Genomic DNA, 52690 nt, shown 5'->3' with positions numbered 1-52690 from the left:
GTCCTCAGCCAATGAGACTTCGACCCCCCCCACACACACACATCCCCTACCCACAACCACTGGCTCCCACCTCCCCCCATGGCCAACACTGTCCCCTCCACCTTCCCCCAATGCTGCAACGGGCACCCCTATTTCTCCCCACGGTCACTGGCACCCCCACCTGCTCCTACGCGGCCACTGGTGCCCCCACCTCCCCCAACGCCTCCACGGGCATCCCCGCTTCTCCCCATGCTGCCACTGGCACCCCCACCTCCAATGCCGCCACTGGCGTCCCCACTTCTCCCCACGCCCACCAGCACCACCACGTGCTCCTAGGCCACTTCCGCCACCACCAAGTGATTCTATGCCGCCACCAGAACTCCCACTTCCCCCAATGTCGCCATTGGCACCCCCACCTTCAATGCGGCCACCGGCACTTCCACTTCTCCCCACGCCGCCAGTGCTACTATATGCTCCTATGCCACCATCGACGCCACCAACTATTCCTAGGCCACCACCGGCGCCCCCACCTCCCCCAACGCTGCCACTGGCACCCCTACTTCTCCCCACCCGCCACTAGGAACACCACCTGTTCCTACACCACCACTGGCGCTCCCACCTCCCCCAATATCGCAACCAGCGCCCCCACTTCTCCCCACGCCGCCACCGGTGCCACGTATTCCTACGCAGCCACTGGCGCCACCACATGCTCCTACGCGGCCACCAGCACTCCCACTTCCCCAAAGGCTGCCAGTGGTGCCCCCACTTCTCCCCACACCACCACTGGCGCCACCACTTGCTCCTACACCACCAGCACCCCCACTTCCCCCAACGCCGCCACTGGTGCCCCCACTTCTCCCCACCCACCACTGGCACCAATACCTCCTTCTGTGCCACCACTGTCACCCCCACCTTCAACGCCGACACCAGCCCCACTTCCTGCAACGCCGCCACTGGCGCCACTGGCGGCCCACTTCTCCCAACGCAGCCACTGGCGCAACCATATGGTCCTACACCACCACCGGCGCCCCTCACCTCCCCCAACGCCACTACTGGCGCCTCCACTTCTCCCCACGCTGCCACTTCCTCTACTCCCACCTCAGGCCTATATGGGCAACCAGAGTCCAAGGTATACAGTGGTCCTGATTTCAATTAAGTCACTCAATTAGGATTAACCTCTGGACCACTTCAGCACCCATTTGAGTCCGACCAGCCGGTCACCTACCTGGTGTTGCAGCCTCTGGCGTGGCCGGCAGCAGCTCACCTCCAACGGCCTGTGGAGTATGTGCAAAGATCCCGAGCAACTGCGATGAACAACGCCAGGCGCAGGCCCTTTTATAGTGCCCAGACCTAGGGGGCGGTAGGAACTCACGTGTGCCCGCCCGCGCTCCCCTGTACCCACCTATCACAGTGTGGTCACGAGGCAAATTTGAACTTCGCGCCTGTGAACTTGGCGCCTAGCTGTAATGCTTCCGGAATCTGGTCTATTGCTTTCCACTCCCACGGATGTTGCTTATTTGTCCCAAAAGCGCCATTTCAATACTAGAGCGTGGGCACCCGAGGCCAATTCTGTGATTAAAAGTCCCTAACAACTTTCTGATAAAGAGAAACCATGTGAAATCCTTCCTAACAAACTTTTATCCTGCGGTTACTTGGATAAGCGAGCCTTGTTCCCTACTTGAATTGTCCAGACCTCTAAGTCCGTTATTGCGAACACTGGGGGAGGGTGCGGGGGGAGGGGCGGGGGCGCGGGAACTGGGGCGAGGGCGCGGGAACTGGGGCGAGGGCGCGGGAGCAGGGGCGTGGGCGGGAACGCGGGGTGGGCGGGGGAGCGGGGGGGCAGGGGTTGCAGGGAAGGCCACCTAGACCCCTAGATAAGAGCAAGGCAACAACTCAACAGCGCCTGGCAACGGCGAACTATGATGTTTACTTCCAGAACCCTCCAAACACTAGAGATAAAAAAAGGTTGGTTACTTGAGGCTTTTTGTCACTCACTCCCTACACACCAAGAGAAACAAACGGGGGAAGCAGCGCTTTCTAGAGTGTGCCAGTTTCTCCAGCGAGCATCCATATATTTCATAATGTATGCCTTTGGGTAACAGAACACAAATAAAACGGCCCTGCGTTTGATATTATTTTGTGCTAAGCATCATTCCAAGTGTCTCACGATTTAATTCATACACACTTTTTAAAGTAGGCAATTGTTAGCACTCTCATTTTAGAGATCACACAGCTAGAAAGTGGCAGAGCTGGCCGGGCACAGTGGCTCACGCCTGTAACCCCAGCACTTTGGGAGGCTGAGGTGGGTTGATCACGAGGTCAGGAGTTCGAGACCAGCCTGGCCAACATGGTAAAAGCCCGTCTCTACTAAAGATAAAAAAAATTAGCCGGGCGTGGTGGCATGTGCCTATAATCCCAGCTACTCGGGAGGCTGTGGCAGGAGAATCACTTGAACCTGGGAGGTGGAGGTTGCAGTGAGTCGAGATCATGCCATTGCACTCCAGTCTGGGGACAGGGCGAGACTCAAGGGAAAAAAAAAAAAAAAAAATGGCAGAGCTGAGCTTCAAACTCCAACTCTAGTTCCAAAACCTGCTCTTAAGCACCAGATTGCCTACCTAAATACAGATACTTTCTCAGTTGATTAAAAAATTGGATAAAGGGGGCTGATTACTCTCTCTCTCTCTACAATGAAGTTGCAAATTAACTTCTACAAGCCTCTTTTATAAGAATGGGGATTACATGACTGTGCCTCAGGTTTGGGCAAAGAACCAAAATGTTAGCTATAATTGAGAGGCATATGCTTCAAGTAAAAGAGTGGGTCAGGTTTGGAATCAAATCTTAAAATGGGCAGTTCAGAAATTACACACATTTACTCAAGGTGTGCAAGCAACTCCTTTAGACTGAAGGCAGGAGGAGCGGAAATAAACTGGAAATAATGTAGATTTTTCAACAGAAGCGGATAGGAGTAAAAACTGTTGAGTAGGCTTTCTTCCCATAATAATCTTTTAGGAAACAAACACCAATCCACATCAGGGCTTTAAGAAGTTGGGAAGTAAATTATGCAAAATTTTACTGAAAAAAAAATCTTCCCTCTCATTTTTATATCTCTGAGAAAACTGGCAAACAGCGTGTTCTGACCCCTCATGAATTGGTATCTTCCTCCCTGATGCTCGTGGCAGAGTTCGACCACTATACAGAGCAGGAAGGAAAATAATTTTGCCCCCAAAAGCCAAGAAGAGAATGGTCCACACGAAGACCAAGACTACGAGGGTAAATGAAAGCAGAAAGGTCATAAGCAAAAGAGGAGCAAGCATGAATGGGTGTGTTGGGGATCACAGGCTGTCGTCCAGGTTGGAGTGCAATGGCACGATCTCAGTTCATTGCAACCTCCACCTCCTGGGTTCAAGCGATTCTCCTGTCTCAGCCTCACATGTAGCTGGGATTACAAGCGTGTGTGCCACCACTCCCGGCTAGTTTTCTGTATTTTTAGTAGAGACGGAGTTTCACCATGTTAGCCAGGCTGGTCTTGAACTCCTGACCTCAAGTGATCCACCTGCCTCGGCCTCCCAAAGTGCTGGGGTTACAGGCGTGAGCCACCACATCCAGCCACTTTGCCGCCTTAATGGATCATAAACTAACCCACCACCCTCCACCAGACCTGGCTGAGAAAACAATTCCTAATATCATAGCTACAGAAGGGAAATTTGGTCCTTTGCTGCTGTTTGAGGCTGTTCAAATACAGGTTTCATCACTGGATGACCCTATTCATCAAGCCACTCAATATAACAGGACACAAAATACATCAGCCGTATTAAGGGGAAATCATTTATTGTTTAAGGATCGCAAGACAACATCTTAATTTCTGTAGCACGATTTAAATGTTTTACTTCTTTGATAAAGCAGAGTACAATAGAAAAAAAAAAAAAAACAATTAGTTTCCAGTAATATCTATATCTCTAATCAGAATTAAGTCTTCCACAGACATGTTACCTGGAAATAAAAGCCTGTTACAATAAGCAAAGCTTCAACCAGAGCGGCTACTTTTCGTGCCAGGAAAAAGTTCATCCCTGTAGGAGGAATGATGTGCTATGTAAAATGGCTGTAAGGTCACAGCCTTGAGGGCATTGGAAGTATATTACCCTATTCCACATTAAGTAGTTCGGTGAATTTCAAACGTCAGTTTATCTGCAACCATGCTGGCAACCTTTAACTGGTATTTCAATCATCCAGTAAAAAATAAATTAAGAAATCCCTTCACGGATATTCCGTGATTTACATTGTTAAAAGGTACACTGTTCATTAACATGTAATTCTGGTTCAGAATTACCTTTGAGACTCCTAGCTCAAAATTTGGTTAACAGTAAGCATCTTTCAGAAATGCAAGTTCTTATTAATCAATAATTTGTCAGCTAGGATACATTCAGGCATCAGCTGCAACTACAGAATAGGTGCACAGCCTCAGCGCTTTGGAAAGACATAATCTAGAACACTACTGGCAGACAAAAAATTACCTGCGACTGGATAGCGTAAGTGCAGTACAGCGAGACAAAACATATATTCATATGTTGGCTTGTTTAAGCCTCAAACCCTCGACTCTGTTGAGATCCCATAATTTTATTCCTATGACTTTAATAACTCAAGTTCCAGGAGGACTATAAGTCTAATTTGTACTCCAAACCAAATAGCAGTGCAGTTTGCTACTATTGAGGCTGAATCTGTACAGACTTCAAGACCAAGTCCAGAATATCTAAAATATAATTACTTGAATACACAGATGGTCCTTCAGAGATTTTACCTATAACCTGTTTCTTGATGAAGGTTATTTAATGCACTGGAGATAACTGTGACTTACTGATCAAATACTTGAATACTTATACTTACCTGGGATTTCATTTCTGCTGAAAGAAATAGGAAGAACAGGACTCACTTTAAGAAAAAAAAAAAAAAACTTTAGAAAGGAAGGTAAAAATCTTACACACACTATCACTTTTGGAAGCAGCATAGAAGGGGCAGTCAAGGGTAAAACACTGGTGAAACAGGTCAAAATTAGGCCAAAAAAAAAAAAAAAAACTATATTATTATCAATGACAGTACCACAACTGTGCCCTTGATAATTAGTCATCACTCCTAAAAATTTTCATTTGGCACCAGATGGCGTGTTTAAGAGAAACACCCTAGGATGTTTTGAATCAGACTTGATTTTGTTAGTTGAGTTACAGGAGAATTTTAAGGGTGGGGGTATGGGGGTCAGGGAAGAGAAGGAAATGGGAAATGGACCAGAAAAAATCTTGAGTCATCATCTAAATCAACAAAGCACTGATAGCTCCAAACATTAGGTCAGACACTAAAACGACTGATATAGGCTCAAGTGGTTTATAAAACCTATAAAAAGACTACACCAGCAAAGTCCCTGTCGATCTGTCAGAGTTCAGAAACTAAAACAGGGAGTAACATTTTAGCTTAAAACCTTATCTCAAGAGAATCATATACACTTCACATGAATAAAAATACCTGAAACCAAACATTTTTAAAAGCTCCAGTACCCAAAATATAAAGAAAAAAGTTAATCCAGAAGACTGAATCAATCCATGGAATCACAAAGCGGCCGGACAATCTATATCTCCCCTCCACACTAACCATCCCATGGAAGAGACCAAGGGAGATCAGACCTTCCAGACCTATGCACCATCTGGTCGCTGCAAAATTCTACGGAGATTCCTTGTGGAACAGCAGTTTCCCATCTCTTGTGTCTCTCCCTACCATGCAGGAAGCAAGTCTGGCTGTGCTATTCTATTACCATTATATATCACCCATCTGCAACAAGGTACTGTACAGACAAGTAAGAAGTATGTTATCTAGTTCCCTTTCCCCCAGAAGGTTGAGGCTCAGGTATAGGGGTAATTCTCCTGTGCAGTCTTTATTTATGCTGACTCAGTGACTTCAACAGGCTTAATCATGTGGTCAGGTTTGTTGCCAGCTGCATAATGCTCCCACATCTGTAGATAGAGCCGCTCTAGTTCCATTGTGTATTGTTTGGTGTTGAACAGAGGGCTAGATATTCTTTGTTTCCAGACTTTGCCACGAATTTTCTTCAGGCTGAGTAATAAAAAACGAGAAACCAGTTTACAAATCAGGGCAGAAAACTCAGAAACACACCCTATAAATACCTAGTTCCCTTTGTGGCAAAAAATCCATGACCAAACTTTACGCTGTCTCATTTCCTGATTGGCTTCCTGTTAAAAAGGGAAGGGTCACAGCTTACATAATGCTATCACTGAAATGAGCTCAACTCCATGTACTCTGAAAATACTTAGTTCTTTCCTAAACAAGTACATCCAAGGGATACCACGCATTCCCCATTTCGTTTTATTTCTACCTTTAAAATAACAAGAATTGACAATGGCACATGACTATTTCTATGTACTGTTAGAACATAAACTGCTTAGCTTTTTGGTAAGCAATTTAGCAATGTATGTATTAACCTTCAATGTTCATAACCCTCTGGCCTAACACTAACACTTTTAAATCTATTAAAAAGAAATAATCAGATGCAAAAACATACAGGACCATGCAAAGATATTCATTGAAGCATCATTTACAAAAGTTAAAGCATAAATATAAGATGAAGTATTCAATTTATGGTCATTTTAATGAAATAGGAAACCACTCAAGGGGAAGACAAATACAGCAAGTCTACTGTCATAATTTTCCACTTGTACCTGAACTGAGTTGTTCAGATTTTTAAAAATTGCTAATATCACCAAGAGTATGGTTCTGTTCAGAAATAAAAAAGTAATTGATTCTTCAGGAAACACGGGGGAAAAGATTTCTACTTCCTTTTTGAATATATTATTTTTCATGAGATTATTCTTAGATGAAGAGCTAAATACTTTAGAACCAGAAGCCAGAACATTTTCATGCATTTTTAAAAGCAATAATTTTTATTTATTTTCTTCTAATTTTTGAAATAGAGTCTCACTCTGTTGCCCAGGCTGGAGTGCAATGGCACGATGACAGCTCACTGCAGCCTCAACCTCCTTGGCTCAAGCAATCCTCCTGCCTCAGCCTCCCGAGAAGCTGAGACTACAGGCACGCACCACCACACTCAGCTATTTTTGTATTTTTTGTAGAGATGGGGTCTCGCCATGTTGTCCAGGCTGGTCTCGAACTCCTGGGCTGGTCTCGAACGCCTGGGCTCAAGCAATCCTCCTCCCTCAGCCTCTCAAAGCGCTGGGATTATAGACATGAGCCACCATGCTCAACTTTGTTTTAATGTTTGTTGTGACAGAAGAAGTAAAATGGTTGTGCATATCTGTTGGTCTCACTACAACCATGTCCATATTAATGCTACCCTCCAAAGAGAAAGACCTGTGCACTCATTTTTTTTTTAATTCTATGTCAATAGGAAAATAAACTGGAGTACATACACACAGTGAAATACCACTCAGCAAAATAAACTTGCTGAAAGAAGCCTTCAGAGTGCATATTGACATAGTTCCATTTGGATAAAATTCTAGAAAAGCAAAACTAATTTATGGAAGGGAAAAAAACACTCCAGAACAGTGGTTGTCTCTGGGGGTTGGTGAAAAAGACTGACTGAAAAGGAGCATGAAGAATCTCTCTGGAGTGATAATGTTGTCTTCATAGGAGTTTGGGTTACAAAGGTATTTCTCGGTTGGGCACGGTGGCTCACACCTGTAATCCCAGCACTTTGGGAGGCCGAGGCGGGCGGATCACAAGGTCAGGAGATCAAGACTATCCTGGCTAACACAGTGAAACCCTGTCTCTACTAAAAACATGAAAACTTAGCCAGGTGTGGTGGCACATGCCTGTAATCCCAGCTTCTCAAGAGGCTGAGGCAGGAGAATTGCTTGAACCCAGGAGGCAGAGGTTGCAGTGAGCAGAGATTGTGCCACTGCACTCCAACTTGGGTGACACAGTGAGACTCCGTCTAAAAAAAAAAAAAAAAAGTTATGTCTCAAAACTCACTGAATATTTGTGTATTTCACTGTATATGAATTCTGCCTCAAAAGAAAAAAATGGCCAGGCGCAGTGGCTCACGCCTGTAATCCCAACACTTTGGGAGGCTGAAGCAGGTGGATCACTTGAGGTCAGGAGTTTGAGACCAGCCTGGGCAACCTGTCGAAACCCTGCCTCTACTAAAATTACAAAAATTAGCTAGGTGTGGTGGCTCATGCCTGTAGTTCCAGCTACTCAGGAGGTTGAGGGGAAGATTGCTCGAGCCCGGGAGGCGGAGGTTGCAGTGAGCGGAGATCATATCACTGTACTCCAGCCTGGGCAACAGAGGGAGACCCTGTCTCAAAAAAATATGTGTATACTTAACTCCAGTTAATGATAGCCATTCTTAAGTATTTAAAGAGAAGTGTACTGATGTCTGCAATTTATTTCAAAATGTGTCAAATAAGGTGGATTGGCAGATGAATAAAGGGAATAAATGGATGAATAGATATGTAATAAAGCAAGAACAGTAAAATGCTAATGGCAGATTCTAAACAGTAGGTATAGATGTGTTTATTATAAAATTAAAAATTTTCACAACAAAAATGTTGGGGAAAAGTATTGTATGAACCAAACTAAGTTCCAAAGAGTCTAATAAAAATTTTAAAATGCACTACAGGCTGGGTGCAGTGTCTCACGCACCTCTAATCCCACCACTTTGGGAGGCCAAGGCGGGTGGACTGCTTAAGCCCAGGAGTTACCAGCCTGGGCAACATTGGTGAGACCCTGTCTCCACAAAATATTAAAAAATAAAAAATAAAAAAAGCCAGGCATGGTGGCATGTGCCTGTAGTCCCAGCTACTAGGAAGGCTAAGGTGGGAGGATCACTCGATCCCAGGAGGCAGAGGTTGCAGTGAGTCGTGATCACGCCACCGCACTCCAGCCTGGGTAACAGAGTGAGACCCTGTCTGAAAATAAAACACACTACATTTTTTACTATAGTTATCTCTGGGCTAATGGACATGAATCTTATTTTTTTATAATGCCTAGGCTCAAATTTCTCACTTTTCTTAGACATATGTGATGTTCTACGGAAGAAATTCTGAAAATAGTAAGTAGCTAACATCTGCTAAATGTTTACCAGATACCAAGAACTATGCTAAGTACTTTACATGGAATGTTTTTTTTAATCCTCACATCATCTCTGCAAAGTAGGTACTAAGATTATGCTCCATTTTGCAGAAGAAACCAAGGCACAACACAGAGATTTACTTGCCCAAAGTCACAAAGCTCGTAAGTAGAGAGCTTGGGTTCACTCAGGTAGTCTGACTCAAAAAGTGTATTTCTTTAATTTCTATGTAATATGCTGCTTCTCAGAAATACACAAAGAAAATAAAATCACCCATTATACCGAAAGAAAAACCTCATTTAAGAAATACCCGCTGGGCACGATGGCTTATGCCTGTAATCTCAGCGCTCTGGGAGGCCGAGGTGGGTGGATCACGAGGTCAGGAGTTCGAGATCAGCCTGGCCAACACAGTGAAACCCAGCCTCTACTAAAAATACAGAAAATTAGCCAGGTGTGGTAGTGGGCGTCTGTAATCCCAGCTACTCGGGAGGCTGAGGCAGGAGAATCGCTTGAACCCAGGAGGCAGAGGTTGCAGTTAGCCGAGATCACGCCACTGCACTCCAGCCTGGGCAACAGAGCGAGACTCTGTCCAGGAAAAAAAGAAAAGAAAACAGAAATACCCAGCCTGGCCAACATACTGAGCCTTCACCTCTACAAAAAAAATTTAAAAATGAGCCAGGCATGGGGCATGGTGGCATGTACCTATAGTCCCTGCTACTCAGGTGGCTGAGGTGGGACGTCCTGAGCCCAGGACATCCTGAGCCCAGGACATCCTGAGCCCAGGACGTCGAGGCTGCAGTTAGCCAAGATCACACCACTGCATTCCAGCCCTAGGCAACAGAGTAAAATCCTATCTCAAAAAAAATAAAATAATGAAAGAAATACTGGTTTATTGTATGAATAAATCCTCACTCATCTAAGCATCACCACTGTAATTCCTACTCATTTTCAGGCATTTAAGTTATGCTGTTTTTATTTCTTACACTGACTGCAGTGAAGACGTGACAGTATTAGGGTCAAAGATCTAACTTTTTTTTTGTTTGTTTTTTTTGAAATGGAGTCTCGTTCTGTCACCCAGGCTGGAGTGCAGTGACGCGATCTCAGCTCACTGCAAGCTCCGCTTCCTGGGTTCACGCCATTCTCCTGCCTCAGCCTCCCGAGTAGTTGGGACTACAGGCGCCCGCCACCACGCCCGGCTAATTTTTTGTATTTTTTAGTAGAGATGGGGTTTCACCATGTTAGCCAGGATGGTCTCGATCTCCTGACCTCGTAATTCGCCCACCTCAGCCTCCCCAAAGTGATGGGATTACAGGTGTGAGCCACCGTGCCAGGCCCAAAGATCTAACTTTTAAGGCTCTAAAAACTCTGAGGAAGGGCTGTACCAATTTATTCACCAATGCATGAAAAGGCTAGTCCTCAATGCTCCCTCATTGATACAAAAAATTTTTCTATTGTATAGGCAAATAATGGATATACCCTTAGGATTTTTTTGTGTGTGTGGTTTTTTTGAGATAAGAGTCTCGCTCTGTCACCCAGGCTGGAGTGCAATGGTGCGATCTTGGCTCACTGCAACCTCTGCCTCCCGGGTTTAAGAGATTCTCCTGCCTCAGCCTCCTGAGTAGCTGGGACTAGAGGAACACGCCACCACACCCAACTAATTTTTGTGTTTTTAGCAGAGACGGGGTTTCACCATGTTGGCCAGGCTGGTCTCAAACTCCTGATCTCAAGTGATCCGCCCGCCTCGGCCTCCCAAAGTGCTGGGATTATAGGCATGAGCCACCACACCTAGCCTCAGTATAATTTTAATTGGCATTTCTACTACAGAGCCTGAAACACTTTCCTGTTAACCTTTTGTATTTCCACTTTAGCAAGGTGTCTCGTCATTTCCATTTTTACTTTCCTACTAGGGGATTTAAAATTTAAATGTTCTGCAGTCTTTACATAGCCAGGCAATTAATACTTTGATATCTGAGACTAAAGTTTTTTCCCCCTCATTTGCCTTTTAATTTTCTTGAATATTTTTTATTCAGTCATTTACTTTTCACATGGTAAAACCTATTGATTACTTCATTTCTAAGAGTTTAGAAAGTACTTCTCCCATCCAGAGGGCATACAACTAGTTCACCTATTTTATATTACACTTATTTTATGGCTTCATTTTATAACAGCTATATTCTCTCTACTTTACCAAATAATTTGTTCAAGGAAAAGTTTACTTACTATTCTAGATCAGTTCCCAGCTTCACAGCTATGTCTTCATACTCTTGTCTGTTTTTAGCAATAAGCTCAAGACAGCCTAAGCAAGTAAGCTGGGAAGCTGCAACTCGAGAAGCAAGAGTCTCTCCTGAAATACAAAAGATAACAACTGCACATCTGAGAACGTAAAACAGCATAGAGTTAACATTATTTACGTTAAGCCTCCACACAATGCAGATGAAGAGAATTAAGTGAGAACAAGTCTCACTTTCTATCACCTTGCCTTTAATGTTGCTCCTAGTATATATAACTTCACTTGGAAGTTTCTCCCCTAAAGGAGATTTTCAAAAGAACAAGGAAGACTCCAGTGATTTATCAGCAACTTACCTGGCATAGTCACCATGGGGGTCCCTGCCCAGAGGACATCCATCCCTGTGGTGTGCCCATTACAGAGTGGAGTGTCCAAGCAGACATCAGCCAGCTGGCCTCTCCTGACATGTTCCTCTTTAGGAGCAACAGGTGAAAAAATGATACGGTTCTGGGGCAGGCCCATGTTTTGTGCATACTGTTGAATATTCGGCTCTCCTACTGCTGGAAAACGCAACAGCCAGAGTACACTATTGGGAACACGCTTCAGAATCTAAAATAGGGAAAATAAGAATAATTATTAATAGCAGATTTGCCTTTTTCAACAAAGACTCCCAGAGATCTCTAATAATTCTACCACACTCTATTCTTTCCATCCAGATAGAAGCCTGCTGTGAACTTAAGTCTTTCCTTCACAGAGATGAATTAGATCAATTGAATTATCCCTCTTCTGCTTAGCTGTCCTCAGAGTGAGTTCAAAGAAAGAGAGGAGACCGATGTTGGAAGACAAAACAAATTACTAATTGGCAAAATCTGAGGCAGCTACCTCCTGTGGGAATTGACAGAGGCAGTGGGTTTTGTTGAGAGAGAGGAATTTTGCATTCCAAATTTCAAATCCCCCACTATGATACAACCAAGAAAGTTACCTCACACTTGCCTAACTTTATTTGCCTAATATAAATCGGTCTTTTCTGTAAAGGGCCAGATGGCAAATATTTTTGGCTCTGTGGCTACACGGACTGTCATAGCTGCTCAGCTCTTCTGTTGTAGCTTGAAAGCAGCCACAGACAATGTGTAAACAAGTAGGCATGGCTATGTGTCCATAAAATTTTATTTACAAAAACAAGCAGTGGGCTGGATTTGACCCACAGGTCATAGTTTGCCAACTCCTGATTTAGATTTATATCTACTCTATGTACATTTTTAAGTTCAAAATCCCTTTCTCTGAAAGCTATGAGAACAGATGAACTTCCAAATTCAGAATATTTCAGATTTCAAAAAAAGTAGTACTGTGTGTGTGTGTGTGTGTTATTACATAAAACGCTCAGCAGCAACTTCGTATAAACAAACATATTAGTGCCTCTGCATTGAGATGCAGGAATAGTCATATTAAATGGAATTAAAAAAAGACTACAAATATCTTGACATAGTTTGACTGTGTCCCCACCCAAATCTCTCTTCTTGAACTGTAGTTCCCATAAGCCCCATGTGTCATGGGAGGGACCCAGTGGTAGGTAACTGAATCATGGGGGCAGTTATTCCCAATGCTGCTGTTCGCGTGATAGAGAGTGTGTACTCACAAGAGCTGATGGTTTTATAAGGGGCTTCTCCCCCTTTTGCTCAGCACTTCTTCCTGCCATCATGCGAAGAAGGACGTTTGCTCCCTTTTCCACCATGACTGTTAAGTTTCCTGAGGCCTCCATAGCCACGGGAACTGTGAGTCAATTTAAACCCCTTTCCTTTATAAATTACCCAATCTCGGGCAGTCCTTTATAGCAGCATGAGAACGGACTAATACATACCCTAATGGGTTAGTTCAGGTAGTTTTGCTGCCAAACAAATTTGCCACACACTTATGAAAAAGCTTTTGATTTTCAGAGTTTTTGTGAACATCAGGAAGTAAGGATTAAGGACAGTAGACCTGTACTCATCTGCTTCCTCTTCTCTTCTATCCTCCCCTCTCCTCTGAACATAAAACAAAACAGGTATCGGGGAAAAAATTAACCAAGGAATTATCTCCAGACTACCTAAAGGCAAAACATGCCATTTTATTTTAGTTCTATGGATTAAGAGCCAGTTACAGCTATGCGGTATCCCACTTATGCAAACCTATCTGATGAACTGAGAGATTTATGTATAGATCGACTCCTTCTTGGTTGTAAACTCTACAATACTACAAGAATGTTAAAAATGGGTGGATGTACATGACAGCATATGCTATCAGTTTAGACCAGGGGTTGGCGAACTACACAGCCTGTGAGCCAAATCTGACATACTGACAGTTCGCATAAATAAAATTTTATTGGAACACAGCCACACTCATCATTTACAAAATGCCTATGGTTATTTTCGTGCCACAACGGCAAAGCTGAGTAGATGTGAAACAGCATGACCACAAAACTGAAAATATTTACCATCTGGCCCTTTAAGAAAAAGTTTGCTGACCCTTTAGACAGAAGAATGCTTTGAATATGTAAATTTAAAAGGTTCACAATGTCCTATTTAGACACTGGAAGGAGAAACCAAAAATGCCTGAAAAACTACATCTCTTGAAGATTATAAATGAGCACAAGGCCAGGCGCGGTGGCTCACACATGTAATCCTAGCACTTTGGGAGGCCAAGGTGGGCAGACCTCTTGAGGCCAGGAGTTCGAGTCCAGCCTGGCCAACATGGTGAAACCCCGTCTCTACTAAAAATACAAAAAAAAATTACCCAGACATGGTGGCACATGCCTGTAATCCCAGCTACTTGCAAGGCTGAGGCACAAGAATCACTTGAACCTGGGATGCAAAGGTTGCCATGAGGCAAGATCACACCACTACACTCCAGCCTGAACAACAGAGCGAGATTCTGTTTTTTAAAAAAAGAGCATAACCCAGTTGAGTCACATGTAAATAAATAAAATACATTTTTTAAAAAGTATTTTAAAAAAAATTTTTTTTTGAGACAGAGTTTTGCTCTTGTTGCCCAGGCTGGAGTGCAACAGCATGATTTCGGCTCACTGCAACCTCTGCCTCCCGGGTTCAAGTGATTCTCCTGTCTCAGCCTCCCGAGTAGCTGGGATTACAGGTGCCCACCACCACGTCCAGCTAATTTGTTGGTATTTTTAATAGAGACGGGGTTTCACAATGTTGGTCAAGCTGGTCTCAAGCTCCTGACCTCAGGTAATCCACCTGCACCGGCCTCCCAAAGTGCTGGGATTACAGGCGTGAGCCACCGCGATCAGCCAAAAAAAAATTTTTAAAAGAAATGAGCAGAACAGCTCCTAAATGGGAGTGGAAGGACAATCTTCAGCAAGAAGCTCTAGATACAAAATCTTTATTAGTCTCTAAGACGGTAACAATAAGTCTATGCATACTCACATTTGCCCACATCTGCAAAGTAGAAGGGTCAATTTTATACAGCTGATTAAAGTTACAGTATACAATGGCATCTTCTGGTAACCCATACTGAGAACGGGTGGTTACAATAATGGTACGGGGAACCTCCTCTCCAGTTGCAGCCTTATTGTTGATCTAAAACAAGGAAAAGATGATGGTTATATTTAAAGGCAAAAAGAGTCCAATATTTCAATCCATAAGATCCAAAATGGTCTAACCATTAAAAGTCACCAAACCATAAGAAAATATTCACGATATATGAAGTTTAAGAAGAGGCAAACCGTTGCAGCATTATCTTAATTTGGGGGAGACTGCACTATGAAACTTCTTGCTCTAACCAAAAAAGATCTCAAAATCCTATTAACAATCCAACAGCTTTTGATCACTCTTTTCTTCATGAACGAAATGTCCTTTTCTAAATCACATCCACTCCTCAAGGTTAAATTACTCCTCCAAATGGTCTCTTCTCCCAAGAGTGTCTCTCTTCACACTGATCATCACTGTTTCTGAGTTTCTACACACATAATTAGTTATCTTGCAATTCTCATATTTGAGTACTGCCTTACATTGTTATATAACTATTACAGGTGTGCAAGGACATCTATGACCTCTAGAGGTCAGAGATCTTTGCCTTACACTCTCTTGATAGAGCTACTTATTTAGGCATGCAATGTATTATTTATTGAGTACATACTACATTACTGTGATTAAGACATCAGTAATTCAATTCAGTAGAGGATACAAACACAGGGAATTATCATCTGTTGTGCTGTATGTAATGATATATTCCAAACATTACAGAGGTATAAAAGACAGGTACCAATGAAGTAGGGATGGAGACGTTAGCGGTAAGTACGGAAATGGATTCCTGGAAGAGCTGTCTGAACTGAACGTCTGAGTAGGATTTAGCTAGGGAAAGGATGGGTTTACAGAAGCAAGAAACTGTATGGTATGTACAGACAGTTCATTATATAAGACAGTAAAGCCACAGGCAGGGAATAACAAGATATTAACACAGAAGTTTCTCAGTAAGTAATAATCTGCTGGCTGAATCCAGGAGACTTTTAAAATCAGACACACCTACATAAGATGCGCATTTCCACGAACTCATTTCCTCATCTATAAAATGGTAATAATGATACTTGCCTCCTAGAGTTATGATGAGGTTTAAGGGAAATAAATGCATACTTGGTGGGACATATAATGTTGTATTATCTTCTCACCTGAGTAGTTGCCAGTCCATTGCTAATACTGAATCCATTAATTGTTATTTGAATCTGTCCTCTGTTAATCATTTCAATAACTGCTTCTGCAATAGTATTCATAGGAATAACAGGCATATTAAGAGCTGTGTTACTGCTGTCTGCATTGTCTCCTCCATCAGGACACTTCATCTAAAACAAAAAAATGCATGATTACGAAAAAGATCGTGAATGCAGTTAACTGTATTTCAATGACAATATTGACTAGGTTCTGACCTTGACGATTTTCACATCTGGTAGACTATCAAGAAATGCTTTGAGGTCAATGCCATTCAGAACTATCCGATTGTCATAAATGTGTCCATTGGACTTAAAATCGATGACTGCTTTTTTCTAATGGAAAAAATAGTTTCAGACATGTCTTTTAGGACTTACATAGACAATAGCAAGGAAATAAAAAGCTACAGTTCTTTGAAATTCCCCCATAGCGCTGTTTCATACCTACCTTCAGGTGAGGGAACATATTAGCATGATCACCAATAAAAAAAGTATGGGGCATATAAGCCAATTTCTCAGAATACTGCTCAGCAACTTCAGCTGGTGAAGTTTCCTGATCAGTGATAATATAATCCATGAAAAGTGCACCACTCGTCCCAGGGTATCCCAGCCACATTGCCTTAAAAAAATCAGATCGAAAACTGATTAAGAACTTTCATCAGGATACTTATCTCTAAATTCATCAAGTCATATACATTAAATATGTACAACTTTTTGTATGTCAACTGTACCTCAATAAAATGGTTTTTTAAAAAGGAACCTAAAGGTGCCAAAATTAAATAAGTAAATGAACAAGGAGGTCTAACTCTTTTTTAGAGACAGGATCTCACTCTGTTCCCTAGGCTGGAGTACAGTGGTGCAATCGTAGATCACTACAGCCTCGAACTCCTGGGCTCAAGCAATCCTGCCTCAGCCTCCAGAGTAGCCAGGATTACTGGCCTTGCTACAGGCACAGCAAGGCTGACTTCTTTAGTCGAAAGCAATGAAGTAGTTCTTTAAGAGAGACTCTCACTCTGTCGCCGGGGCTGGAGTGCAGTGGCACAGTGATAGTTCACTGCAGCCTCAAACTCCTAGGCTTGAGCAATCCTTCCACTTTAGCCTCCCGAATAGCTGAGATCACAGGGGCATACCACCACTTCGGCTAATTTTTAAATTTTTTGTAGAGATAGGGTGTTTTGCTTTGTTGCCCAGGCAGGTCTCAAACTCCTGGTTTCAAGTGATCCTCCTGCCTCAGCATCCCAAAGTGCTGGGATTACAGGCGTGAGCCACTGTACCCAGCCTGCATTTTAGACTAACTTTCAAAATGCTAAAATGTTCTTCAAATTTGCAAGACAGAGTAACTGTTCATAGCCAACCATGAACTGCATGTCTCTATATACATGTACCTATAAGCATTGTGCTCTACACTCTTTTTTTCCTGCGCATCTCAACAACTTAAAAAAATTAAAAAGTATGTCTGCCCTACAGTTTCAAATATCAGTTAACCAGAGGGAGGAAAAGCAGCACATCACTGTCTTCTTAGCCAAATACATGTTATAAGTGATGACTGTTAATTTGTTTACCTGAATAGGAGCTGGCCTGAGAGCAAAGAGCTCATTTCGAGCACCCTTGGTATAGCCATTCATATTTACAAGGATATGAATTCCATCCTGATGGATGCGATCAGCTGCTTTTCCATTGCATGGAATCTACAGAATAGAAAATAAGAACTCACTATGTATAATCTCAGATCAATTCCATTAGTTTTAATGGCATTTAACATAATTCAGATTCCCAGATGGAAAAGTGGTAAGAACACAAATTAACTATATTAATTCGGGCACAAATATGGTTAACTGCCATTAAAATGGGCCCAAAGCATTAGAGAAACAGAACACAGAGGAAGGAGAGTTCACTTCTGGATTGAATGTATGAGTAACAACATTTCATAGAGAAATTGGTATTTGAAATTTGTAATCTTTTTTTTTTTTTTTGGTAGGGACAGGGTCTCACTATGTTGCCCATCATGGCCTCAAGCAATCCTCCCACCTCATTGTCCCAAAGGATTATACACATGAGCCACTGCACCCAGCCTAGAACTGGTATTTGAAATAGGTCTTCAAAGACGAATAGGAGTTTGAAGGAGTTTAACAGAATACAATCTCAGTAGAGAACAGTATGAATGAAGAACTAGAGTAAAGTGTGAGGGAGTTTAGAAAATGGTGAGTAGGCCAGGCATGGTGGCTCACACCTGTAATCCCAGACCTTTGGGAGGCCGAGGCGGGTGGATCATCTGAGGTCAGGAGTTCGAGACCAGCCTGGCCAATGTGGTGAGACCCCCCCGTCTCTACTAAAAATACAAAAATTAGCTGGGTGTGGTGGCAGGCGCCTGTAATCTCAGCTACTCGGGAGGCTGAGGCAAGAGAATCGTTTGAACCTGGGAGGTGGAGGTTGCAGTGAGCCGAGATCGTGCCACTGCATTCCAGCCTGTCTCCATCTCAAAAAAAAAAAAAAAAAAAAAAGGTAATTCACTTCTATTTGACATAAGGTATACATGATGTAGAATGGTGGGTTAAAGTATTGACAAAGTTGTGGCAAACAGAGAAAGGTTACAAAAGCTATGCTGAAGAGTTTAGACTGTAGTCAATCAGCAGTGACTCCCTGAAGGTCTCAGAGATAGAAAGAGGGATGCTTCTTGGTCACAAAGAGTCTAACTGTATATCAAAAATGGCCAGACAAACTTTTGAAGCAACAGCTATACTGCAAAATTTGTTGGTACATACTATTTATTAAATGAGAAGTCTCAAAATCTTTCTGCTAGGACTTCAGTGATTCATATGTATATACATATATTTTTACATATATGCATACATACCATACCTGCATGTGTATGTACATACATACATGTGTGTACACAAACACTATGTAGAGTATATTATCTCTATCAGTCAAAGTGGCTAATAGAGTCTACAAAGAAAAAACTGTAGCCTACATACTCAGCAAATTAATTCCCCCACAGGTTTCAATCTTAATTTATCATAAAACTTATGCTCCTAGAGGATACAACAATAGAACAAATACAGATATAAAGATAACCAAAGGCAAAGGCCCATGGAAACTGATGAACCATAGTTCATCTATTTTCTTTTTCTTTTTTGAGACAGAGTCTTGCTCTGTCACCAGGCTGGAGTGCAGTGGTGCAATCTCAGCTTACCGCAACCTCCGCCTCCTGGGTTCAAGCGATTCCCCTGCCTCAGCCTCCCAAGTAGCTGGGATTACAGGCATGCACCATCACACCCAGCTAATTTTTTGTGTTTTAGTAGAGACGGGGTTTCACCACGTTGGTCAAGATGGTCTCATCTCCTGACCTCGTGATCCGCCCACCTCGGCCTCCCAAAGTGCTGGGATTACAGGCGTGAGCAACCACACCCGGCCCTATTTTCTTTAAAAGACCTATTTATTCTTCTCCCAAGTCACCATTTTGTTAATATTTATTAAGTATCTTCTGTCACAAGTGCCGGCTCAATCTCCACAAAAGTTGTATGTCCAAGCACAAGCATAACACATTTCTGTTTCATTTGCAACCTCGGAAAAAGGCATGCTGACAAGGAAATAAGATCAACACAATTGCCTATATGTGGTACTACAGCATTTAATACCTATCATCAAAAAATAAACTACATGTTAATAGTTTTATTTAAACTTGCTCAAAATAAAAAGTTAAAGTATGAGAGTTTTATCTACCTGAGAAAGATCAATGAAATGATTGGCTTCTGCCATCACCTTCACTCGGAAGTTTGTGCCATCATCTGGGCTCAGGGCATAACAGAACACCTGAAAGGCAGTACATGGCATATTTAATAGCATTGGCTCAAATCTTTCCAAAAGACACTGGGTTTCCATGCCTCATGACAAACCAACATTGTGGGTTTTTTTCTTTTTTAAACAAATAGTGATTCTAGAGAAACACTAGTCTTACCTCAAATTTATCAGGATTGTGCATGCCTGGAATAGACTGCATGAGGTGAGAAGTAGGATGATTCCCAAAGTCGGAACTCACATATCCTACACGCAGCCGACCATCACTGAGCTTCAAGTCTTTTGGATGTTCATATGGTGGTTTATGAAGTACATTAATCTATCAACAGAATCCAATGCTTGTTAGTAAAATCTACACATATATTTTCATCTAGGAAAACTGACGAAAAACACACCAACCAAAACCTCACACCTGTTGAAAAAGGTCTGCCCAGAGCATTTAGTTAATATTGCCAGAGAGATGCAACCTCAGCACTTCATGTAATATGCTTCATACTTTGACGTGCTCCTGAAATCTATAAAGCACAAGCAAATCCCAGCACTCTGGGAAGCCAAGGAGGCAGATCACTTGAGGTCAGGAGTTTGAGACCAGCCTGGCCAACACAGTGAAATCCCGTCTCTACTGAAAAAAAAAAAACCCACAAAAATTAGCTGGGCATGGTGACACGTGCTTGTAGTCCCAGCTACCTGGGAGGCTGAAGTGGGAGAATCGCCTGAACCCAGGAGGTGGAGGTTGCAGTGAGCCGCACTCCAGCCAGGGCAACAGAGCAAGACCCTGTCTCAAAAAAAAAAGTGTGAGCAAATCTAAAACTTGTAGGTATGAAGCAGTATGGACAGAGCATGATAAACCCTCCAGCATTTTAGAAAATTCTATGGGGAAACATTTTCTAAAAACAAAATTATGGCCGGGGGCAGTGACTCATGCCTATAATCCCAGCACTTTGGGAGGCTGAGGCAGGCGGATCACCTGGGGTCAGGAGTTCGAGACCAGCCTAGCATGGCAAAGCCCCATCTCTACTAAAAATACAAAAATTAGCCGGGCATGGTGGCACACACCTGTAATCCTACCTACTCGGGAGGCTGAGGCACAAGAATTGCTTTAACCTGGGAGACAGAGGTTGCAGTGAGCTGAGATGGCACCACCGCACTGCAGTCTGGGTGAAAGAGAGAGACTCTGTCTCAAAATTAAAAAAAAAAAAGCACACCTAGCACTCCAATCTATCATCCAACCCTTGATCCAATCCTTGATCAAGTAGTGCTCTAATTCTCAAAGGTGAATACAAAATACCAAGCACTCCATTAAACATGATGGCTTGCCAGGCACGGTGGCTCACACCCATAATCCCAGCACTTTGGCAGGGCAAGGTGGGCAGATCGCTTGAGCCCAGAGGTTCGAGACCAGCTTGGGCAATATAGCAAAACCCCATCTCTACAAAAAATACAAAATTAGGTGTGGTGGCATGCGCCTGTAGTCCCAGCTACTCGGGAGGCTGAGGTGGGATGATCACCTAAGCTCAGGGAGGTCGAGGCTGCAGTGAGCCATAATCACACCGCTGCACTCCAGCCTGGGCAACAGAGCAAGACCCTGTCTCAAAAACAAGAAAAAAAAAAAAAAAGATAAAAGAAAAAAAAAGATAAAAGAAAAAAAAATTATGGCTTTCAAGTTAAAGGACAGTACCATCAGTCTATTGTTAGTGTTTAAGTGAAGGAGTTAAGGATTCCATCTTAGGAAGTACAGGGGGTTATACTCAGGACACAATGGAAGGGGTTCTGAAGTGGCTCACAAGTTTTATTTCTCAATTTGGGTGGTGTTCATTTTATAATCATTCATTAATCCACAGATTTGATTTGCACAGTTTTCTGTATTTGTGTTTTAGTTTACAACAAAAAGATTAAAAGAAAAGAATCACACCTTATCTAAGCACAGGTTGCCATGCCTCTCAGCAATAGCCTTCCTGAAGCCATGAGAAAGAGGATATAGCATACTATGATGAGGATGCACAGAAGGCAACCTATTCTTCTCTAACTGGTCAGCCACAATACTGACCAACTTCTTCATTCGTTCATCATAGTCTGTCCAATCACAGACAATCTAGAGAAAGCAAAAAGAAGTTATTATCCAGAAAGCCCTATCCCAGGATTTAATATTTGGTATGTCTTTGGCCTAAAGTAATGTCAGATAGCCTATTAAAAATACTATTTCCAGTCAGGCTTGGATTCTTATGGTACATAACAATTAAAAAGCTATTACAACACTGAGAGCCAATTACTGGCCTCTTATTCTTTACCTGCAGGCAATGAGCCAAGTTACAATAAGCATCAGGAAAATCAGGCTTAAGTTTCAGAGCCGTGCGGTAAGAAGCTATAGCCTCTGGAATATTCCCTGAATCCTGGAAAATAAATAAAGCAGGATGGTAAAAAGTTTCCAAAACTTAAATTTTAGGTGTTAAATTGCACATATTATAATAAACAGTAGTACCTTATGAATGGAAGCCAGATTGCTATGCGCATCTGCAAAGGCAGGATTAATTTGGATGGCACGCGTATAACACTGCAAGGCTCCCTGAACATCCTGCATCTCCTTTAGAGTGTTTCCCATATTAGAGTAGGCATCAGCAAAGGTAGGACTGATTCTAAAAGAGAAGCCCAAGGTTTTATTTCTCCAATACAAAAATCTTTAACCCACTGTAATGCTAACTTATTCTGTTGTTATTTAAAGCCATTTTAGCATCTGCAATGTGCCAAATGTCAAACATTTTAAAATTAAGAATAATTTTAAAAATAAGGCTGTTAGTGTCTCTTACCGAATAGCCTCCTTATAATGCATCAGAGCTTCCTGCAGTTTTCCCTGCTGCTGCAGTACACTTGCTAAATTTGAATGGGCAGCAGCAAACTCTGGGAAGACCTATAAAGAGTCAAGATCATAACTGAGGTTAAAAAATCTGCTAAAGCAGCAGTAATAACTCACCACAACCTTAAGAACTTTGCTCAAGTACGTTTACATCCCTAAACTTGTCTCTACCTTTTCCAAGTCTATTCATTCTCAAATTCTACCTCTTCCTCTATTTTATACCTCTTCTTGTTTCAAACATAATGAGGTACACCTCTTCTGCTCTTAGTTTATCCTGACCACCTGACTCCAACACCACTGAGATCTCTCTCTGCTAAACTCCTACCGTATCTACTAACCACTACCACACAGCCATCAGGCACTAAGATTATATACTTATCAGTAACTTCTCTTGAACTGTGGGTTAATGTTTAATTGTTTTGTACAGATCTTATCCACAGAATAATGAACTCTGAATGCAGGGATTTTCTGGAATGTCACATAGGGCCTCACATCATACCTTAGGTACTCAATTACTATTTCAATGAATAATCCTCTTGTAAATGATTCAACCACTATTTTTACAAAAGAGGTGGATGATGGTAAACTTAACTGCTTTCCCTCTACTATCACGCTAAATACCCAGCTACGCCACCCTCACATACTTCTAATGCTTTACGATACAAGCGAACTGCCTCTTCAATGTTTCCCTGTTCTCGTTTGATATTGGCTAGGTTATTCAGAGAGTCTGCATGGGTGGGACACAGACGGAGAGCTGTATTATAACAATCTTCTGCTTCGGCAACCTAGAAAACAAAACAAAGTCTTCAAAAACTGTAGAGAATCATAAAGCCTCCACTGATACTATTCTAATAATTGCTTAATTAAGCCTAATGGCTGGTAATGCTACAGAAAATTGGTATTTTTTGGTATTCTTACCCTCAACCAAAACTCTAAAGTAAACCAATATACCATCTCAATACTTGTACAAAAGACTTTCATTTTTTGCTGTTTTTCGGTTTTTGTGATTTTCTGAGACAGAGTCTTCTGTTGCCCAGGCTGGAGTGCTGTGGCACAATCACGGCTCACTGCAGCTTCAACCTCCCAGGACTCAATCGATCCTCCCACCTCGGCCTCCCAAGAAGCTGGGACTACAGGTGCACACCACCATGCCCAGTTAATTTTTGTATTTCTTGTAGAGACAGGGTTTCGTCATGTTGCCTAGGCTGGTCTCGAAACCCTAGGCTCAAGCAATCCTCCCATCTCAGCCTCCCAAAGTGCTGGCATTACAAGTGTGAGCCGCCACACCTGGCCAGAAAAGACTCTTAATCCTACCAGATAACAAATAGAATGAGTAAAAATCCTTACACTGCCCTTCTCTTTGAGAGCATTGGCTAAGTTGCAGTAAGCATCAGGGAAATGTGGTTGTAGTTCGATAGCCCGCCTGTAGGTGTCTATTGCCAGATCTATCAGGCCTTGCTCATAGTATACACAAGCCAGGTTGCCATGCACCACTGCATGATTCGGACTCAAACTTAGGGCACGAAGGTAAGCTGCCACAGCTCTGTAAATGAACACACACACACACACACAAAATGTAACTCATTCTTAATGGATGGCTTGTTACAACTCATTCAAGCTGTACTATATCAAAATATATCAAGTCTTTGTAATTACATAATTCATGCTGTATTATATTTTAACCTCAAACCAAAATCATACCTTTATAAAATGTGTCTTTACAGTGAGAAATTTTGTACTCCCACATAAAAAATAGGCTGTCCTTTCACAACAACAACAAAAAGTTAAAAGTCAGGATTTACTGTGCTTTCTAAATCAGGTCAAAGGAATAATTTAGTCTAAGAAAAAACCACTTCAACCATTTTACAATTAAAAAATTTCAACTGAACTCCCAATGAGAAGGATAATGGCTTTGAGGAAAGCCAACAACAAAAACTCAGGCAATGAACACCTATAAATAAAAGGCAACACAGCAGACATGGGCAGGGAACAACGTACTAGAAAAGGCAAATGTGTTTCAATTGACTATTGTCATCATTTCGGTCCAAACTATCAAGTGTCAATACAACAAAGATTCAAGAAAATTTATTAAACAGAACATTCTCTCACCTGTCAAAAATGCGTGCCTCTTTCAAGACATTTCCTAAATTGATATAAGCATCCAGAAAGTTTGGGTCAAGGGTGACAGCCTAAAAATTTCAGGACAGTTAGTTACTCACAGCAAGTTAGGATTTCACCAGATCAACTTCCCAATTACAGTTTTTTTACTCCAAGGTCCTTGCAGAGTTTCAATTACATTTCATTTTAATAAACCAATGATTTATTTAGTGCCTTCTCATTACTTTTACAAACCTCATTATTATCAAAGTAACTTCTCATGCCTCATGTTCTCAGGAGCAAAATGGGTCCTGAACAGAAAAATTTAAAATGGGCCTGCTCCAATTTCATTAAACTGAATACTTCTAATGATTGGCCCTATTTTATTCACAATTACACCAGTTTAACTCTTCTGAAAAAATAGTGGCAAAAGAGGCAGCAAACTCTTACTGAAAAGGAAAATACATACCTCAGTTGTATGCATAGAACTACATGCTCAGCAAGACCTTATTAAGACATGCAATTAGTGCTGTATATACAGTAAGATACAATACTTCAAGGAAATACTAACTAACCATTAAACGGTGTCATTCAAATAGTTGTCATGTTGTCTAGAGCAGTGATTCTCAACCCTGGCAGTATATTAAGAATTTACCTCCTAGAAAAGGTACCTAGGCTCTATCACAGGCCAGTTAAATCAGACCCTCTGAAGATAGAGTCAGGATATCCAGATCTTTTATAAGCTCCTCATGCGTAACCAAGGAAGAGAACCACTGATCAAGAAAGATACTCCTACAGGATGGTAAATGTAAACTTTAATCAAAACATCAGCCGGGTGCAGTGGCTCACACCTGTAATCCCAACACTTTGGGAGGCCAAGGCAGGCGGACCACTTGAGGTCAGGAGTTCAAGACCAGCCTGGCCAACATGGTGAAACTCCACCTCTACTAAAAACACAAAAATTACCCAGGCATGGTGATGTGCAACTGTAGTCCCAGCTACTCGGGAGGCTGAGGCATGAGAATGGCTTGAACCCGAGAAGCAGAGGTTACAGTGGGCCAAGATCATGCCACTGCACTCCAGCCTGGGCAACAGAGCAAGACTGTATCTCCAAAAAAAAAAAAAAAAAAAAGAAAAAAAAAAAAACACCAAAAAGGTATTTGATTAAGACACTGAATATGTTTATTAAAGATTGATAAAGAACACTTCATCTGCTGGGCGCGCTGGCTCTTGCCTGTAATCCCAGCACTTTGGGAGGCCAAGGCGGGCAGATCACTTGAGGCCCGGGGTTCAAGACCAGCCTGGCCAACATGGCGAAATCGCGTCTCTACTAAAAAAAAAAAAATTAGCCAGGCATGGTGGCTAACACCTGTAATCCCAGCTACTCGGGAGGCTGAGGCAGGAGAACTGCTTGAACCTGGGAGGCGGAGGCTGCAGTGAGCTGAGATCGTGCCATTGCACTCTAGCCTGGGCAACAGAGTGAGACTCTGTCTCAAAAAAAATAAAGAACACTTCATCTTCACTTAGATGACAACTCTGTAGTAAACAGTGTGATGCATTTAATTTAGATTGTCTATAGTGATAGATGTCCACTCCAAAAACTTTTAAACTTTATAATAGAAACGTCTAAACACATACAAAAATAGAGGAACACCCAAGTCTCCATTATCCATTTTCAACAATTCATATATCATGTTTGATCTTATTTAATCTATATTCCAACTTACTCCCCCTCTTCGCAGATCATTTTGAAGCAAAACTCAGACATATTCCATTCGAAAATGTTTCAGTATGTATCTCAGGGACAACACAAGAAGCTTTTTCCTCCCAACCTAACCACAATACCATTATCATACTTAACAAACAAACAAAAAAAGACAGCAATTCCTTCATATTAAATATCGGCTGGGCGTAGTGGCTCATGCCTGTAATCCTAGCACTTTGGGAGGCCGAGGCAGGCCGACTGCCTTAGCTCAGGAGTTTAAGACCTGGGCAACATGGCAAAACCCCGTCTCTACTAAAAATACAAAAAGTTAGCCGGGCGTGATGGCGCATGCCTGTAGTCCCACCTACTCTGGAAGCTGAGGCAAGTGAATCCCTTGAGCCCGGGAGGTGAAAGTTGCAGTGAGCCAAGATCACACCACTACACTCCAGCCTGGGCGACAGAGTAAGACCCTGTCTCAAAAAAATAATAATAATAATAATTCCATTCAGTGGTCCAATTTCTCATCGAGTCAGGATCCAAATAAGACCCATATAATTTGTCAATGTGCCTCTCTTTCTTTTAATCCTTTAAAAGTTTATTTATTTATTTATTTATTTTTGGAGGTGGAGTGTCACTCACTCTGTTGCCCAGGCTGGAGTGCAGTGGCACAATCCTGGCTCACTGCAACCTCCTCCTCCCAAGTTCAGGCAATTCTCCTGCCTCAGCCTCCTGAGTAGCTGGGATTATAGGCACCCAGCTTTTTTTTTTCTTTTGTATTTTTAGTAGAGATGGGGTTTCACCATCTTGGCCAGGCTGGTCTCAAACTCCTGATCTCAAGTGATCCACCTGCCTCAGCCTCTCAAAGTGCTGGGATTACAGGGGTGAGCCACCACACCCAGCCTAAAGTTTAATTTAAATCTCCATTTTTATTACTACAATTTGTTGAAGTAAGGTCAGCTTCCCAAAGTTTGAATTTTGCAGACTGCATCCCTATGGCGTCCTTTAACATGTTTCCTGTCCCGTATATCTCCTATAAATTGGTAGGTAGAACCAAAAGCTTAATTAGGTTTGTGTTCTTTTCTCTTTTTGCAAGACTACTTCACCAGTGAAATTGTTTATCATAAGGTACTTAATATCTGATTATATCTCGTTTTTGTCACTGAGAAATGCTTTATTTATTTATTTATTTATTTTATTTATTTATTTTTTTTGAGATGGAGTCTTGCTCTGTCACCCAGGTTGGAGGGCAATGGCACAATCTTGGCTCACTGCAACCTCTGCCTCCCAGGTTCAAGCGATTCGCCTGCCTCCGCCTCTCAGGTAGCTGGGATTACAGGCTCCTGTCACCATGCCCAGCTAATTTTTGTATTTTTAGTAGAGACCGGGTTTCACCATGTTGGCCAGTCTGGTCTCAAACTCCTGACCTCAGGTGATCCGCCCACCATGGCCTCCCAAAGTGCTGGGATTACAGGCATGAGCCACCACGTCCGGTCTAAATGCTTTAACTATTAATGATGATACTCTTATCATTCCTTCTTCACTTATTAGCTAGAATGCTTTTATAAAGAGAAGCTTCCCCCATCAACTATTAGGTTACTCTATGGTCCAGTTCATACAGGAGAGGGAAGACAAATGCTTTATACTTTTAATTTTTAAATTTAAAGTTGACATATAATTGTGTATATTTATGGCATACAATGGGATGGTTTGATCCATGTATACATTTTAGAAATATTCAACCAAGCTAATTAACATATCCATCACCTATTTTCTGTGGTTGAGGACATTAAAAACCTATTCTTTTTGCAATTTTGAAATATACATGATTAACAACTGTGGTCACCATGTAATACTATAGATCACTAAAACTTATTCCTCCAGTCTAACTGAAACTTTGTGCACTTTGACCAATATCTCCCTTTCCCCCATCCCTCCTCCACCCCCCAAGCCTCACCACTTTCTACTGTTTCTATGAAATCACCTTTTTCAGATTCCACAAATACGTGATATAATACAGTATCTAACTTTCTGTGCCTGGTTTATTTCACTTAGTATAAAGCACAGGTAACAAAAGCAAAAATACGCAATGAGATTGCATCAAACTAAAAAGCTTCTGCACGGTAAAGGAAACAATTACACAGCGTGAATAGGCAACCCCTGGGTTAGGAGATTTGCAAACTATACATCTGATAAAGGGATAAGGAACTCAACTCAGTAGCAAATACACCCATTAAACTACAGGCAAAGGATCTAAACAGACATTTCTCAAAAGAAGAGGTACAGGTGGCCGGGCGCGGTGGCTCAAGCCTGTAATCCCAGCACTTTGGGAGGCCGAGACGGGCGGATCACGAGGTCAGGAGTTCGAGACCATCCTGGCTAACACGGTGAAACCCCGTCTCTACTAAAAAATACAAAAAACTAGCCGGGCGAGGTGGTGGGCGCCTGTAGTCCCGGCTACTCGGGAGGCTGAGGCAGGAGAATGGCGTAAAAACCCGGGAGGCGGAGCTTGCAGTGAGCTGAGATCCGGCCACTGCAATCCACCCTGGGCGACATAGCGAGACTCCGTCTCAAAAAAAAAAAAAAAAAAAAAAAAAAAAAAAAGAAGAGGTACAGGCCAGGCACAGTGGCTCATGTCTGTAATCCCATCACTTTGGGAGGTCAGGATGGGAGGTTTGAGCTCAGGAGTTTGAGGTTGCAATGAGCTATTATGACGCCACTGCACTCCAGCCTGGGCAACAGAGCAGGATCTCATCTCAAAAAAAAAAAAAAAAAATGTCAAGTAAGATACATAAAAACTATGCTCAACATCACTAATCATCAAGGAAATGCAAAATAAAACCATGAGTTAGCATCTCACACTTGTTAGTATAGCTATCATCAAAAGGATGAATAACAAGTATTAGTGAGGATGTAAAGAAAGGGAAGCCTTGTAACTGATGGGGGAAGTATAAACTGGTAAAGCCGTTTTGGGAACTAGTATAGAGGTTCCTCAAACACTTTATTCTTCTCTTTTTAACCAGTTTTCCAATTAATTGCTCCTTAATATATATATAAGTCTTCCAAAGGTGACCAATGAATGTTTTAGCATAATTATGAGCTCATAGATTTAAACATATTTGGTAAGCTGTAGTATATTTCAGTTATTATTCTTATTGATGCTCAAGTCTCCATCTTTATCTTTAGCCAGTGGGAGCCTCCTCAAGTTGCTTCCTGAGTCCTTTTGACACAAAGTAGTATGTCAAAGCTTCCTTGCTTTTTGGTATGACCAGACATTCCAAAACATTTTTTAAATTTCCTGCCCCAGACTTGGAATCTGCCTTTTCACCAAGAAGCCCTGCTTCTTTAAAGCCCACTTATAAAAATCACTTTTTAATTACTAAAGCACATTTTTTTTGAGACAGGGTCTCACTCCGTCGCCCAGGCTGGAGTGCAGTGGCATGATCACAGCTCACTGCAGACTCAAACTCCCAAGCTCAGGTGATCCTCCCATCTCAGCCTCCCCAGTAGCTGTGACTACAGGCGTGCGCCACCATGCGTGGCTACTTTTTGTATTTTCTGTAGAGATAGGGTCTTACTATGTTGCCCAGGCTGGTCTCAAACTACTAGGCTCAAGTAGTCCTCCTACCTCAGCCTCCCAAAGTGCTGGTTACAGGTGTGAGCCACTGTACACAGCCTAAAGTACATTTTCAACACAAAACTGGAAACTGCCATACCGTGTACTATCCAGGAAACACTGCAATAAAGATGTTCCTCAACTTAGGATGATGTCCCAATACACCCATCATAAGTTGAAAATACCTTAAGTCGAAATGCATTTAAAACACTTACTGAACATCCTAGCTTAGCCTAATTTTTTTTTTTTTTTTTTTTTTGAGACAGGGTCTCACTTTGTCACCCAGGCTGGAGTGCAGTGGTGCAATCTTGGCTCACTGCAACCTCCAGCTCCCAGGCCCAAGCAATCTTCCCACCTCAGCCCTGCAAATGGCTGGGACTACAGGAGCACACCACCACACCCAGCTAAAATTTTTGTAGAGACAGGGTCTCGTTATGTTGTCCAGGCTGGTCTTCAACTCCTAAGTTCAAGCAATCTGCCCTTGGCTTCCCAAAGCACTGGGATCACAGGTGTGAGCTACCGTACCTGGCCCACCTAGCCTCATTTTAAACATGCTCAGAACACATTAGTCTACAGTTGGGCAAAATTATCTAATACAAAGCCCTTTTTTAAAACTTTAATATGAGTTTTATTTTAATTCCAACATTTATTTTAGGTTCGGGGTACACATGCAGGTTTGTTACATGGGTAAATTGTGTCACAGCAATTTGGTATACAAATGATTTTGTCCATCATAGCACCCGGTGAGTAGTTTTTGTACCCTCACACTCCTCCCACCCTCCATCCTCAAGTAAACCCCGCTGTCTATTGTTCCCCTTTCTGTCCATGTGTACCCAATGCTTAGCTCCCACTTGTGAGTACGTGCAGTATTTGGTTTTCTGTTCCTGCATTAATTCACTTAGGATAATAACCTCCAGCTGCGTCCATGCTGCTGCAAAGGACATGATTTCATTTGTGATGGCTACATGGTATTCCATGGCATATATGTACCACATTTTCTTTAGCCCACCATTGATGGGCATCTAGGCTGATTCCATGTCTTTGCTATTGTGAAGTGATGAACATACGCGTGCATGTGTCTTTATGGTACCTTTTTATTTTTTAATCTTAGAGACAGGGTCTCACTCTGTCACTCAGGCTAAGTACAGTGGCATGGTCATAGCTCACTACAGCCTCAAACTCCTGGGCTCAAGTGATCCTCCTGCCTCAGCCTCCTTCCTATTTTATAATAGTGTGTTGGGCATCTCATGTAATTTACTGAATCTTGTACTGAAAGGGAAAACCAGAATGGCTACATGGGTACTCAAAGTACAATTTCTATTGTGTATCTCTTTTGCACCACTGTCAAGTTGAAAAAATATTTAAGTCAAGTCATTGTTCTCTGTAAGTCACATACTGCCTATACTGCCAGAGAAACAAAGATATAATGTGACTGGTTAACACCTATTATTTAGTTCTAGTAAAAACACTACACACGTAAGCACTTCAAAAATACCAATTATTAATTTAATGACTAACCTTTTCAAAGTGATGAATTGCAAGCCAAATTTCCCCTTGTGCATTGAAAACACAGCCAAGATTACTCCAAGCTACTGCAAAGTTCGGTTGCGTCTCAATTGCTTTCAAATAACATGCCTTAGGAGGGGTTAATGAAAGAAGATGGGAGGGAAAGGAGGTAAAGGGAAAGGGGAAAATTTGTAAAGGGAAAAAAAAAAGATTGGGGGGAGGGGGGAAGAAGGTGATATCATTATTCCTTCTCTGACCAGCCAAAAGTGACCCTGCAGCATAGGCTCGCTTGCGCCAAAACTAATGCGCTGCCACAGCTGGCTGCTCCTGCGCCTGCGCCACCAGAACCCAAGTGCAAACCACCATGTTCAGTTCTGCCAACCAAAGACCAACCCTTACACTGGGACTTAACTAGGAAGTCAGGTGCTATAAGGCTCTATGCTGGAGTTCTCTTACCCAAACAACTACTGGCCCTTGTCATGTTTTCAAGTGCTATCTAGAGGGCACAACTTGAGGCCGAGTTTTCCTACCCCCACTGTTTCCCAAAGTGTGTTCTATGAGGTGTTAAGAGGTATGGCTGAAAAAAAGGGAGTTCATGATCAAATAAATTAGGAAAACGGGTTTCTTTACTGGACTTCCCTAAGCCTTTAATAGTATAACAGGGTTCCCTGAACTTAGTTGACCATGGAACTCTTCTTTCATTGGGCATTTTATTAGAATACTATGAAACACATTTTGGGAAACGCTGCTCTTCAACAACGTTCCTCACTAACATCAAAACTATGCTACTGAAGAGAAAAATGTCTTTCTGCCAAGTTGGATACCATAAAGCCAGGCTTTAAGTTACATTGTCACAATGCCCCTGTCTCCCAAGGAGGACTGAAGCTGAAACCTCACATGACAGGATTGCACCTAGGTTGAGGTCCCTGTAATGCGAGCGCAAACATCGCTTGCGCAACCTAACAGCATCGCACTGCGCAATCGCTGCGAACTGCTGCGCTACATAGAACACCCCCAGACGCAGCAAACGGCCAACCAGATCCATTAATCTACTAGACAGGCCCATAGAGAATATTCGTTTAATGAGATTAGTTGGACTCGAGGTACGTTAAAACCCAATTTTATCCAAAAAGGCTACAGAATAGGACTGAGGGAGCCAGTCAATCAGATTACTCATCTAGTCAACCGTTCACAGGGGTTCATTCGCACGCAATGCGCATTAACGCTGCGCAGCCTGTGCGCTACTGCAGGGTCACAGCGCATCATCAGAAGAGCAGAATGCTGCAATCCAAACAAAGAAGAAAAAAGGAAAAAAAATGAACAACAAGAAGAGTTAGAAGCTTTTACTAAGTAAATTATCTCTAATAATTTTTAACATCAATTAACTTTTACTTATCTTTGACAGAATTGTGGCTATAGTATAAAACATTCTCTTACATAACTTGCTTGTAAATAAAATTATTTTAAGCTGTTTCTGAAGCCACAAGACAGAAGATTCAGGCATGGAGGCAAATTGTTTTGCTGTGGCAGTTACAAACCCGTTACCATATTTCTCATCATGTGACTTTTCGGTGCGTTCCTTGCTGGAAGAGGAGGAGGAGGTTGTGTGTCTGCCCTAGATCCAGGCCTCGAGCTCCCTTCAGCGAGGCACCTTACGCATGGAATAGGAGGTTTCACCCACCTGAAACCTTCTAAATACAATATCAATGGTGAAAAACCAAAAACAAGAGAGAAAATAAAAACAAGATCATTAGTAAAAGTTCAACAAAGCAATTGAAATTCTTTGGATGTCTATTACATATGGGAATGAGGACAGTCTCAAGTCTGTAACATGGGAAACATGCAGAAGGGAGAGGGTTAATCAGGGCTATTGCATACAGCAGGGATTTTTGCTGGAAGAAAGGCTCTTCATTTTCTACAAAGACAACTTAATTTTGCTTCCATCTACTAGGAATATGCTGGCTTGAATTTTCAAATGCACTGATTACAAAAGAAATACATTGCATTTCACTCAAGAGTATTTTCTTGTTTACTAAGTTCTCACAAAAAAACAGAATAACATTTTTCAAACTAGGTGTCTCCAGAGCTCTGAAATAAAGAAGTCAGCAACCTAAGGCAGGCGCAATGTCTCAGCCTAAACCGATCTCTAAAGCTGCAGTGAAGTGCAATTCATGTTAGCTGTCCGCTTGGTGGGGTGACAATTAATAGGAGCTTATCAAATATTTGTTCTATAAATTACCTATTAGATTTATCGGCTAAGATTGAAATCAATTACAATTCATTAGCTGGCAACCTACATAAGGTTAATCCAAAATGTCAGCAGAATTTATGAGCTGTGCACTTAAAACTGTGCCTTTTAACATCAGATGGTGCTGAAAAGCCTTCTCCCTCCCTGGATGAAGCAGTCAAACAGACAGCTACGCTGCGCATACACTCCACGCATTAGCATGCGCGTGGGGCTCAGAGCAACAGGTGGGAGTTTCAGAAGCATTCTGGTTTCTCCCCACTCCTCACCCCTGCAGCGCGGTTGCGTAAGGTGGCTTGTAACAAGACAACTGCATTATAAATTTAATTTTAAATTATACCAAAAGCTTTAATTAACCCAACCTGGTGTTCAAATTCATTATTTTGAAACACAGAATGCTAAAAGCCACCTTTCCACTTTGGCAAGTTTTCTTTCGATCAGTCCATTTCCCAAACAAACCAGCTTTGTCCTTCTGACCTTTTTTTAAGGGGTTGGGGTGGGGAGGAATAAAAGAAGGAAATGAGGAAGAAAAGAAGGTAGACAACTAGGATTGGAAAAGAGGAAAAAGGAACTTGGGAAGGGAGCGGGGACAAGAAGGGACAGGATGTTCCAATTATTAATTTGCAATCATTTTAACAGCCTTTCTTCCACTGTAAAGGGTGAGGAAGATGAAGGGAGGAAGGTTAAATAAGAATTTTAAATGCCAGTATTACAGGGTAACATTTGGATGAAATTCTTCTCCACTTACAAGCCACAAAGGACTTAGAAGAGCAGCATTTTCAATGGCACCTGCATCATATAGGAGTCTTGAGCCAAATCACAGGCGCTCTGCTTGTCACCAGCAGGCAAGCCTCAGATTTGAAGGAATGTTATTTATTCCCACATAAGATCATGACGGAGCCCAGTGTTATAAAGATGGTCTAGCTCAGCAGAAAGGCTCCAAAATGTTCAGGTTCTTGCTTTACCCCCAGATTTAGAACAGATATGCCAAAGCCTGGCCTTGCTCTATTCTGAGGCGATTCATGCCGTCAGTTTTCCTCAGTTTCAAAGGACTGTTTTGTGAAGATAGCTCAATGAAGAGTTGAAGACTTGGCAAAAAGTACAAGTTTTCATAACACTGATGTTTAAATGTGTTCTATCAAACACCTACCTTGGCTTCTTCCAAGCGACCCAGGGCTTTGAGCAGGTTCCCCAGGTCACTGCGAACACAGTACAAATCCTAGAAACCCAGAGACACTGTCATTAATTATACTCTGCTTTGTCAATTAAAAATATCTTCAAATCACTTTTAAGCATCTAGCTCCCTGCCATTTTATTCTATCAACTAAAGATACTGCCTGACAAACTTCAGTGCAGGACCACAACCCCTCATCCACAATTCCAAATCCCAAAAAGTTCCAAAAACTCATTTGAGGGTTAAACCTGACTTGAGGTGACATGAAACTATTTATAGAATTTAGTTATCTCACTTAGTATGAATACTCCTATCTTTTGCTGCAGAAATATAAATGTGTTTTACTAAAAGGTGCTGCTCCAAACCTTTCTGGGTGTTTTATATATGGTATTACCTTTCTAACATCCTAAAAATTCTGAATGTTGAAATGCATTTGGCCCCATTAGCTTCACGTAAAAGACTATGGGACCTTACTAGAACTTCTTTCTCTCCTCCCCAAATGTCAGTCACGTTAAAAAATATATATATATCAGGCTGGGCACGGGAGCTCATGCCTGTAATCCCAGCACTTTGGGAGGGCAAGGTGGGAGAATCACCTGAGGTCAGGAGTTCGAGACCAACCTGGCCAACATGGTGAAACCCCATCTCTACTAAAAATATAAAATTAGCCGGGTATGGCAGCGTGTGCCTGTAATCCCAGCTATTTGGGAGGCTTAAGCAGGAGAATCGGGTGAACCCAGGAGGCAGAGACTGCAGTTAGCTGAGATCGCGCCACTGCACTCCAGCCTGGGCGACAGAGACTCTTGTCTCAAAAAAAAAAGAAAAGGAATATATATATACACACACATCTCAAATATTTGTCCAACTATGTTATTCAAGGTTATGATGAATCACTCCTGTGTCAAGGACCAAAAATTTTCCAGAGTGGAAAAAAACATATTTAGCAAATGACTACCTATGAGCAAACCTCCCCTTAGGCTGTCAGGCATATTTAGAAACCCTGACTTCATTTCACTATCGGGCAAAAGAATTATCCAACCAAAGCCTCGATCCTGGCACCTGCCACTAGATTACTCATTAGTATTAAGTGCCATTAGAGTGGAGTGGGTGAATAATGAAAAGCAGTTGACTCTGCTTTTTATTAGCAGCTCAATTGTGCTGCTAGTCATCTGACTCACCAGTCCGTTCATCTGGATGAGACACTCATCACGACAGTGAGCTTAAATTTTTATTTGCCCTATTTTGCCATTGTCAGTCACATCTACCAGTCTACAGGCAGAAACAATGACAATAGGAAGTACGCTTATTATTCCAAACTGTTCCATGGGTGAAAGAGACTTAAGTCCTAGAAAGTGAAATTCTGTCAACTGTGCCGAAAAATCATCATATATATGATTTGCTCTGGAACTATATTATGGTTTCCAAAATCAGTTCATTAATTCTACTGATAAACAGCTTTTGTGGTTGTATAATATCATCCATCAGGTGAACCAAAAAGTCTGCCAACAAAGTACAGGCTGCCACACAACAATCTTACAGTCAGCCATACTGGGTCAGTTCCATGATCTTCCTGACTCAGTACTGTCCCTCAAGCAATGACTGATGATCTAGAGAGTTAGGTTGTCTCCCATCACTTCGAGCACAAAAGGCTAATACTAATCCTCAAAACATCAAAGGTACCATTAATCTTATTTGACTTCTCCTCTAATTAGTCTGAGCACTTTTTAACACTATACTCTCAGAAGTAATGAATTATATAATCTTGCTATCTACTTTGTATGGTTATGTTTTTTCTAAACTTAAAGAGTTACCCCTGTTTTGGCAGACCATGACTGTATAATCCAATCCATTCATACAAGCTCCTTCTACTACTTGATAATTGTGGTTATTTATGTTTGGACTTTTACCAATTCCTATGCCTTTTCTAAGCCATAATAATCAGAAGTCTTGCAATAATTCTCCAACAATGACTGTAATGGCCATACATAGTAGCCAACCAATGCATAATTTTATTACCCTCTAGTTTCTATGAACTCTTGGATGGATGCCACTTAAGTCCTGACAGTGTATCTGTCTATCTATATTTTGTTGTTATCATATAGATCCATTACAGTATACTAAATCAAGTTAACACAATGCTCATAGTTAAAAATAGATTATCTTCAAGATTACTATAAGATAATCAATAAGACAGTTTTAGAAAAAGCTAAAACATCATATTAATTGTAACGGTGAAATCCAATTCTCCTGTCTGGGGATCCAAATCTATGTGCATGAACAGCTAATTTCTAGAAAACGCAAGGGCACCACCATTCTCCCAAAAGTTCAAAACCTAAGATATCACTTCTGCTTCATCTATCAAATCAAAACATTTTTGACAGTTATATTTCTCAAAACTAGCCCATTCTATCCATCCCCGGTTAATACATTTCATGCAAACTGTTATTCAATTCAATAACATGCCTGGAACTGTAGGGAAAAGATATAGAATCCTTATCATCAAGAGGCACTTAAAATCTATGTGAAAAGACAAGGCACACACTAAATGCCCACTCAGTAGTAAAGAATTTTAAGAGAACGAGATGATGAGCTCATAAGAAATGTTTAAGCTGGGCCTTGAAGGATGAGAAGGGTTTTAATAGACAAAGGAGGAGGCACTGTAAACAAGGGAAAATCGTGAGAATAAAAGGAGATGGAAATGAGTAAAATTTTCCTATAGAACTATTCCTCCTAAGATTGCATCAGTTTCCTGCCTTTCCCCCTAGAGCCTCCCACCCCCACCAGCCACAACATCTAGACACATACATACATATGAAGTAAAATCAGGTCGATAAAAACCTACAGTAATTCTCAATTGCCTCTCAAATTAAATTCAAACTCCTCAGCCTCTCTATTCTTTCTAAATCTTCCAATTGACTCTCCTCTACTACATTCACTTCTTGTTACTACTTGACTACCACTTCAGCCAAGGAAGTCTACTTGCTATTTACCTTCCTACAGAATGCTTAGGTTATAAGCACCCACTCGAGGAAATCTTCTGATTAATACTCTCCAACAATTATCATCCGAGGAGCTTACACCATTTTTTCCTTTATGGGTTAGGTCCTGTCTTATATTATAACCCGCAACTTCAACCACAACACATCTCCCCAATTCCTAACAAAGCATTGCATACACAATAAGCACTCACGTATTTAAATACAACATTTGCACAGCAACCTTAACAAAAAGCAGAACAAAAAGAATCGAAATGTATGGTTTTCTACAGTGCAGCTGTATAAGTGAGGCTCAGCAGTAATAAATAACACGACAGGAACACACATGATGGCCAGGATGCCAGCAGCTCTCCGTTCTGTGCATCCACAATCAAAGCACAAGCAACAATTCAACAACCTATAGATTCAGAAACAGACCTGTTTAAAACAACTCAGGGTTATAGCCGTTACACAAAAGATAATTTTATACATAATTTGTAAAAGGAATTGCCAGGTATAGGCAACTCTAGCTGAGTCATCATGTAAAAGAACATGTGCTGCCACTGCAAGATGCTATCTGCAATAAGACCTTCAAATACAACAGACTGGCCGGGCACAGTGGATCACGCCTGTAATCCCAACACTTTGGGAGGCTGAAGCTGGCAGATCACCTGAGGTCAGGAGTTCAAGACAGGCCTGGCCACCATGGTGAAACCCTGTCTCTACTAAAAATACAAAAAATTAGCCAGGCGTGGTGGTGGGCCCCCGTGATCCCAGCTACTTCGGAGGCTGAGGCAGAAGAATCGTTTGAACCCAGGAGGCAGAGGTTGCAGTGAGCCGAGATCGCACCACTGCACTCCAGCCTGGGTGACAAGGGCAAAACTCCGTCTCCAAAAAAAAAAAAAAAAAAAAAAAAGACAGACTAAAATCTTACCAAAATTATGAAAACACCCAACATTATAGAAGATAATTCAGAATGAAAAAAATGATAGCTGTGTCAGCCGGGCGCGGTGGCTCAAGCCTGTAATCCCAGCACTTTGGGAGGCCGAGACGGGCGGATCACGAGGTCAGGAGATCGAGACCATCCTGGCTAACACGGTGAAACCCTGTCTCTACTAAAAAATACAAAAAACTAGCCGGGTGAGGTGGCGGGCGCCTGTAGTCCCAGCTACTCAGGAGGCTGAGGCAGGAGAATGGCGTGAACCCGGGAGGCGGAGCTTGCAGTGAGCTGAGATCCGGCCACAGCACTCCAGCCTGGGTGACAGAGCGAGACTCCGTCTCAAAAAAAAAAAAAAAAAAAAATGATAGCTGTGTCAAAGATAATTTCTCTAATCAAGTCACAGAGAACAACTTCTAAATTGATGTTATCTATTAACTTAAAAAGATAAACACTGTTGAAAACAGTTACCAAGGTTACAAAAGATACTACCTTAACATTCTACTCTTTCACTGCTGCAAAACCAAAATAACCTGAGTTTCTTTAACCATTTTTCATAGAATGCCAACTACATCTATGATTCAGGCCCACAATGTACTAATGATGCATTTAAGCACTGTCAACAAGAACATAAGGAACAGACGCAAGATTCTACCACTACTGAATTGACAACAGGCATTTGACAGTAAGTTTAAATCTAGTTAAGACTTTAGATATCCTGAAATAAATTAAAATATGATCACTATGGCACATTTAGTTGAAATCAAGGGAATCTGCACAATCCCATTTTCATTCTTATTGGTAAAAACAGTAATAAATAAGTAAAGCAGCACCTTCCACTAGAAGAAACATAGAACCAGATGAGAACACATGGCCATTCAATGCATTCAAGAGGTAATCCCATGATTTATCTTAGTACTATCTCACTTCCTTGGTAGGGTACAACAATAAGCTTCCTGCTAACAGCAGGTTAGATATTAAATAGCATGGTTCCATCTCTCACTTTAGTTTTCCTTCTCAACATGCTCCTACTGCTTGGTACACTATCAGTAGCAATGACTGCTCTGCTACACACATAGGCAACTGGAAATCCGAGCCAAGGGCATCAGAGTTAAAGATGGCAAGAATCACAGCTGTGTAAGAGAGTACACTATCAACAAGAGTAGAATCAACCTGATTAATAAAGGGAAAGAACTTACTGTGACAACTGGGTACAGAGGTGAGCCCTGATCCCTGGGAAAAATGGGGTCCAAGGCCCAGTGGCAGCACATACTGGTCTCCCTAAAACTTTATGTGGGTAACTAGCTAGATTAGTATTGCAATAAAACTTACAAAAAGTCACTCAAATGTACATATATATACACTGAGTATCTCTGAAAAGACGAGAAATTAGTTTCATTTGCTACCTCCAAGAGTGCTAACTGGAGGTATTCACTGTATCCATTCAAAAACCAAAAAATTTAGAAGCTGGGTGTGGTGGCACACACCTGTACTCCCAGCTACTCTGGAGGTGGAGGCAGAAGGATTGCTTGAGCCCAGGAGTATGAGTACAGCCTGGGCAACATAGCAAGACTCCATCTCTTAAAAAAATTTTTTTAAAGCAATGGATTTTTTTAAAAGGACATGTTTAAACTCTCAAAATTAACTACAAAAATTGTTAATAGATGTCATCATGAAAAGTGACTTCGGATCTTTGAGCAAACTACTAAATTTAGTTTTAGTTTCCTAACCAATAAAATGGAGATTAAGGGACAGCAGGATATGATCAATGGTTTTTTGATTGTGCTAAGGGCTGCTTTGATGGGTAGGTGCCCTCTGGGCACATTATCCCACTTTTATTTCTTTTCACTTCGACATTTGCTTTGAGGATATTCAGACTCAGGTTTTAATATCTATTAATACTTCATTACTAGCTTTGTGATCCCAAGAAAGCCACATAACCCTGAGTCCATGGTTTGTTTTTTAATTGATAAAATCAGAAATAATATCATCTATTTTGAAGAATTATTGTGAGGATTAACTAAGACCAATGATTTGAAGCTGTCAGTAGAGTGACCACACAGACTTTCAGTAAATGGTAGCTAAAATAAACTTAGCCATTTCCAGGTAGGTTACAAAACTGAATGTTGACAATGTAACTTGGGAACTTTTTCTAGATTTCTGTAACCCCACTGTCACCTACCTCTTAAGTTTACATCTACTTTCTCTAACTACATCGTAAGTTCTGAGGGAAAGTCTTATGTTTTTGTATCTTTCAGAGATCCTAAACACAGTATGAATTTAAGGTCTGCCAGTTGAGCCTCACTTGTTCCCAGAATACATCTGCAACTTAGACAAAAAAAATTTTTAAACTAATCAAAAGCCCAGTGTAAGTAGTATCATGTAAATTCTATCACTTCTAATTACATTGAAAGAAAAGAGAATAGGATATTGAGGAAGAAATTTTGTAGCCTAGTTTTCACATCATTCCATATAGTGGCATCTTGTTTTAAACTATTTTATATTACAAATTTTACAGATTAAGACCCATTATCCACAATTCCTTGAAAATCAATTAACTTGCAAACACTTACCAGAATTTATCCAAAGTTAATCACAGCAGAAAAAAAGTCATGCGCCCTGTACTTTATAGGTGTTATTTTAAAATTGATGTAGTTTCTTGCAATAAGAATTTTTATGCTTAATATAACTTGCTAAATAAAACAAATATTTTAACATAACGCAGACCAGCTAAAAGCAATTTCACCATTTTAAGTACATAAGCATTTCTAAACTTTTGACTTTATTCCATGTGAAAACCAACTTTAGTGTCTGAAATATCACACTATGTTTCTTTCTGGGTTTCTAGGAAGGGAAAATAACCACTAAAATTTTACTCACAGGATTGTACTGAAGAGCAGAGACGTAAGCTTGTACTGCCCCTTCCATGTCACCCGCTGCTACCAAGGCGGCTGCCAGGTTAATATAACCATCGATGAAATCAGGTTTGAGACGCAATGCATGTCGATAATGCTCAATTGCCTCCTGCAACTGCCCTCTTTCCTTGTACACATTCCCCAAATTCGAATAAGCTTCTGCCAGAAGGGGGTTCTGTTTAATTGCCAGAGTGCTAAAGTGAGCAGATCTGGAAAAGGTGAGAAGTGTTAATGCATGGGTATTCACATTACAGAAAAGAAGGTATGGCCCATATGCAACTCAAACAGTTTGAGACCTGCGCTATTGCTCATTATAAATACCTTATCTTTTAACTAGTGCATAGCCAGAAAATTTTGGAAAATCAAAGATTTTCAAAAGTGGAGGTATTCTAGATTTCAAAATGAAAAGCTTTTTCTTACTAAACAAAATTACTGGCTGGGTGCAGTGGCTCACGCCTGTAATCTCAGCACTTTGGGAGGATCACCTGAGGTCAGGAGTTCGAGACCAGCCTGGCCAACATGGTGAAACCCTGTCTCTACTAAAAATACAAAAAATTAGCCAGGCATGATGGCGGGCGCCTGTAATCTCAGCTACTCGGGAGGCTGAGGCAGGAGAATCGCTTGAGCCTGGGAGGCGGCGGTTGCAGTGAGTTGAGATTGCTCCACTGTACTCCGGCCTGGGTGACAAGAGTGAAACTCCATCTCAAAAAAAAAAAAAAAAAAATTTTTTTTTTTAAATTCTAACTAGGGTCTTGTTACAAAACTACCACATTGGCTGGGCGTGGTGGCTCACGTCTGTAATTCCAGCACTTTGGGAGGCCAATGCTAGCAGATCACCTGAGGTCGGGAGTTCAAGACCAGCCTGACCAACATGGAGAAACCCCGTCTCTACTAAAAATACAAAAATGAGTTGGGCGTGGTGTTGCATGCCCGTAATCCTAGCTACTCGGGAGGCTGAGACAGGAGAATCTCTTGAACCTGGGAGGCAGAGGTTGTGGTGAGCCGAGATGGCGCCACTACACTCCAGCCTGGGCAACAAGAGCGAAACTCCATCACAAAAAAAAAAAAAAAAAAAAAAAAACCACACACATTGGAAATCACGATCATTAAGATGAAAAATGAAAAGCTATGTGCACGAGTCTCGTTTTCCATTTGTTAAGATTTGATGATGCACATCTTTAAGTGTCTAAATATGCCAGAATGACAATTATTAAAAGGACAAGAACACAAATTCTTCCCTTTTGATTAATTCAACTGATTAACTAAAAGCAACACACCATAACAACTTAACGAAACTTCAGGTATGCATCTCCTGCCACAGCATACATAACCACCATTTCTGAGCATTTCAGTCCCTCAAACTGACAGGTCTCATGAAAGGGAGACTGGATGCTCAGATATACATTGATAATAATTTATTACCTGAACAGAGTCTAGAAAGCAGCAGACCCAGGTAGAAAAATCTAGAAAAGGTCCCTAGTCATACTGATAATATAACCACCACCACAAAAGGAAGGAGAAAAACTGGCAGCTGGGCATGTCACAAGTGGGCAAGAGAGAGCAGATGTGCGTTGGCGGCTCAGTTGAAACCCGGTACTGGAAAAATTTCAAGTTCAAATATTTAAGTATCATTTTTCAAGCTCAGCACCCAGAGGCAGCAATCACGAGCAGGTACCCCCACATCTCCTACCTGTCCAGCCTTCGACACTGGAAGTGTATAGATGAAAGTAATAAAAGCACACCAGTATTGTCTGGCTCTTGTCTCCAGAGCTGCATGCAGTGTCTTTCAGCTGCCTCAAAATCTCCTGCCTGATATTCTCGATGTGCCAACTCAGCTAACCCTTGGAAGGAAAGCATACGTTTCGTTGGTTCTGGAGAATCATCAAAACATTTGAGGGAAGGAGGGGGGAAAACAAAAAGTTAGAAATGTAAACAAAAAAATGTAAAAATATGGTATATTTAACTTAAAAATGGAAATGCTTGAAACTATGTAAAGCACTAGAGTGTTCTGCACGTTATTTATATCTCCAAGTTAACATCAAGTGCAGAATTGACATTTTTAGAATTCACCCATTAATACTTTCCCAAAGTAGAAAGGAATATTTACTTCCATATGAGATTACATTTTATGACCAAAAATACTTTGTACTTTTAAATTATAAATCATAGGTAGCATCTAAGGATTCACCGAACATCATTCCTTATATCTTAGTTTACATACAGAAACAAAATATTAAACGTGTGATTTGCAAGGTCACAAAGACTTAATAATACCAGAATAACATATTGGAAAACTTAATATTTTGTACCATATTTCAGGTTGGATTTGTGGAAGTGGAGTACTGGTAACAATCTACCAGTCTTAACCTCAGTAAGGACACTAGATGTGTTAACTCTTTAAATTCTATCAATGTGTTTGTATATTTCACAATTTAATTCTTTAAAAGGACAAGTAGAAACGAGCCTAAGGGAAAAACCAAAAAGTCAAAGTGCTATTTTTAAAACAGCTGATAAACAAGATGTTTGTCATTTGTCAACAGCCAAAATAGTTAAAGGGGTCATCAAACATTTTAAATAAAGACCCAAGATTTTACTGCTCCTCTACCATCCTAAACTCACAAGGAGACTAAATTGGCTAAATCCCACCCACGTTGGTTTAGCACTAACATTTTCCAAAGAGCTCTGGTATTGACTAAAGGATTAAGACAGTGCAAACAAGCCTATATAAACCAGGCAGTTATCTGCAACTGCAATGGTCAAAACGTTGGGGAGGAGGGGGGATGGACGCTAAAATATAAGATATTTGATAAAGCGCAACATAACGAATAAATAAAAGCACTTTGCTGCAACTGACTTAATCCAGATACATCAAGATCTTTAAAGGATATAGCTAAAGCCCAAAGAGGGGAAAAAAACTGCTTGTCACAACTGTAAATACTTAAACTGGGAATTCGACCGTAGCACTTCACTAGCTGGTTGAAATGGGAAACCATGGACAAATTTTTTAATTCTACCAAGGTTAAGGTGACGAGTTCAAACTTGAGCCCAGCTCCCCAATCATTAGAGCTGATGAGTGTTCTCTGGATACTGAGGAAAGCAAAGTAAATTTCCTGACAGAATGCACAGCTGACCACCAACACAAAGAGCACTGAGACTGGCATCCACATCTGGGAGAGGTTATCTCTCTAATAGAAACTAAAATTACATTTTAGCTAAGTTTCTAGAACTTCCTAGCTCCTTGTTTTCACACATTACTTTGTCACTTTTCAATGCCGCTTATCTATTTTAACACTTGAAACGACAGCTTCCTCAAATAAAATAACACATTAAAAAGGGCAAGCTAGTACAGAATCTCAAACCTTTGAAAATCACGGTGGAGAAGTGGGGAGAGGGGCACGGACTAATTATTAATCCCACTCCCTACGATTACGGATAAGATGCTATGGACGATTCACCTACTACTTACAGCACAACTTCCAGAAACAGGAACTAAAACCCTCCACACATCTCAACTGAGAAACAACCAAAAAATAACCTCGCGGGAAACCTCAGAAGCGCAGCCCAATTCCCCACCCCCTTCCGCCCAAATCGACTCAATATGGAAAGGCAGCTGAAGGACACTCCTATAATTTGGTTGTTTTCGTATTTTTAGTACCAAATGCTCGCGACTGAATTGTCTAAAAGGGCAACCGCCTTGTACTTGTGCAGCTACACTCCAGTTGCTTTACAAACTCTTCAAGCAGGGATGGAAACTTAAAAAAATATTACACCCTATGAATAAAGAGATGCTGGGCTAAAGAATGGGGATGGCAGACCCAGAGGCGGCGGCGGAGGAATACATCGAGAAAGTAACACAAAGCGAGAATTGGGCGGGCAGGGTGGTCAACGCCAAAGCAGCAGCGTCGGGGTGGTTTCTCCCCCAAGGATAGGAAGTGAACAGTAGGGCTGGCAACCTCGCGAAGGGAAGGGTGTGGTTCCCCGAGGACAGGGTGGGAAATCCAGGCTGAGGGCAGCGGTGGAATTGAGCGATGGCAAAGGAAACCCCTGGAAATTTCCAATCTAAACCGGGACCGCTCAACCGAAAGAACACCAGAAAGGCACTGCCTAGCGGGGTGCTGCTCAACGTCCCCTCTTCTCGAGGTGACTTGTGGCACCATCGACGAGCTTTTGCTCGTCCTCGGGTGATGCAAAGTGAGGATACGATTACATCGGAACGGCACCCCCGCCCTAGATTGGCAGAGAAGGACCAAATCTGGCTAAGGGGAAAAGGCTGGAGGGGGAGACGGAGGGAAAAAAGGAGAGGTGAAGAGCTGGAATTAGGGGAGAAAACCGCTGCAAAGGAGTGAAAGGGCAGGGATTCCAATGCAGTCCATTCCACGACATTCTAAGCGCGCACGTGTGATAGAAGCGCCCAGAGAGAGTGGAAAGCTACAACATTTACGAAATAAAAACAAAGCAAGAAAGGGAGCAAAAAGCAAGCAAAGCAGGAGGAGGAAATGTTCGGGAAGCGGACGACAGCGGAAAACCCGATCTACCACGAGAAGCTCAGCAATGTCACTGATGTAATGGGGATGGTTCGAGGTAAGGGAGGGAAGGAGTGATACAAGGTAGAGGACGGCGCGAGACCCCAAGGGGGCATCTGCCAAGGTAGAACGGGACACCGGTACCTGTGCTGTCGGCCACGTTGCCCACGGAAGACGCCATCTGGAGCTTCTCGAGGGAGAGCAAAAAAAAGGTAACTGGTCCTGCTGCCGCCACTACCGGCAAGAACGTATTTGGAGGTAGTAGTACAAGGGCAGCAGCCGTAGCAATGCTCTGGAGGGCTTCAGCGGCGGCAGCAGTTACAGGCTTCGAACCCTGGGAACTCTAGTTGGCCATCTACCTAGTACGGTCTTGAAATGGCGGCGACGGCTCCTCGGCCGAAACAACACGGGCCGGAACTACTTTCTGTTACAATCAAGTGCCCGCGCGGAGGTAGCCGCGGTAACCAGCGCCGCCAACAAAATGACTTCAAGCTGCAAAGTCGAGATTCCATGTAGCCCTCCGCGCAGCGCCCATTGCGACAAACACCACGGTGGAGACGGCGCATGCGAGCAGCCCTGTCAACCCGACTCGCGGTTAGGGCACTCTCCCGGGCGGAAGCGGCTAAGTTTCTTAAGAGTGTAGCGGAAGGGTAAAAACAAACAAACACACACACGGGGAGAATACATTTTTGCCACGGCGATAAAGAAGAGTCTGTTTGTTACTTAGCAGGTGGTGTCGTTTTAAACATAAACGCCAAAGGCGTCTAAAAAAGTTTGTCAACTTTATTCGTACAAAAACGGATGGTTACGACTCTCACGGATCAATTCCGATCCAGTCAATTCAGAAGATTGCCTCGCAAAGACAGCTGCTCCAAACTAGGAGCGAGAGGGTTCCTATTGAAGCCGTCTTCACTGTGACTCGGCCATCGATTTCGGCACTTCGATGAAAAAGACTGAAACTTTCACGGGGCCAGTTGAATGGAGACACCTCCAATGTTGACCGTATAGCCCGAAATTTCAAAATCGTTTTGGTATTCAGAAGACTCCTGCCCACAGTGATAGGGCAAATGCTTAATAACTCAGGGACATGCCGGGGGTTTGCACTCCGAAGGCAGCCATAAAAATGTTAAAGGTGATTCATGTTCGTCAAAATTCATGACTCTCCTCCGAGTTGTGACTTCATTTCAACCAACTAGCTCTGCGGATTGTCACAATCGGCGATTCCACTGAGCTCAAAGCAGATCAACAATGATAAATGAATTCACTTGCCATCTGCCTAAAACCACACGTCTAGATTTAGTCATGAATTGCCTCCACTTCCTTGAACAAATGGGTTCTTATGATCCTCCTGCAGTTTCAAGTCTACTGTTCAAACATTTTGTCACATTGGCATTTATACCTCACGTCTTGTTCTAGAAACGATTTAAGGTAACTTGCCACATCAGCAAGAAATTATTACAAGCCACTGGAGGCTACAAGTTGGATCTCTGAGAGCCTTTTTATTTCAAAAAGTCCTTGATCTAGGAAAGCAGGTCAATGAATTTCTTCAAAAAGTTTTTGCTAGGGGGGAGGGATAGCATTAGGAGATATACCTAATGTAAATGACAAGTTAATGGGTGCAGCACACCAACATGGCACATGTATACATATGTAACAAACCTGCACGTTGTGCACATGTACCCTAGAACTTAAAGTATAATAAAAAAGAAAAAAAAAAGTTTTTGCTACCTAGCCCCTTCACTACATTTTTTGATAAACTAAATCCTCAAATTCTGCTTAAATTTCTTCAAAACAGTCAACAAACAATTAATTATGGAAATAAGCACAGAGAAAATTCATAATGCTACTTTCTTCCATCCCATAATCAAGAGTCACATCATGCAGTGAAAAAGACAAAGATCACTACACAAACTCCCTTGAAAATTGGGCACCAACCTCTTGTAATTTGATTTAACTGGTAAAACCTCCCCCGCTCACACACACACCTACTACAAGTTCCCAATCTGTGATGAATAAACTCAGCTTTTCAACTTTTAGGAAAAGACTTCCCCGATTCCACTGGCAGATGTTTAGGCCTTGCTGATGAGCGGGTGCTAATTAACTAAAACTCTTTTTGTTGTTAAATGCAGGTCATGCTCGTACTTCTTCAGTCAATAAGTAACATTACTAGAGTCTCTATGTGCAAGGCACTGTGGGCGGCACAAAAATGAACAAAACAAATCCTCGCCCTCAAGGAACCTGAAGCCTAGTTAAGTATACACAAAAAGCTACTAGAGAGCAATACAGAAGACTATTTAGATGATAAAATATATTACTCTCTATGAATATCTAGGGAGGAAACAGGTAAGGTTGGAGGGGGTGACGAAGAAGGCTTGATCTGGACATTGAAGGAAGTGCTTTTGTGTGCTTGTTGTTCACATTGATTTCTGGGTTTTTTTGTGTGGGCAATTTTAAATTTAGAACCAATTATAATTAAATCAGTTGAGTCTTCAACCCCAATCCCAAACTTTGCCACCCAATAACACCACTGATGTTGCATACTTTTCTGCTGCTGTGTAACAAAGTATCACAAATACAGCTGCTCAAAACAACACAACATTTCACAGCAGTAGCACCAGCGTTGGAGGAGACCCGGGCTCGTGGCTAGTGGCTACTGCTGTGCTGCTGCTGCTGAAAAAAAAAATGGCTCCAAAGGTTAAATGAAGCTGAAGAAATACATAGATGTGAGAGGTGAAGCCCCCTGGACTTCCTGGGTCCGGTGGGGGCTTAAAGAACTTTTCTGTCTTACAAGAGGATTGTAAAATGCACCAATCAGCACTCTGTAGCTAGGATTGTAAAACGCACCCTCAGCCGGCTCTGTGGCTAGCTAGAGGTTTGTAAAATGCACCAATCAGTGCTCTGTAAAAACACACCAATCAGCGCTCTGTGGCTATCTAGAGTTTTGTAAAATGGACCACTCAGCACTCTGTAAAATGGACCAATCAGCAGGACATGGGCAGGGACAAATAAGGGACTAAAAGCTGGCCACATCCCCGCCCCACCCCCTCACTCCCGCAGGCCAGCAGCAGCAACCCCCTCAGGTCCCCTTCCACGCTGTGGAAGCTGTGTTCTTTCACTCTTTACAATGAATCCTGCTGCTGCTCACTCTTTGGGTCCATGCCACCTTTAAGAGCTGTAACACTCACTGCAAAGGTCCGTGGCTTCATTCTTGAAGTAAGAGAGACCAGGAACCCACCGGAAGGAACCAACTCCAGACGAAGATGCAGCCGCACAGACTCTCCAGGGGTGTGGAGCTAATATTCCAGAGAGAAATTACTCCCCTGGATGAAGTAACCAGTCACAAAGACTAATTAAAATCGATCTTAACACCTTCCAGAAATCTTGTAACCTGAATAAAAGTAAAGAAGAAACTGATTTCATGGTAGTACAACTATCACTAGCTAGTGAATGTGGAAAAGATGATTTCTTATTTGGTAGCTGCACTGGTAAAGATATGGCCACCTGTGATATCAACAGTGAAAGATGAAAAAGGAAAAAAGGAAAAAACAGTGAAAGCCTAATGAGTACATTGAAAAGGCAGCTTTCTGCAAAACAAAAGCAGAACAGCAAGGGGAGCACACCCTATGGGAGTTCTGCCAGATGAGGATACTTTTTCTCTCAGCACCAACAGTCTTTAAAGATGTGAGAGCTTAAAGACCAATAAGGTCCACTTCCCTCCACAGTCCTCACTATAGTCCTCTCCTTGGCTTACAAACTAAGAAAACATGTATCAAAACAGAAATGAGACGATGAGACTCAAAGCCTTGGTTCTTTCTTCCAATCCAAGTCTGGCACGGATTTTCACCATCTTCAGCCTGAAACTTCATACAAAGAACAAAGTAAAGAGTTCAGAATTTCAGAGTGGAGACTTGCATCTTCACCTCGATGAACATGTGCCTGTACTTATTGGACTTATGCCTCAAGACTACATTCAGTATTCTGTGCCTTTAGATGAGAGGCTCTATCCTTTGCAAGGGTGTCATGCTGTTGTCTGGACAGTTCTCCCATGGAAGTGAGAGGTGAAGCCAGCTGGACTTCTGGGTTGGGTGGGGACTTGGAGAAGTTTTCTATCTTACAAGAGGATTGTAAAATGCACCAATCAGCACTCTGTGTCTAGCTAAAGGATTCTAAAAGCACCAATCAGCACTCTGTAAAAACGCACTGGCCAGGTGTGGTGGCTCACGCCTGTAATACCAGCACTTTGAGAGGCTGAGGCAGGTAGATCACAAGGTCAGGAGATCAAGACCATCCTGGCTAACACGGTCAAACCCCATCTCTACTAAAAATACAAAAAATTAGCTGGGCGTGGTGGTGGGTGCCTGTAGTCCCAGCTACTCAGGAGGCTGAGGCAGGAGAATGGCATGAACCCAGGAGGCAGAGGTTGCAGTGAGTCAAGATCGCACCACTGTACTCCAGCCTGGGTGACAGAGCAAGACTCTGTCTCAAAAAAAAAAAAAAAGCACCAATCAGCATTCTGTGTCTAGCTAAAGGATTGTAAATGCACCAATCAGCACTCTGTAAAAATGCACCAATCAGCGCTCTGTGTCTAGCTAAAGGATTGTAAATGCACCAGCACCCTGTAAAAACACACCAATCAGTGCTCTGTAAAATGGACCAATCAGCAGGACATGGGCGGGGACAAACAAGGGAATAAATGCTGGCCACCCCCCAGCCAGCAGCAGCAACCTGCTTGGGTCCCCTTTCACGCTGTGGAAGCTTTGTTCTTTTGCTCTATCACAATAAATCTTGCTGCTGCTCACTCTTTGGCTCCATGCCACCTTTAAGAGCTATAACACCACGAAGGTCTGCGGCTTCATTCTTGAAGTCAGCGAGACTAAGAACCCACTGTAAGGAACCAACTCCGAACACAGAAGTTTCTGGGAATTCTATCCCCAAAGCTGAGAATCGGGCAGAGTAGGACCTGGTCATTGCCCTGGAGATCTTTGCGGATCCATTGCCGAATGGCTTAATTGGCACCTGTAGGAGTTACAATGCAGAGCCCAAGAACAAGTCAGGAAGACATTCCTGAAGACACTTTCATCATTACTACCTCCAATACAGAACAATCAAATCTAAAGGAACTTCTGTGGACTCACAGGTGCAGTTGTCCATGTGTCTGAAAGTATCCACTGTCATTTGAATTCTGATCCGACTCTCCTCCTGGGATGGCAAGAGTTGATGATTCTGTCCAAAGTAGTGACACTATGGTTGTGATAAGCCTTACAGAGGAGCTGAAAAAACTTGCAAAATAAGGATGATGCTGGGGGCAGTCACACGCTGACAGGCAGAAGAGAAGTGAGCAAATGTGCTAGATGGTTTTTTTTCTTGTCCCAGATAGCCCTAATGACCGTCATTTTTCAAGCTCAAGCTTTTGCTCCCATAGTAAACACTTCACACTAGAATTGAACACTCAAATGGCAGGTTTTGCTTTTATGAACAACCAGATGTAAAAGGACAATTAGTTGATCTAATTGAACATTCAACCAGGGACTCTGGAAAATAGAGTTTTTTCTTATTCAAGGTCTCGGTTGCCTGGATCTGCAATTTACCCCCTAAGACTGATCAATCCAATATTACAATTCATACAGGATTTGTTCTTTGCAGCACCCATGTCATTTGTTTTATGTCAGCATACCAGAATAGACTTATTTCAAAAACTGTCTTTGCCAAACAAAATGAAGGCTTATTGACAGGGGAAACATTGCTAAAAGATTATGAAAACCCTGCATCTTGCACTTTGGAATCAAGAAAAAGAGACTGAAATACAGTTTTACAAACTTTCATTGCTATCAATTTTGATGCCATAACTGTTTCAGTTTTATGTGTAAAAGAGTAATCAATTTGTTGAGAGGTAGGAAAGTGTTGGCAAGGTGTCTTGAGTTTATTTTTGTCCTTTAAAAAGTAAAGTCTTGAGTTTTTAGAACTGTGAATTATCTTTATCAATTTCCAAATAATTACAATAGGAATTCTCAGATTCTCCTTGATCTGCCACAACTCCTCCTCCACTGCTACCGCCACTTCTTTGCTGCTATCCACTATTATTATTATTTTTTTTTTTTTTTTTTTTTTTGAGACGGAGTCTCGCTCTGTCACCCAGGCTGGAGTGCAGTGGCCGGATCTCGGCTCACTCAAGCTCCGCCTCCCGGGTTCACGCCATTCTCCTGCCTCAGCCTCCCCAGTAGCTGGGACTACAGGCGCCTGCCACCTCGCCCGGCTAAGTTTTTGTATTTTTAGTAGAGACGGGGTTTCACTGTGTTAGCCAGGATGGTCTCGATCTCCTGACCTCGTGATCCGCCCGTCTCGGCCTCCCAAAGTGCTGGGA

General features: G+C 42.0%; 1 protein-coding gene and 1 long non-coding RNA gene across 3 annotated transcripts; one reads left to right on the top strand and one right to left on the bottom strand.

Annotated features, from left to right (window-relative positions):
* Positions 1-3790: 3790 nt before the first annotated feature.
* On the bottom strand, positions 3791-46737 carry OGT (O-linked N-acetylglucosamine (GlcNAc) transferase). 2 transcript variants are annotated; one of them, XM_005593919.4, is made up of 22 exons: positions 46474-46737; positions 43497-43677; positions 41772-42015; positions 34956-35024; positions 31573-31689; positions 24749-24828; positions 23987-24182; positions 23284-23424; positions 22593-22693; positions 22268-22421; positions 22077-22178; positions 21701-21880; positions 19949-20107; positions 19714-19803; positions 17553-17678; positions 16439-16609; positions 16210-16326; positions 15955-16125; positions 14714-14866; positions 11651-11903; positions 11288-11411; positions 3791-6075 (listed from the first exon to the last, which is right to left on the bottom strand). In XM_005593919.4, exons 1-22 carry the CDS (start codon positions 46508-46510, stop codon positions 5901-5903), a joined length of 3141 nt encoding a protein of 1046 aa, XP_005593976.1. In that variant the 5' UTR covers positions 46511-46737; the 3' UTR covers positions 3791-5900. The 2 variants fall into 2 exon arrangements, with proteins under 2 accessions (XP_005593976.1, XP_005593977.1); XM_005593920.5 differs by having other exon boundaries at positions 43497-43647.
* LOC141409475 (uncharacterized) lies at positions 27616-29856 on the top strand. Its single transcript, XR_012430374.1, has 2 exons — positions 27616-28724; positions 29055-29856. It is a non-coding gene; the product is annotated as an uncharacterized lncRNA (long non-coding RNA).
* Positions 46738-52690: the final 5953 nt, after the last annotated feature.

The sequence above is a fragment of the Macaca fascicularis genome, chromosome X (genome assembly GCF_037993035.2).
Source record: "Macaca fascicularis isolate 582-1 chromosome X, T2T-MFA8v1.1".
NCBI lineage: Eukaryota > Metazoa > Chordata > Mammalia > Primates > Cercopithecidae > Macaca > Macaca fascicularis.
Note: the sequence above shows the minus strand (reverse complement) of the source record. Positions and strands in the feature narration are given on the sequence as shown.

Bases quoted from the DNA above. Each gene is read 5' to 3' on its own strand.
- OGT (XM_005593919.4), bottom strand. From the start codon at position 46,510: ATGGCGTCTTCCGTGGGCAACGTGGCCGACAGCACAG. The intron at 22,694-23,283 runs GTATGTGAGGGT...GACTCTTTATAG, and splicing joins TGTATCGTAAAGCATTAGAA to GTCTTCCCAGAGTTTGCTGC. The intron at 6,076-11,287 runs GTAAGTAAACTT...TTTATTACTCAG, and splicing joins CTGGGAACTGATCTAGAATA to CCTGAAGAAAATTCGTGGCA.